Raw genomic sequence first — 72,089 nt, 5'->3', positions numbered from 1 at the left:
GAGGCCAGAAGAAGACATAGAGTCCTTTGGAATTGCAGTTACCTATGGTTTGTGAGTCACCATGTGGGTACTGGGAATTGAACCTGGGTCCTCTGCATGGGAAGCAAGTTCTTTTAATTGCTGAGCTATCTCTCTAGCACCAGAGTATGATTTTTGAGCTTTATTTTATTTTTTTAAATAATATATTTACTTGTGTGTGTATGTGTGTGCAGGTATGTACATGTAAGTACAAGTGCCTATGGAGACCAGAAGAGGGCATTGGATGCCCTGGTCCAGAGTAATAGGTGGTTGTGAGCTGACAGATGAGGCTTCTGGGAACTGGACTCTGGTCATCTACAAGAGTAGTATGCATTCTTAACTTCCAAGTGATCTCTCCAGCCCCTTGTAGAACATTTGAAATGAAAGGTGGCTGTTCTTTTCAACGTTGTTTTGGATATTCTGGACAGGGCAGTTGGTTGTGAGCAATGTCCATGCTAAATGAAGGTCTAACTCTGAGTGGTCTGTGGTAATCGAGTTGATGGGATGGGTATGTTGACCCTTACACAGAACTTTCCCTGATTGTGTTGCTGACATCTATCTGCTTCTTAGGAAAGTTGTCCTCCATTTGGAAAGATCTTCTATGGAATTTTGAATGGTCTTATTTCCTGGGAGACACACCATGAAAGGGTGTGATCACTACTGATTCTTACCACCCCTCCCCTGTTTATCCATTGCATTGCAGGTCCTTTCACACTCAGCACTATGCTGACCTAGCCAGATGTTTTCATTTATTTATTTGGTGTGAGTGTGTGTGGTGGTGGTGATGGGGAGTCCAGTGGGAATCCCTTCATTTCCTGTGAGTTGGAGTCTCTAGTTGCCCTCAGGCTATGACAGCCATATTTGTTAATTTATCATTAAGCTTGTGCACGAGACTTCCAAGAGGAGATTGTAGCAGAGAGGGCTTCGAGCACGGAGTGCCTAACTTTCTCATCCACCTCAAAATCCTAGAACAAGATCCACCTCAAGATCATGCTGAACCTGCTGCATGCCAGGCCTTTCACAGTCTTCCTTCTCCTGCTGCTGGCTATACTGTGCTGGCTGATCTCTCTGCTCCATTTCTGTTCTCACTGCTGAGACAGACTTGGCAAGCTGTGCTCAGTCATCTCCAGTAGGAACACACAAAGAAATCACACAGAATCTAGAACAATTTCCCCTGGATCCAGAGAGTTAGTTCAGCTGCAGTTACTCAAGCTAAAATCAAATTAAGCAACAGCCATAACCAAAATGGGACTTTCAGTTTTCAAATGGATCGGTGTTCTTAACAAATTGTCTCATACAGGTAAAGTTCTTTTATAGGTCATAGATGAAAATGAACAAACTCAAAACCTGGGCTTTTTTTGGTGACATGTGCTTGTAATCAGTTGTTTCTACTTTGGAGCTGTTGTGAATAATGATTCTAAGGATAGTCATATCTAAGTCTCTTGAATTCATACTTAGGAGTGGAATTTCTAGGTAGTATGATGATGCCAAATGATTTCCAAAGGAACTGTACCATTTTATACTCCTCACCAGCAAGGCATGAGGGAGCCACTTTTGCCACAACCTCACTGGGACAGTTCTTGTCACACTTCAAATTTTTAAAAGTGATTTATTTATTTGTATTTTATGTGCATTGATTGGTGTTTTGCCTGAGTGTTTGTCTATGTGAGAGCATCGGGTTCTCTGTAACTGGAGTTACAGAGAGTTGTGAGCTGCCATGTGGGTGTGGGGAATTGAACCTGGGTCCTCTGGAAGAGCAGCTGATGCTCTTAACCCCTGAGCTATCTCTGCAGCCTCTCTTGTCAAATCTTTTGATTCTAGCTGCCTTAAGTGAGTGTAAAGCGCTGATTGTGTGTATATGTGTTTGTATGGGGGCCAAAGGTCAACCTCAGGTGTCATTCCTTAGGTGCTGTCCATGTTTTAAGTTTTTGAGACAACGTCTCTCTCTCTCTCTCTCTCTCTCTCTCTCTCTCTCTCTCTCTCTCTCTCCTCTCTTCCTTCCTCCCTCTCCCCCCCCCTCAGTCCCAGAGCTCACCTTGCTAGGCTAAGCTAGATGGCCATAGCTCCCTGGGGCTTGCTGGCCAGCCAGTCTAGTCTACTCAGTGAGTTCCAGGTTGATAAGAGACCCTTTCTCAAATAAACAAAGTGGATGGTACCTGGGAAATGATGTCTGAGGTTGTCCTCTGACTCAACACATATGCAAGTAAATGCACAGGAGCACACCACACACCCACACACCCATATACCCACACCCACGGGACAGATGAGAGAGAGAGAGAGAGAGAGAGAGAGAGAGAGAGAGAGAGAGAGAGAGAGAGAGATTTAAAGACATAGTCTCTACTTTTGAAAGCTACTGTCTACATTGGCAAATTATAAGCCACAAGACAAATCTAGCCAAGAGTGGTGACCAACTAGTATGGCCATCAAAGCTGAAAGGTTACAATGTAGTTGGGAAAACTGCAATAACTTCCCTTTGAAAAAGAATTGATTTAGTTAGCAAGTGTCCATGTGCATGCTATAGTCTATGTGTGGAGGCTCAAGTACAATTTGTGGGAGTCTGCTCCTTCGCTTCATCATGTAGGTCCTGAGTATTGGAGATGGAACCCAGATAATCATCATGCTCAGTGACAGGCACCCCTACTTTCTGAGTCAGGCCACCAGGGGTAACTTCTGGTTTAAAAGATTTGTTACTAGTAGCTGCTGTAACAAGCAAGTCCCGGGTCTAGTGCCTTCACACAATGATTCTTTGCTGTTGACACTCCACAGTCACCTGGGGCCTACTGTAGATACTATTACATCATTTTTTTCAGTTTTCTTTCTTCAGAATGGTAGGCCCAACATGAAGCTGCAATGTTGCCTACCAGCTGTCACCCTGTTCACAAATACTGGAGAGGATCTGAAAGTGTGAGGGCGGTCCACAGCCAGTAGATTGATTCAGGGCTGCAAATACCTGGTTATTTGCCCTCAGTTGGCCTAGTTTCCATGGAGTTGGAACCAAATCTCCAAAGGGCATCCATCAGAGGCTAAACTTCAACTCAAGCTACCTATTCACTTAGATTCTTCCCTTGTTTCAGTGGCCACTCCTACTCTTTGCCTGTTTCCTTCAGTACTTTCTGTCAATAACAGCCCTTGCAGGAAACCTGCATCTCAAGCTCTGCTGTTTGGGAAAAGAGTGGGGAGACCTGATAAAGGCAAATTAGGGGAGGAAGGATTTATTTTGGCTCATGGTTTCAGTGCATCATAGCAAGGAAGGTGTGGAGGAGTTTATATTGTGAAGGCCAATTGGGAAGCAGAGACTGGAAACAGAGGTGGGCTATAACCCTCAAGCCCCATCCATACCCAGTGTCCCATGCCTGCCTGCTAGACCCTGTGTCGAAAGGTTTCATGACCTTCTGAAATAGCAGCAGCAGCCAAGGACCACTGGTGACAACACTGTCATTCTAAAATTCTCATCACTTTTATTCCATGTGGTTGGTGAAGGCAACTCTCATCAAGATGAAGAGAAGCTTTGAAATGTGGTTTGATCATACCCTAAGAAAGAAAAATTTGAGAGTGTCTCACTCTGTAACCCCGACTGGCTTGGAACCCACTGTGTAGTTAAGACTGGCTTAAAATCCATGGTCATGCCTCTGCTTCTGCTTCTAGGATGCTGGAATTATAGGTATCCATTACTGTATGTGGCTTTAAAAGAACCATTTCTGGTGTATGTTTGCCCATCTTTGCCCTATGACATGTGACTGAAACAACCCCCAGCATAATCTCAGAGCAATTAGGGTAGTCACCAATCTGATTACAGGGGGAAGATAAGTTCAGGCATCCTCTCCACTATTGCTAGGAGTCTTAGCTTCATCCTTGTGGATGCCTGGGAGTTTCCCTGGTACCAGGTTTCTCCCTAACCCCGAAATGGCCCCCATAAAAAGTCCTGCTGAAGAAAGGAGGAGGGATTGTAGAAGTCAGGGGGTCAAGGTCATGATGGGGGAACCCACAGAAACAGCTGACCTGAGCTCATGGAGCACATGGACTCTGGACCAACAGTTAGGTAGCCTTCGTGAGACCGACCTAGGCATGAGTGTTACAGTTGGGTAGCTTGGTCTGTTCAAAAGGCTCCTAGCAGTGAGATCAGGACCTAGAGCTTAGCTGGCTTTTGGGAACCTGTTCCCCATGCTAGATTACCTTGCCCAGCCTTGATGTAGGGCGGGGGAGCTTGGTCCTGCCTCAACTTGACATGCCATGCTTTGTGCAAGCCCATGGGAGGCCTGCCTGCCCCTTTCTGAATGGAGATGGAGGAGGAGTGGAGGATGGGGAAGGTGTAGATGGGAAGGGGGAGATACAACCAGGATTGGAGGAGAGGGGAGAGGGGAAACTTTGATCAGTATGTAAAATAAAATAAATGAAAAAAATGTTAAGAAAAGAAAAGAAAAAGCCGGGCATTGGTGGCACACACCTTTAACCCCAGCACCCTGGAGGCAGAGGCAGGCGGATCTCTGTGAGTTCAAGGCCAGCCTGGTTTACAAAGCCAGTTCCAAGAGAGCCTCTAAAGACACAGAGAAACCCTGTCTCAAAAAACAACAACAACAAAAAAAAGAAAATGAAAGAAAAGAAAAGTAAAAAATCTCAGAGTGAGGCCATGTTGGCTTTGTTAGATCTTTCAGGGTGAGGGGGGCATTGCAGCTTATATCCAGATGCCTAACCAGTGCATGGGACACACAGAAGGTGAGGACAAATATTTGGTGGGTAAAACCACTGTTGGTTGGGAATGGAATTCACTCCAGTCTGAGAATGGCTGTGAAGATCTGCAGAGGTGTATAAAGGTGAGTGGTATCAACCCCAGATGGGGAATAATGGTGAGGGCAGAGAGCTAGCTTTCAAACACTGGCTCCACAAAGAAGGACACCTTCTAGGCCCAAAGCTACTCCTCCATGGTCCATCCATCCTTTTCCTGATGGATAAAGCCAGATCTACAAAAGCTCAAAATAAACTGCCACCTCTTCTCTCAGCCTTGAGTATTAGCAGTCACAAACCTTAAAAAGATGGATTGAAACGGAGTATTGCTATATTATGCAGGCTGGCCTCCAACTAGAATCACCCCCTGCCTCAGTTTCCCGGGCTTTGTGCCACCAAAGTCTGGCTTGCAAATGTTCTGATGGCACTCAAGTTCCCCTCTACTGTCCACCTTCCACCTCTGGTTGCCAAGGTGGCCTCTCTCCTTGGTGCTCTTTTGGTCTTCCTGCCAGCTAATTAGTTTCTGAGGCTGGATGTTGCCTGGCTTGACAATCAGCATCTCCCTTGGCTGGGGGCCTGCCTGGCTCTCATTAGTTGTTCCAGTCCTCATGTGGATTACAGGGAACTCCCAAAGAAGCCGTATTTGTATGTATCTGTAGGAAGGATTATGATGTGACCATGTAGAACACAGTAATTAAAAACACTGCCTGGTCACCAATGGTGGCTTGGCCTCCACGAATCACATCAAGCAACTATCAAAGGAGGGTTCCGCCTTGGGAGCTGGGAGGCTACTAAGGGGCTGGATGGGCTCTTAATGAAAACCAGGTGCTGTGGGGTTAAATCTGCCACTATCTTCTTCGGCATCTTGTACTTAGTTTTATGAAAGCCTCTACAAACGTTGCCTTATTTGTCAGGGGCAACATGCTGTCGTTCTCCATGTTGGGCACCCTGATTTGCATGTTGGGGACTGGCTCACAATTGTCTAACTATTGGCAAAATGTTTTGAACACCGTTTTTGAAATTCCTACTGAAAGAGTGTCGGCTGCCCTGGAGATGCCACTTCTGCAGTCTTAGAAACAGAGCAGTAAACAAGAACACTTGGGGAAAAAAAGGCGCAGTATTCCCTGATTGCCAAGTGAAACTACAACTTTGTTAGTGAACTCTCCCGATCTGCCTTTGGGAAAGCTGGGATTACATGTACTGTACTTTCCTTCAGTGGATTAAAAAGAAGTAAGATATTGGCTTCAAATTCACCTCCGGAACTTTGAACCAAAATGAGCTTTCTTTCTAGAACACTGCACCACAAAACAACAGTGCAGCAGGCTGTCAGGGGCCAAAGCAGAAGTCAGAGGGTGTGTTTGCATGTGCTCATGGTACACAGAATGGATGGACAGTGACCCGTAGAAAGCATATTTGGGTCTGGCCCCACCAAAGGTGACTTCATCTCAAGTGTCTTCATGGGCCTGTCCTGGTACAGTGTGGTGAGTGTCATGCTGGGAGCTCTGGAGAACCTGGTCCCAGTGTTCTTGCTTGGCCTCGCCAACCTGCTGATTTCTGAGCTTCACGGCATGAAACTGAGCTGGGCCTAGCTTTCTGGAATTCTCAAATAAACTCATCTGCTAGAGGAGGGTTTGAGGAGAGAATGAAGAAAAGAGAGGGTTCTGGAGAGTTGCATGGTTATGGATAAATGCATGTGTTGTTTCAGCCAAGTTCAAATTGGTAGTTTAAGGCCCTTTCTGGGGCCATTTGAATAACAGTCCCATAGGGTAGTCAATGGGCCCTTGCTTACCTGAAAGAAGTCCCTGGGAAGTCATCATCCATCCATGCACCTTATTTCATTCCTACAAAAGAAAACAAATCCATAGGTGAATCTCTGTCCTTTGTTCAAGACCATGGGCTCCAGGACTCTGGAGGCTAGGCAGAGAGATTGCTGGAGCCAGCTTTCCAATGATCACTGCCAACTCTGCAGCTGGCCTTGTTCAATGCCTTGTGAATCACTTGCCAGCCTTTTTTTCCTCCCTAGTGATGTCTGTGCCCATCACTCTCACCAAGGGAGGAGCTATGTATAAGGACAAAAGTCTCTGGGGAATTGGGAAGCCTGAGAGAATAGAAGTGTGCCAGCCAGCTGCACTGGGATGGCAACTTGGAATTCCATGCTTTCATCTTTTTATTTCCAGCTCCCTTCCTCCTACGCAGTGCCAGGGTGGCAACATTCTTAATGGTGATTTTTTAAAAAGGTGCCAGGCGTCTACTCATTTGCAAACCATCATGTCTAATTTGCATAGCAGATCCAGGAGGCCCTTACTCTGCATATGGAATGTGGAATCCAGTATAAATATGATAAATGGATTAGGTCAGCTGACTGCAAGTGTAGCCACAGCTGACCCACAGGCTCTGTGCACATGAACTACAGAGGTGGTTTGCCAGTCAGGCAATTTATTCCAGTCCTGGAAGCAGAAAAGCAGGATGTACGTGCGTGCTCACACACAGACTAGCAGGCAATCCCTATCGAGAAATAGGCCATCAGACAGTTAGTGCACTGGGCCAGTGTGGCCTCGAAAACACCAATGGAGGGGAAGAGACGTTTCTGTAGACCACTTGCATTCAATGATCTTCTGTCAGAGAGGTTTTTGCCTGTGGACTGTGGGTGGTTAATGGACAGCTTGTCTCCTTGAAATTGTTGACTAAGTGGCCAGCAGCTCAATAGTTGAGGAGAACAAGTTGCTAGGAGGAAGGGGTCTGGGAGGCTTTCAGGCCTTCCCACCTGTCCTCGACCTTAGGCACCCTGTTATCCTGGGGCAGTCTGTCATCTAGGGTGGGTAGCCAGGCCTTGGCAGCTGTGTCTCAGAACACAGGAAGTCTGGGCTCCTGCTCAGCGGGGGAAACAATTACCTTGGCAGCTGGCCACTTGTTTTTCTATCTGCCACTCAACTCTCTCTTCGGCCTGACACATGAGTCCCTCTAGCTGACCCCCCACCCCCTCAGGACACAGATCATCCATCATGGCAGTGCCATCTAGGGCAGTAGCAGGTGGCTTGTCATTTTTATCAGCAGAACCCAGGAAGCGAGGCACAAGCAACGGGTCTGCTTTGGTGGATTAATATGATACGATGCGAGCACCTTTTGCAATTAGTTAATGGCTTGGCTATGTGGGGTAGGCTTCTCTGGCCTTCTGTCTCAGGATTAATGACCTAAGATGACAGATGGGAACCTAAAATTGCTTAGGAAAAGAAAACATGCCTGTGTGCAGTAGGAGGATGGGTGGAAACGTCATCCAAGTTCTGGGCGCTGGGGTCATAATGGAAAGGGGAAAGTAGCAATTGGTTGTTGAGCAGGGATGGGGTTGGGCTAAGGATGTGGCTCATGTATGGCTGGAGGAACTGGGGTTTTGCTAGGAGCTGTGTGTGTGTAAATGTGTATGTGTGTTTGTATATATATATACAAGTCAGGTGTGCCAATGTATGAATATATAAGCATGTATCTTTATGCACACATAACTATGTGTTTGTTGGGGACTGTGTATGTGTCTGTGCACATAGAAATGAGTGTGGTTGCTTATAAATGTGTTAGGTACATGTTTTAGATGTGTAGTATGGTGTTCATGGCTATGCTATTCCTATAGTGTTTGCAGTTCATGACTATGTGAAGTTTTCATGTATGTGGATGTATGTGTTCTCAATTCTGGGTCTGGACATATAAAAGATAAGCAGGTTTCAATTTGTGGTTAAATCTACCAGGCAGGCCACTCTGTTGGCTGCTGGGTGTGGTTTGGAGTTCAGGCTGCCATTGCTGGTTCTAGGGCCACACACCACACTGACCATTCTTTCTTTTTCAGTAGTTTTCATTCTATTTCTTGCTGAGTGGCCTTCATTCTGTTGCTGCACACAGATCTATCCATAGAGCATGAAAAGTTGAGTGTCTTCACAGCCTCTCAGTTTAGCGTCTTGGAAACAGAGCATCTATTTCTGTGGCTTACAATATTTGCCAGTTTCTCACTGTGGTCAACTTCAAGACTCACAAGAACAGCATATATTTGGCCTTCCCAAGCTAATAGAAGGAGGCCATCCATAGGCTGCTGTCCATTGTCTGCACAGCCAACCTGATTGCCTTTCCTTACCACTCAGACTTAGACCTCGTGCTGGTTAATTTTTTTTCTCAGCTTGACACAAGTCATCTGCAATGAGGTACCCTCAATTGAGAAAATATTTTCATCATAGTGGCCTCTGGGAATGCCTGTGGGAGCATTTATTTTTTATTGATGATTGATGTGGGAGGGCCACCCGACTGTGGCTGGTCCCACCCTGGGATGGTGGTCCTGGGTGGTATAAGAAAGCAGGCTGAGGAAGCCACGAGAAGCAAGCAAGTAACTAGCTCTCCTCTATGGCCTCTGCATCAGTTCCTAACTTTAGGTTCCTGCTTTGAGTTCCTGTTCTGATTTCCTCAAATGATGGACAACAAGCTGTGAGATGAAATAAGCCTTTCCTGACTGCATTGCTTTTGGCCATGCTGTTTATCACAGCAATAGAATCTGTTAACAGGGAGGGAAAGTCTGCACCAGAGTGAAGCTGGGCAGGGATAAGAAAGGCCAGATGCAAGCTGCTGTCTTCAAGATCTGGAGTGGCAGGGGGTGGGGGTGGCACTTACCTGAGTTTTCCAGGGACCCAGCAGTGTTCCATGTTCATTTTCCCTAAAACGAAGATGTCATGGAAAACCTCTGAATGTCAATGCCAACTGCAGGGAGTCAGTGTCACATGACCAGGAATTGGGAACCCCTGACCAGTACAGAATGTCGAGGGTCCCAGAAGGGGTGGTTGATTCATTTTCTCCAAAAAAAAAAAAAAAAAAAAAAAAAACAGGCCAGGCCAGGCATCCAGATGTGGTTAATCAGGGAGAGAGAGAGAGAGAGAGAGAGAGGAGAGAGAGAGAGAGAGAGAGAGAGAGAGAGAGAGAGAGAGAGAGGATGCAGGTGGCATCTGCAGAAACAGCAAGGCAGCCTGCCTGGAGCCTTTCTAAGATCAGGCAGAGGAGAAACCCCGGGGGAGAACAAGGGCAGGGTTGCAAAGGTGAGATGTGAAGACAACGGGTGGCCAGTGTGCTTGGCAGGTTCATGACCCTGCAGCTGCCAGAGAATGGGAGCTGCCCTGGGGAGTTAGAGGGCTGCTGGAGGTACAGCTGCCCCGTGGGTGGTGTGGACCTGGTTAAATGTCCAGGGAAGCTCATTCCAAGTGGTTTCCCGGTACATGCACAGACCAACAACCAACAGCAGCACTAAAAGGAGCCACTTTGGGCATGTGGTCTGGAGATCTATATGTATTAAGCCCTTCAGCAGGTTCCTGGGTTTGATCAAGCATAAGAACCAATGTTGTAAAGGAGTAGTTAGCTGGGCACAGTGGTGCATAACTACAGTCCCAGTTGTGGAGACACTGGAGGATGCTTGAGCCCACAAATCTGAGGCCAGCAGGAAGTAAAGGAGCAGTAGAGGTCCAGGGTGTCTTCAGAGGCAGTGTCACTGTGTGCTGCTGCTATCTTGCTTGTCCTCAAAGATCCACTAGTGGCCATTTTAGCTCATGTTCTGGTTCCAAGAGACCAAGTGCTATGGACTGCCACACTGGGATTCCTTGACAGTTAGCTTTCAATTGGCCTTTGTCATTATTAGCGCTGACTTTCAGTTGGCTGGCTTCAGCCAGTAGGAGGGATGATATTCTATTTGGCTTTTGCCAATAGGAGGGTGCATTTTCATCTGGCTTCTGGTCGTAGGATGTCTGACATTCTGTTGGCTTCGGTGAATGGGTGGGCTTTCCTTGGATTTGGTTAACTATGAGTAACAGATGAGAGGCAAAGGGAATGAGAGGACAGGTATTTTTTTTCTTTGCTCTTTTCCTGCCTACCAACTTGCTAAGAAGAAAGCAACACCTGTCCCTCATTATACCTCCTACTGGAGGCCCCCCCTAAGAGGGCCTACCATTCTTTGAGCACCACAATCTTCTCACCTTATCCCCGAGAGGACCAGTGATTCTCTGCCATCCTTAATTTCTGGGTGCCTCATCAGCATCTCCCCATTTTTTCACCTGCTTTGCAGTACCCAAGTGGCTATCAGTTGGGATATAAATAGCTACCACATTCTAATGCAAATGCTGATGCTGTCACTGGCCAGCTTTGGAGAAAGGACAGATTATTTCTTTGTTCTCTTGTGAAATGTGAATGTGAAATGTCCCCCCTCAGCACATGTAAGTTTGAGCACTTGGACTCCAGGTGGTGGTGCTGGTTTTGAAGGTTGTTGAATCTTTAGGAGGTGGAGCCTCACCAAAGGAAGTGGGCCATTGGGGGTAGGCCTTGATCTTTCATAGTCCAGCCCTATTTCCTGTCTGTCCTCTGTTTCTTGGCTGTAATATGAGCAGCTGCCTCATGTTGTCATGCCTTCTTGGCCATGATGGACTACATCACTTGAAAATGTAAGCCAAAACAAACCCTTCCTGTCTGAAGTTGCTTCTTGCCATATATTTGATCACAAGATCAAGAAAGATAAGTAATACAGTGCCTGTAGGGAAAAAGAAGGACCATAATTGGCCCAGTACTCATTGGAAGCCAGGCCAGCTCAGGGTTGTTTTGTGTGGGATTTAAGTCACCATCTCACCAGCCCTGTCATTTCCAGTTTAATAGCAGTGGGGCCAATACTCCAGACCCATCAACTGATAGAGACTGAGCCTTGGTTTGAGTTTCTGACAGTGGAGCTCATATGACTTTGCATTGCGTTGCATTGTTTAGATCCTTCCAATGTCAAGATTATGTCTCAATTGAAGATACAGACCAGAAGACCAGAGATATTTTGAAATATTGTAAGGAAGAGAATTCTTTGAAATATTGGCCATGTGGCTTTTGCTGGCATTAGCAGGAGAAGTGGGAAGGGCATATGCACTGTATTCCTTTAGGGACTGTCAGGTATTGGTGACTTCACATAATCATCAACTAGATCCAGTGGGGTGCAGAGCATGATCCACTCCACAGATACAGAAGTTGACACTTACAAAAGTTAAGTCATGTGCCCAATAGCAGCCCTCCCCTTCACCCCTGTTTCTCAACTCTTAGTGCCTGCCACTCCTCCTGCTCTGACTAAATGCAGGGGCCAGCCTTGTGAATACAGAGTTCCTGCTTTGGACTTGATACATTTTCTGGGACACCACACAATATGGTCAACCTGCCACATGGCAGCACCAGCCACAAAAGGTGCAGTTTGCCTGTTAGATTTGTATGTGGGAGATTTGGGCCAATCTTCTGGGAGCATCTGGATAGCATCCTGTGAGCCAGGAATCAGAAAGCCTAGAGCTGAGCAGAAGGCTAAATCCTGACATCTGTTGCAACAATGTATGCCTCCATGTTGCCTCAGTCATTTGAGGAGGAAAGAAACTTCAAGTCACCAATGTTCTCTACTGAGAACACTAAGGAGATCTAATACATTGACATCAGAATTCATGAGGTGATAGACTTACAGTACAGTTCCCCACACTCCATTCTAGAGAGACACAAAACTCAGACTCCTTTAAATGGCAACGACCCCTCCCCAGCCCTCACTGGCCATTGACAAAACCACCAATTATCCACTCATTCAGCATTTTCTGAGCTCTTTCCAGGTGACAAATGTGAGTTTAGGTGACAAAATGTAGTTTGCATCAACTAAACAAGATACTTGCAATTGTTCATTTTATGTGTCAACCCTACTTGGCTCTTGGGTGCCTAAATACCTGGTCAAACACGATTCCGAGTGTTTTCTGTGGGAGGCGGTTTTGAGTGAGATTAACATTTATTTTAGAAGAATGAATAAAGCAGTTGCGCGCCACCCCCACCCCCCCCCCCCCGTCCAATGAATTGATGGCCTGAGTAACACACAAAAGAGAGGCCTCCACTAGTCAGAGAGAAGTCTACAATGACTGCCTTTGGACTCCCATTCTGCAGCATATCTGTACAAAGTACTATCTCCTAAACCCATTCCAGTAACTACTGCAAGGAAGCCGTCTTGCACAACACCACTCTACCCCTAACACATCCAGCTGGCCTAAGGCTAAGATATCTCCCTTAATTGGAGCTGATGTGTGTATGTTGTTTTCTTTTTATCTCTATGTGCATGTGTTATGTGCATGTATATGTATGCATGCTTTTATGAGTGTGGAGACCCAAGGTTGATGCCGGGAGTCTTCTTGATTATGACCCACCTAAGTCATTGTAGTAGGTCTCTCATTACTCAGCTTGCTGCACAGATTTCCCTGCCTCCGACTTTGGAGTCTGGGATTACAGGTGATCGTGACAGCCACTCAGTATTTCTGGGTTCTGAGGATCTGATATTGCTTTAACCACTGAGCCATTTCAACAGTCCTATTGCAGAGTTTGAACCTGAGACAGGGGCAAGCACTAAGTCAGGTGCCTGAGGCTTTACTAGGTAATACTCAGAAGCCCTGTTGATCGTCTTTTCTTCCCCGTAGAGAAAATGGGATAGTGAGGAGGAAAACATGAGCCTGCAGCCAAGGTTGGGGGGGAGGTCAAGTAGCTTTCACAGGACACTCCACTCCACTCATCTTTACCATAAACTCCTATATTGGTTTCTATCACTTTCAACCTCATCACTCACTCACACACACACACACACACACACACACACACACACACACACACACACACACACACACTAAACGGAAGGCAGAAGCAGTAAAATAAGAAAATGAAGCTATGGTTAAGGTTGGTAGATGAATTTGAGGCTCTGTGAACACATAGAAATGCTAGAACTGGTCCATATGATTATCTTTGAGCTCTCCAGCAACTAGCCCAAAGCTGTACAAAATTCTCAGAGGCAGCATTCATCAGGGTGCAATGCTGAGAGCAGAAGGAACTGTCTCTGTGGGTAGCTTTAGAAAGGGCACTAGGCAATTTGGAAGCCACTCATTTTTAAAACACCTTTTGCACGTATGTGTATATGATATGTGTGTGAGAGAATTTGTTTGTGTGTGTTTGAGTGTAAGTGTGTGTATGTCATAGTCCACATATGGAGGTTAGTGGACAATGTCAGGTGTAGGTCCTTGCTTTCCACCTTGTCTTAGGCAGGGTCTCTTGGTCATGGTTCCTTATGCCATGTGAACTTGCAGGCATAAAGAAAACTGCCTCTGCTTTCCATCTTTCCATAGAAATGCAGACATGTACTACCACACTTGGCTTTATGCAGGTTCTGAAGATTTGAACTCAGGTCCTTATGCTTGCATGAAAAACACTTTTATCCTTGAAGCCATCTCCTCAGCTCTGGAATTCAGTTCTTAAAATGTCGCTTGAGTCAGCCAGATGTGGTGATGCATGCCTTTAATCCCAGTACTCAGAAGGCAGAGAGGCAGGCAGATCTCTATGAGTTCTGGGTCAGCCTGATCTATATAGTGAGTTCCAGGACAGCCAATGCTACATAGTGAGACCCTGTCTCAACAAACAAGCAAACAAAAGAGCATTACTTGGGTCATCACTATTTCCATCTGGGAACCTGGTATAAACAGATATCTTGCATTTATATTCTGAAACAAACCTTCTCCATGATTCTGAAGCAACGTTAAAGTTCTAGAAAGAGCACAGTATGAGAGGCAGTGCCCTACAACCTTCCATCTTGGCAGTCAGCATAGCAATAGACATTCAGACGTCTTCAATAGTGGTAATGACAGGTTGCTGTCCCCATCTGCTTTGCAAATGCAGAAGCTCTCCTTCACCAGCTTCTGTGGTGGTGGTGGTGGGGAAGTGGCCATGTGATGCAGGTCGGGCCAATCCTGGCCCATGAACTTCAGCAACTATCAAAACTCTGTGTGCATGGCTAATTGCTAACTCATGTGCGTCTGTGCCAAAATGGTAACACTTGCTCTGTTTGCCTAGGAATCTAATCTTGAATGTGCCTAACATGTTCTAACATGTTTGCTTTAAGAGGAGCACAAGCCTGTGGAGAGGGAGAGGGAGAGGGAGAGGGAGAGGGGGAGGGGAGGGAGAGGGGGAGAGAGGAGAGGGAGAGGGAGAGTTCCTCTTCATGGTAAATGAAAGGGCTGTTTGTGGCATTGGAAGACAGAGCCAGCATGGAAATGGAAGTAGGGACTAGAGTGCCAGAGTGGGAGAATTGGAAGACAGTTGGTGGAGGGGAAGAGGACAGGAGAGGAGAGGGAAGGGGAGGAGAGGGGAGGGGAGAGGAGAAAGAGAAGGAGGACTTATTTTTATACCTGGTCCAAGCTTTTTTCTCTTAACTATAACTGACCGTATAGCCTCTTGTTGCAGAAAAGCCCTATAACATTTCCAACTAGACTCAGGGTAGAAATGCAACCTTCTGTATCTCTGGTTTCCTGAGAAACTGATGTCATCACAGCTGATACCCTCTTGCTGGCTGTGGATGGGAGTGGTGGTAGTTGCACCAGACTTCCAGGTATATGTATACCGTAGGTGGCATAAGACCATAGTAGGGTGGCAAAGGCTTCTTCAAAGAAAAACACCCTATTGACTTCACCTTAGCCAGGGATAAATGTTGCTGCAAGTTGTCTTTGCCAGAAATTGTTTCTTTCACTATGTGGGTTCAGGGGATTGAACTCTGGTCTTCAGGCTTGGTAGCAAGTCCTTTTACCTTGTGAGCTGTCTTACCAGTCCCTCTGCCTTTAAAAGGCTTATTTATCATTATTACTTTTAAATGTATTTATTTATTTATTTTTACTTGTATGTATATGTATAAGCCTGTGTGAGTTTATGTGTATTTTGGAGGCCAGAAGAGGCATAGGAACTACTGGAGCTGGGATTACAGACAGTTGTGAGCTACTGATCTGAGACCTGGGAACCAAACTGGAAGAGCAGGAAGTGCTCTTAACCTTCGAGCCATCTCTTTAGCCCCTACTTTTAATTTTTTGTGTATGTGTGTTTGCCTCCATGTATGTATGTGTGCCATGTGCATGCCTGTTACCTGTAGAGGCCAGAAGAGTGTATTGAATACTCTGGAACTGGGCCTATAGATGATTGTGAGCTGCTATGTAAGTTCTGGGAATTGAACCTAGGTCTTCTGCAACAGCAGCAAGTGCTCTTAACTTCTGAGCCAGCTACTCAGCCCCCCACATTATTTCTAGAGACAGGGTCTTCTGTTGAACCAGGAACTCACTGATAAGGCTGGGGTGTCCAGGCAAGGAACTCCAGGGATTTGCCTAATTCTACCTTCACAGTTCCAGGGCTACAGTAAACACCAGGCTTTTTATGTGGGTGGTGAGGATCCGAACTCCTTTCTTCATGGTTGCAAGAAAAGTATTTTACTTACTGAGCCATCTCCTTCGCCTTCACTTCGTTTCATGAGCCAGGATTTCTCATTGTCATGGGGCTCACTGATTAGGGTAGTCTGCTGGTCAGTGAGCCTCTGGGCTCTGGTCATCTCTACTGCCTTAGCACTGGGATTACAAGTTCAGATCACCATGCCTGGCTTTTTGTCCTGGGTTCTGGAGACTGAACAGAGTTCCTCATGTTTGCAAGGCATGAAACCCCACCCCAGCTCACTATAAGATCTCTAATGACATTTGCAGGACCGTAATGGACATCAACATTAAAGATGGACAGTGTAAAATAGAGACAGCCCCAGCCTATCAAAGATGTCAAGCTGGGTCACATATGTGTTGGTTGAAACCTCTGTCATATAGGGGAATTCCGGGCGATATGTACATTGTTATGAATAGATGACCTTTAATTTTCATCAGTTCTCAAAGAATTTGTGGCCTAATGAAAGCTTAAGATAGGGCCGATGAGATGGCTCAGTGAGGAAAGGTACTTGCTGTGAAGCCTGACAACCCGAGTTCAGTCCCCAGAACCCATGTTAAAGTGGAAGGAGAGAACTGACTCCACAAAACTTGTTCTCTGACCTCTGCATTCTTGCCATGGCACTTACACACACACACACACACACACACACACACACACACACACACACACACACACACACACACACACACGGTGGTGGTGGGCGGTGGCTTAAAACTTAGTAACAACAAAAGCTGAGGACAGATACACTGTACTGCTCCATGGTAGGAACTCAGGGTTTGCCTTTTCCTTTTTGCATTCAAAAGGAACACAGCATTTCTTGAGTAAAACTGCCTTGGTTGGTGGTGCAGCCACAATAGGAGGAAAGAGACCTTCTATAATTCAGCCTTGTCCTCACCAGGCTCATGAGCTTCTCCAAATGTGAAACCCCACGTGCATGGTTAATTGTTAAAGCATGCAGCTCCAGGTCCAAATGGTAACACTTACTCTGTGAACTCTGCCGTCCAGCTAGGAGTCTAACCTTGAATGCACTATGGCTTACCGCCTGCCAAGGGCTTTGGAAGAAAAGCAATATTTATGGAGGATTTCCTGAGGTGACAGTCCATATATCCCATCCTCTGAGATTTATCTTTGGATTAAGGCAGAGTTAAGAAGTGAACTGCTAAGGAGGAGTGGGCAGGAACAGATGGCGTGAGGTCATGCCCTGGATCCAGCCCCTCCCAGCTCAACTAGCTGAATTGGATGGGAATACCTACTTCCGTGTGACAGATTTCCTGCCGGTTCATCATCCCTCCCTGAATCAGTATCCTTTGCCTTGGAAGTTGGAAAAGCCTTCCTACTTTGAGCCAACCTATTTGCTCCATTCCTTAGATCTGGGGCTTGGCTATGTGACTCACTTTGGTCACTGGGGCAGTAGCAGGTAGGACACAAGCAGAAGGCTTGAAGTGGGCTTGTGCTGTGGACCTCCCTGCCTGATGCCTCTGCCATAGCCTTAGAGACACATGGAAGCAGAACCCAATAGCCAGGCTGTGACCAGCCCACGCCCAGATGCATGGGTAAGCCCAGGCAAGATCAACAGCAAGAGCTGCCCAACCCAACTGGCTCCTCGACAGCAAGCTCCATAGAAAATCTTCAAATAAATGCCACCTGTTATATGCCACTAAGGTTTTGAGACACTTGGTTCAAAAGCAAAATCTTATAGATATGATCCTGGTGGTGGTATGACAGTTAAATGGCCTCTGTCTACCTTGTTGATGCCAGAACAGAGATTGGCCCATATGCTTACAAAATCCTGGGAATGTGGCACTTGTCTGTTTGCATAAACAGAGTGTTTTCCCTGTATCTTCCATACATCATGTTGCAGATGCCACTAGCTCTGGGAGCTGTGAGATGCTGTGATGATCAGGCTCCACACACCTAGCTGTGACCATCCCACCACCTCTCCTCTAGAGGCAGTTCCTCCCATCCCTCTCTCAGGCCCCCTTCTTTTTTGGAGCTGACATTATGAGACTGAGCAGTCCACGAAACCAGAGACTTTGCCTGGCTTGCTGGCTGCTGATTCTCTACTGTCCCAAACTGTTGTCGATACAGCGAACATTGTTTGCAGAAGAAGACAAGTTCCCTTTGATCTCATCAGTTTTGTCCATTCCATCGAGCTCTGGCTAACTCTTGTACCTTCATGCCAGGCAAGCTTAAAGCTAATGGGTGCTGAATCCGGAATCTGAGGGGTGACTGACAAAGACCTTTGAAATGGAGGAAGTGTTGGCAGCTACAGCCTTTCCCCACCAGCCATAGACATGAACAAACCACTCTTGTAAGTGTGTGTGATCGGGGGCGGGGGCGGGGGTAGGGGCATGGCAGAGTCTTCTTTAAAATGGCCACACATCAATGATGATTCAAACTCTACTGGAGCTTCTAATGCCAGGTTTCAAGGACAAATGCTTGGAGTGAATACCCACGCTCTTTGCTTCTGGGGACCTGTGTCAGAGGGCAGAGTAGGCAGGAGTACTACTCCCTCCGGCTGCTTGTCAGGACAGACACTCACTGCTGAGACATACCTCTGAGGGTTGCCTCTATTCGAAGGAGAGTAAACCATCCATTTCATTTCCTCTCCCAGTGACAAATGTCTTTGCCTCCTCTCACTTGCTATGCATAATCAGCCAGAATGTCACCTAAGTGTTCTCTAGTCCCTGGGCAGTTCCCAGGGTCCAGCACCTCTCAGCTGCCAATCCCCTGACAAGCTCCCTTCCCCCAGCCTCCATTGGCTGTTAGGGTGATTTGTCAATAATAAATTCTGAAGCAAATTGAAATATTTTGAGACAGTATAAAAACAAATGGGAGAAAACAGTTCCTATCCCGAAATGCTGATTGAATCAAATATTGCAATATCGATTGTATGATACATTTTCATATTTAATTCAATGAAAACCATGGGGTTCGAATGCTTTCCATTACCCTACAGAATTTTTTAGTTTGCTGGAGAATTTATTATTGGTTTGCCACCCAAATCGGATTACTATTGAATCAAAACCCTGCTATGTTATTCAATCAAAGACCATGATTCTAACCCCGAGAGTCGATCATTGCCACTTTTCCCAAAGTGTATTTCCCTTTCCGTGTTTCACACAAGAATGGCTATCACCACTGTATTGCCCGCCCTCCTCCTCATCCCACTTCGAGTCTATTACCGACAAAACCTCACAAAAAAACCCCAAACAACAAAAATTCCTGGCTTTTCAATATCAATATCACTCTAGGCTTTTCTGGGAGTTTGAGCGTTCACCTCCCTCATTTATTGTCTTCCCTCTGGGCTCTGGAACATGCATGTGTCAGTCATGTATGATGGGAAATTCACAAGAGACAATGAGTCCCATCTGGGTGGAAACAGGACTTGGTGCCTTCCCACATGCCTTCAAGAGCCTTTTGTCATGTTTATGCATGTCACCTTCCACCTGCTTTCATTGCCAACAGCCAGCACCTGAGAATTGAGGGTGGTCTCTTACATGCTAACACTTCAGCTTCCTTGTCCCCTGCTTGGGACACCTTTATAGGTGACTCCTCTACTCTGATGATTCTAGAAATCTCTTGTGAGATTGAACTCATGGTCTCCCGTGTGGTACTTTATTTGACATTGTATTCAACGGTTAGTGTCTCCTTCCCTCTCTTGTAGCAATTCCCCACTTCCTGTTCAGGGGTGGATTGTGTACATCCTAAATTCACATAATGAAATTCTAACTCTTAGTACCACAGAATGGGCCTCTATTTGGCATTAAGGTCTTTAAAGACATAATCAGTTAAGATGATGCTATTTGGGTGGGCCGTAATTCAATAGGACTGGTGGTCTTGTAAAAGGAGGAATTTGGACACAAGCATTCAGGAAGAAAGTGACACAAAAGACCATCAAAGATGGCCAGAGAGCTACCAGGAGCTAGGGACAATGAGTGATCGCCGCTTGGGGCCCTCAGAAGGAACCAAGCTTGCAGACCCCTTGATCTCAGACTTCTAGCCCTGCTTTGAGACAAGATATTTGTGCTGTTAGAGCCTCTTGCTTGTTAACAGGCAGTCCTGGAAAATGAATACCATGCCCTCTTGCTGTTTCCTGGCAGAACTTAATAAAATGACTTTCGTGTGAATCCAGTCTCAGGGCCTGCCATGGGAAACCCAGCAAAGTAAGACTCCACTAAGTCCAAGCAGCCCAGAGCCCGGAACTGTAGCAGCATGTTTACATGCCTGATTGGGATTAGATTTCCAAAATGCAATTAAAAAACTTCCGCCTAGACAAAATCCCCTTGCAGGCTAGCGTCTGTGATGGTAGATGGCATTTAGTGGGGACATCCTGGTCACGTGGGCCTGGCTCTCTGGCCTCCTCCTCACACACATCTTTCTTCTGTGCCCCTCACAGCTGTGGCCCTGGCTGCTTCACTCAAAGTTGAATTGAGTGTCCCTGAAAAATATAGCGTAGCATCCTTTCCCTGCCTCGAGACACTAAACCAATAAATTATAAATCAGCCAGCAGCCCCGTGACATGAGGATGTAATGAGAAATGCAAAATAAGAAAAGACACGGGGAGGAGGACACGCTCCTCCTTTTCCCCCAGCTCAGCTTCCTTTGGGTTCAGAGAAAACAATAGCATGGGTACACACACACACACACACACACACACACACACACACACACACACACACTGCCACTATTTACTAGTGACCTCAGAGGATGCTATCAGGGACCTGGGGACAAACCCAGGAAAATGTAATTATTTGGTTCCTGGGACTTTTACAAGTGCTGGGCCAAAGGCCCAAATGGCCATCTTGGGCCAGTTGCCTTTTGTGAGTGGTCAGCTCAGTTCCACCCCTGCTACCCAACCTTGACCATCACCTCCTGCTGAGGCAGCCCCTGGAGTCTTCCCACACACCTTGTGGAACGCTCAGTGGAAAGGGGCAACTGTCTCTCTCTGTTCGGGTGCGGAGCCCAGCTGCTCCCCTCTCCCCGCTTTGTTTATTTATTCATTGCCTTGCTTCCATTTATTCAGCTGTTCGGTGACGGATAGAGGGGGTCTGGGAATGAATATTTTCTAGGTCTCTGGGGAGCAAAATGATGCTGCTAGAAATGCAGGAACAGTCTGCCTTCTTTCTCACCAGCCTCGGCCTGGTGGCCAGGTTTTCATCTACCTCCATCCCAAGGCCTTCCCTACCCCTTCCTTTTTCCCTTCTACCCTCACAGCCAGGAGGCCTGCAGCCTCCAAATAAAGCCATTTGTCTGTGGAGAATGATATCCCCAAACCCCCAAACCAGAGTTTGACCCCAAACTCCTTTGAAGGCTAAATCTAGCTTGAACTGATGGGAGGCTATTTAAGGCTAGATCCAGCCCCAGTTAATGAGACTGTCTGAGACTTTTGCTGTGGAAATGTGGCTGTGTTTGATCGTGAGAGGCTGTCCCAGGCACTGCTGGGATTGCCTGCATTGTGTGGTAAATGCACAGTATTGTCTTCCTAAAATATGAAAAATGCAAAATTCTGAAACCCAACCATCCCCAGGGTCTAGATAAGCGACTGTGAACCCACACTAGCTTCTGTCTCTTGAATGAATGGCAAGTGCCAGGGCCAGAGCTGACCTCTCTGAAAAACTCAGATGTTAACAACCGCCCTGTTTACAGCATCCTTATCCCCACTTCCAGCCAGATGAAGAGACAAGGATCTAGAGAATTTGCCCTAGATAGCCAGCTACTAAATGGCAGAGACTGACATTGACCTCACCTGCAGTTGACCCAGATCCTTGACCTTTTGAATTTTTTGAAAAATGTATTTTAAGTTATGTGTATGTGTATATCTATGGGGTGTAGGCATGTGTGTGTGAGTGCAGGAGTCTGTAGAGGCCAGGGGTATCGGATCCTCCAGAGCTGGAGTTAGAAAGTAGCTGTGGGGCTGGAGAGATGGCTTAGAGATTAAGAGATTAAGATCCTTCTAGAGGATCCAGGTTCAATTCCCAGCACCCACATGGCAGCTCATAACTGTCTGTACCTCCAGTTTCAGGGGATATGACAACTTCACACAGACATATACACAAGCAAAACATGAATGCACATGTGATAAAAATGAATAATTAAAAAAGTAAGTGGCTGTGAACCATTTGGTGTGGTGCAGGGAACTGGACTCAGGTCCTCTGCTAGACCAGTATGTGCTCTTAACTGTTGAGCCATTTCTTCAGCCCAAAAATTAGCAGTTTTAATCACTGTGTTAGTGACCTCCCCAGAACCCTTAACATGTACTTGGTCTTGTGAAACACTGTGGAAGTAAGGATGGATAGGAATGGGGAGGGAGTTCCTATATAGACCATGGAGGAGGTGGATAAAGAAAGAGCAAGGCTCCCTCCCTCTACCCCAAGAAGGAAGAATTTTGTTCCCATGGGAACTCATTCTTGTTTCCCCTTACTAGGGTCTGTGTGTTGAAATAGGATGAGCATATTTGGGGTTCTACCATATTTCAGACGTTACTTCTCTTTCCCTATCTGCCCCTCCCTTTTGGCCCCCATGCTGCCTTCCTCTGTCTTATGGGGAAAAAAAGATGTTTCTGGAAGACCTCCTTTCCAGTTACTCTTCACTGGTCAAAATCATATTACCAAAGGAAAATAAAATTGGGTGCATTCTTGAGCCTCTAAACTAATGCCAGTTGAGGCTAAAACATCTCCAAATCTTATTACAATGGATAATATCAGCAGTTATTATTAATTATTCTAACTGCCTAACTCTTCATTAATTACTGTCTACTGTGACTCCTTACTTGAACTTCATCATAGGCAATATGTATTGTGTTCTTGACTCTGAATTCCAAGGACAAAATGTGATGCTCAATTAATTAAAAATTTAGTGACAGAAGGGGAAAGGCAACACAGCTACTAGGAGTGGGGTCAGGATCTTGTGAGGCACCCACCCTCACACCTATAGGCTGGGTGTAAATTTTCAGGATATCTCAAGAATAGATTTCCCTGCCTGTTGACTTTGAGCTAGGCTGTGTGGCCAGCAGAACATAAGTAGGAATGACAGAGTGTTAGTTTTGAGCCCAGGTCTCAAGGGCCACCTTATTCCTCCTGCTCAGATGGTGCCTTTAAACTTTTGCTATCTGGCCCAGGTGGCACTGGTCTAAGGAGAATGAGAAGGTGTATGCAGCCCCCAAACCCACTCGGCAGCTGGAAGCACAGCTGTCTGTCATGACTCATGATATGTATGGCTTATGATGGGGTTAGTCTGATAAGCTTATGATAAGTTGAAAATATCATGAGCTGAAAATGAATTTATGCTTTTGATACCCTCTGTTGCTTCTTGGGATTGTGTGGTGACCAGGAGCTGCCACTGCCTAGCATCTCAAGAGCCTGGGGAAGATCAAGATACCCTTTCTAATGAATATGTATTGTGTTTATACTGTTGCAATGGGAAAAGATCATTAAAGCAGCGACCATAGGTATATGGAGTTGGCTAAGTGGGTTAAGAGCAATTCTTGCACAGGCACCCTTCCCCCAGTTCAAATCTTCAGCACTCTCATAAAGGGTTGGGCACAGCCACAGGCATCTGTAAACTCAGCCCTATGGGAGAATTGCTGGAGTTTGGTGGCTGCCAGCCTAGATCCAGATTCTATGAGAAACCCTAAATCAAGGGAATAAGGTAAAGACTGATGCATGCACCTACAAATAAATGTGCAAACACAACACACACACTTACACACACACACACACACACACACACACACACACACACACACAGAGAGAGAGAGAGAGAGAGAGAGAGAGAGAGAGAGAGAGAGAGAGCACTATACTAATGAGTTTTAAGGTAATTTGTTACTTGGCATGATTGTAGAATTAGCTGACTAATAACACCCAGTAAAGTGGAATTGAACCTGAATGAACACACATCTAGCACATCTGACATCTCCTTGTAATAGAGTTTGGTAAAGACTGCTAGTGCTGTTTGAGTCACTTAGCCTACTCAAGCCCAGTTACTCTAGAGAGTCAGAGCCAATCCTTTCTTAAGTCAGTGGTTTGGTTTGAGCCCTGAGTAGGTCCGGTTTGGTCTGATTTACTGCCCACTTTCTAATGCCTTCTGAGTCACTGGAATGTTGCACCTCACTATTTGAACAGCATCTTTCATTTTTCAAATCCCTTCGATATAAATTGTTTACACTACTAGCAAGGCCAAAGCTTATAATTCTTTCCATGTCCATAGATCTTTGCTGGGAAATTCCTTCTGAAATGTCTCCCAGTCAGTGCCACAGGATTCTGCCACTCTTACATGTGTTGACTGGACCAAGGATGGATGCACACATGTCCAAGAGCAGTGGAGTCACAGACTAGCCAGTGGCCTGTGAGATAGCTTTCCTCTAAAGCTTCACCAAACAGGACCATAGGTGACAGCTTGCTTTCTCTGCAGTGGAGAGGATGTCACCATCAGAGTCTGTGGTTTATTAGGATCAATTCGTGCTGGGTGAACACAGGCCTTTGCAGTCATTTCTCTCTCTGCCCTTTAAAATGATAGTAGCAGCAGCATTGAACATGTTAGAAAAGCATGCTATCGGGTCCAGTCTTAACCCACAGAATCAGAATTTGCACTTGAACCTGATTTCCCAGGGGGCTTTGGCTGTACCATAGCTTGAGAGATATTGCTCATTGTTCAAAGACATAGGTCAAGTTCTCTCCCTTGATAACTTTTTAAATGATTCCCTTTATGGATTGAACTGTGTTCTTCCTCAAAAGACACCTTGAAGTCAGAATGTGACCTTATTTGGACATAGGTCATCGTCAATGTAATCAGTTGAGATGAGGTCATGGTGGAGTAGAGGTGGGCTTAACTCATATGACTGGTGGCTGTATGCGAAAGGACTAGCTGTCACATGAGCATGTACACAGGGGGAGAACGGTCATGTGATGATGGATGCAGAGGTTTGGGGAATGCCTAGAGTCAGTGGAATCTGGGAGCATCCTCATCAGAGCCTCTGGAGGCAGCAGGACCCTGGCTACACTTTGACTTGGGAATTCTGCCCCTCAGAGTTGGGAGAGAATGAGTTTTGACAGAAGTCACCTAGTTTATGATATTTTGTTATGATACTCCTGGGAAGTCAACACCTCCTCCGCCAAATAGTTTGGGGGCTTGGCTTAAGTTCCCCTCTTAAAATAAGGAGTGTTAAAGAAGGCTCAGGTTGTGGAATGCACAAATGAGGAAGTGCAGAGATGTAACAAGGAAGAGAGAAAAGGTGGTTGACCAGTAGGCTGTGGCTGCAGACATCCTTTGAGTAGTATATGTAGAGCCTGCCTCAGAATCATTGCAGCGGAAGGCAAGTTTGCATGCACTGACAACCCCTGTCCCAGTTCACTGTTAGACCTGAGGTCAATTATTGCCTCACACTTTAGGGGCAAACCCTGCACATGACTGAATAAGCTCCCCTGGTTAGAGTCATGACCTGTGCAGAAGCTGAGTGAGTCACTTACTTCAGGCATATGACTTACAGCTGCCATTTTACTTCATTCTCTCCAGTGTGTGTATGTGTGTACATTGCTTGTTCATGTGGGTCCTGGGGATTGAACTCAGACCTTCAGGTTTGGTAGCAACAGCCTTTACCCACTGAGCCATCTTGCCAGTGCTTCATCTTGTTTTTTGAGACAGGGTGCTGGCACTGCCCTTGAACTCACCAAAATAGGCTAGACTAGACTGGCTGGCCACTGAGCTACAGAGACCTGGCTGACTTTGCTTTCCTGATGCTGGGATTGCAAACATGTACCACCATGCCTAGCTTTTTAAAATGAATTATGAGGACCAAACTCAGGTCCTCATGTTGAAAGGCTAGCACTCCTCTGAGCTATGTTACCAGCCATCTTGCCATTCTTAATAATTTTATCTTAGAATCTAGGTAGTGGTGGAGAGGATGTCATTGATGTCATTCTTCTATAGTGAGATTAATGTCTACCTTGGTTACCATTCCTAAAGCCTTCATCCAGTAGCTCTTGGAAGTGGAAACAGGAACCCACAGCTAAGCACCAAAACATACTCCTGGAATCCAGTTGTGGAGAGGGAGGAGGGATGAGCAAAGGAGCCAAGACAGTGCTAGAGAAACCCTCAGAAACAGTTGACCTGACTTATTGATAGTATGGAGACCCTTAGTCATAAAGCTGGGGAAACAGCATTGGACTAAACCAAGCCCTCTGAAATGTGGGTGCCAGCTAGGAGGCCAAGTCAGTCTAACAGTGGAGCCAGTCTTTATCCCTAGAGCACAAATGGACTTTGGGAGCCCATTCCCTATGGAGGGATACTATTGCAGCCCAGATACAGCAAGGAGGGCCTAGACCCTCCCCCAAATGATATGATGGACTTTGAAGGTCCCCCATGGAGGGCCTCACTATCCCTGGAGAGGATTTGGGGAATGGGTTGGGGGGTTTGGTGGGGAACATGGGAGGATGGGAGGGTGAGGAAATGGGGGTATGGATATGTAAATATGAGTGCCTCTAAAATAAGAAGTAAAGAAAGAAAGGAAGAAAGAAAGAGAGAGAGAGAGAAAGAAAGAAAGGAAATTGTGTTTCATAAGTGGATGCTAATGGGATATTGGAGCATGCTCTGGGAGCGTGAAGCCTCCCAGCTTCCCCAGGACAGGTTCTTGGCCACCTGCCCCACCATTCCCACCCTGTCGCTGCTGCTGATCACCCCTGGCAGGGGTCTGGCAGCAGAAATGGGAAGACTGGGCAGATGCCAAGCTGTGGGCGGGGTTCTAAGGGGAACCCAAGCCTGTCCTGAGATGAACACCCACCCTGCCGGAGGGAGTTCAGCTTCAAATATCAAAGGAAAGTCAGTACTCCAGGCCAAGTGAGAGATCGCCGAGAGGGAAAAGCCTTTGCCCTGTTTTTGAATCACGGGTCTGTACTTTTTATTTATTTTTTTTTACCATGCCCCACAAATTATGTAGCCTGACTTGGCCTGGATTCTGGAGAAAGCTTGCAGATCGAGGAGGGCGAGAGGCAGGCAGTGTACAGGGGAAGTTATTAGGCTGCAGGTGAACTCAAGTGTTCCAAAGGGACACGGGGTAAGGTGTCAGTGGGTGGCTTCAGGGTCTTCCCCTTCTTGAAGCAGTTGCTTATACAACCTTACATTGCCTGTGGTTGTTTTATGACTATCGGTGTCTCCCAGTGTGATGCTGAGCTCTGCCAGCACATTCGATCAGGATTTGAATTACCTGTGAGCTCCCTGGGTACCTGGCCTCGTCACCTGCTCCGGATCACTGAAAGAAACACTTGATGCCTACAAGAAAGATCACTGGGAAGCCCTGGAGACAATGAGCCCCAAATGCAAAATAGTTGGTAGAATGTTGTTTTTTTCCTTCTGTTAGTCAAGGTGAGAACTTCTTAAGGCATGGATCAGGTGGGTGTCTGTCTGCCTGCCAGGTTGTTAGTGCAATGTTTGGCATTGAGGTGGCAGAGCCAGCCAGCTCTCAGTCAGAGTAGGGTAAGCTGCAGTGTTTAGACCTCAGGGGGAGGTGCTCAGTACAGCCTGTGCAAGCAGGGGATGTGTGGTGGTGATGATGGTGACGAGAGTCAGATATAGGAGGAAGAGAAGGGATTGTGGGAAAGGTCTGATGGGGAGATTGTTAGCAAGGTGATAGGACAAAGCTGCTCTTGACTTTACCTGGGGCAGTGAAGAAGCTATTGGTATTCCTGGGGTCACACAGTGGTTAGATTCCTATGCCCTGGTGGGATCAGTGTTGTTTGGACTTGGCTGGGACTTCTGTCTTAGCCCTGACATTCAGTGAGGACCAACTGTTGGAGGAAGAGGATGGGATGTTAATGTCTACATTATTGGTATGCCATGAATGGGCCATGCTTTGTTGGCCCTCTTCCTCACATTGGGCAGGTGCTTTACTTAGTCACTCACTCTAGAGTGACACCTTTGGTCAGCAAGAGGAGCACAAAGCCACCAGGCCAAGAAAGTGGAGACTTGTGTCCATGACCAAATTCTCTCAGGTCTGTCCACAGTTTTGATTTTTGATTCTTGTAGGCTCCTACAAGATGAGCACCCACCCGGGCAGAGGGAGTTCAATCAGTACTCTGTCCTACAAGATGTGGATGATGTGTAAATAGCCAGCAGGAGGCACTGGAGAGTGAACGCAGGCAAACGGTTTAGCTTGCCAGAGGTCACAGTTGCATGTACTTGCTTTGTCCCGACTGGCCCTACCTGGGCAGAATCCCTTCCATTAGTCAGGTTTCAGTGTAGTCACCACACAAGCAGGGGGTGTCAGGGTGAACCAGATTGTCTGAGCATAGCATTTGCTAGCTATGTGACATTGGGAAAGTTAACCACCTTCTCTGTGCTTATTCTTCCTTGACTGTAGAAGAATCATCCTATGTTAGGGAAATGGGATAGGGCCTCTATTAGCTAACATAGATGCTTTAGAGTAGTGGGATCTATAAAATGAGAGGTATTCTTACTACAGGGCTTCAGAGCTAGGCTTCTGAGAGCCCTAGCCAAGGCCTGCCTCCCAGGAGGCCCAAGGAAAGAATTCTGTTTGTTTTCTTTTGTCTGAGGACCTGGGGTTTAAAGGCAAATGCAATAGGAAATCTCAGCATGGGTTGACATTGTCTACCACAAAGTTGCAGGGACACAGCTATTGCTAAGTAAGCTTGAGCAGGACCAAGCCCTTGTGCCAATTCTGAGCTATTGGTGGAGGAGGGGGTTCCCAGAGGCCAGGTAGTGGAGGTTTTTGTTCATTATGTGAAGGAGTTTGTAGTTTACCCTCAAGGTCATGGAGGAGCATTGAGGTGATGGTCCCAAGAATGAATGGTGTTTATGAGGCTCATTCATTCATTCATTCATTCATTCATTCCCTCATTCATTTACTCATTCATTTTTTTCGTTCACCAAGGATTCACGGAACAACAGTCCTGTGCCTGCCATGGTTCTAGGCCCTGGAGTGGTGAGCAAATAGGCACTCTTAGCCTTAAAAGAGCTGATGGGTAGTATGCTTGTGTGCGGGGTGGGGGGGGAGGAAGCCTGTGAGAGACAACAAGCCCAAGCCATGTTGGGGCACAGGCCCTAGTCCTGTGCCCAGAGCTGAGCTTCACGTCAGCATCTGGACCTGGTGGAGAAACACCAGCCCTCTGGATTCTTTGCATTTTTCATGTTACCAGAGGTAAATCCTATACCTATCATTCCAGAAACTCATTAGAAACAGATTTTGTCAGAAAGACCCACTGGATGTCCCCTCCATCCACTACTAACAGCTGCCTGGCGTTTTCTTTGTCACTAACTCCAGCCCTAAGTGTTTCTGGTAGTCAGCAATGTACCCAGTGCACTGTCACAAAATGGTCACCAAAAGGCCATGGAAAGTGGAAATCTAATGAAGAAATGTCAGTGTTAGGGTAGATTCTCATGGAAGCAGGTGCTGAAATGGAGGTGCTGATTTGGGAGATGATTTAGTCCCCAAGTGGTCCCCAAGAAGGACTGAATGACACTGGGTACAAACTAATAATCTGGCAGTAGCACGTGGGTGGTGGGGGAGGAGGCAATAGTAGACAGGATGATTCCAGCTGCAATGTGGATCTAAAAAGTTGCCTCTGGTCCAGCAGTAGCTGGGAGCAAAGGGTAACCGTCAGAAGAGCCTGATGTTGGGCAGAAATGGCCAGCCCTGAGTAGAATGGCCTTGTTCAGTCAGTGGTGGTGGACCACCCTGAGAGAAATGAAAGGACCTCAGCCCAAAAGCCAAGGCCTGCTCTGTTCAAGCCAGCAGCTGCAGGCTGTCAGGCAGCTGAGTTTGAAGCAGCTGGCACAAAGTGCTTTCCTGAAGGGGCTCTGACTGATGCCTCTCCGTGTCTGTCATAGGAGCCACAAGGTGCTCCTGGCACCCTGTGCATAATTAAGGCAAGGTGTCTCTGCCTTCAAGGCTCTCACTTCCTTGCAACTTGTAAGTGTTCACAATCCTCCTCGAAGGGAAATCCAGTCGAGAAAACGCCAGATCCCAGTAGTTTCTAAGAGGCTGAGCTGCTGTGTAGGAGGTTGTTCAATTTGCCTGGTACCCTGGGAATTTCCTCACACAGACCAATGAGAGTGATCCTTTACCAGCGACGGAGAAAACCTTTTCTGTTTTCCTTTTTTTTTTTTTTTCCTAATTTGGCGGAGAAGATGCAAATGGATATGGATCCCATCAAAATGCTCTCACCAATGATAGATAGCCCCTATTTTGTTTCATTCCCGTTTGGGTTGTTAGCATGGCAGCAATTAAACTTGACAAAATAGTGATTAAAAAACAATGAGAGGCAAATGTACCAGCGCACCAGCGCGCATCTAGACCATTCCGAAAATGATCTCTTAAGTGTTTGAAATCTGCTTTATTTTCCTACCGCAGGAATGAGTTTTCAAAAAACAGCACTTAGGAAGGGCAATTTGCCACAAGCATTCCATGGCCCCAACAAACAGTATTTCTTTCTAATGGACTCTCCCCCTCCAAATTTTAGCTATAGTTCCCAAATCAGATTCATTATACAAAAGAAGGAACAAATGCCACAAAATGCCCAGAAATAGAGCCTTTTCCTGCCGACTTTAATAATGCAAAAAGTAAATGAAACTTCTCAACGCAATGAGGCTTGCTGGCTTGCCAGGGCACCAGCTGTTGGACTGCCTTGGTCTGGGAGGTCATGGCCATCAGAGAACCTGGAGGTCTAGCTGGTATCAACCCCTAAAGTCAACTGTTGCTGCCTTCTGAGCAGGTCATTATAACACCTGGCTGTCCCTTCTAGGACTGAAGTGTGTGACTCACACGGGACCTTTTAGAGAGCAGAATTAACAGCATAGGGCATTTAGCACTGTGGGCGTTTTGTTTGTTTGTTTTTGAAATCTTGATGCATATCTGACTTGAGTGCAGCAGCCTCGGTCATGTCTTTCTGTTTCTGATGTGCAAGCAGCTTTCTGGGTCTAATTATAGATGTAGTCTGAGCATCCGTGATCAATAGTTCTGAGTGTCCTCCCGCCTTAAGAGCTGTTTGGTTCTTGCTGATGGCCTGGCATTTCAACCTGGTGTTCTGAGCAGGGTTTTCATTCTCCCCAGCCCCATTGGCAAAGCCCAGGTTTCTCCCAGGGCACCCTTTGAACTTTGCAGAGCTTGGATCAAAACCCATCTCAGTCGGCCCCTTCTGCAGGAGGCTGCAACAAGCCTCACAATGTCCAGAAGATCTATAGCAGGAGACTAGGGTTCAGAGTAAGGCGACAGGCAGAACCTGAACTGGCGTCAAAGAACATCCCTAGAGGTGCACCTCCAAGTAGGGGCCGAGGAAATGGCTGGCAGCAGAAATCAGCCTGGAGAGCAAGGCCACAAGCCGTGTGCTCATTCTCAATGCTCTCCAGTAGAGTTGTAAGGCACTCACTTTGGAGCCCCAGAAAGCTTCTGTTTAAGGTTTCTGTTTAATGAGTGATGCACAGCACAGGGGGAGCAGGGAAATGAAGAGGCAGAGCACAATTTGACCTACAGGGCACAGGAAACCGTGGAGCCAAGAGGTACTTAATCACAGGGTTTTCGTGGATGAGAACGAGTGGCTGCCCCTGGTGGCTCAGTGCCTCCTCTGAGCATGACCCCACCTGGGCTCTCCGGATGGGCTCTAGGTCCTCTGCCAGGCTGGTGAGCACTACGGGAAAGCTAAACTGTGCATAGAGTACCTAGTGAAGGAAGGAGGGGACACTGGAGGTTAATAACTGCTCCAAGCAAGGTGCTATCTCAGATGCACTGTTGCCCCCGAATTCAGTGTTGGGAGAAGCCCTCATCTCCCCTCTGCAGACATGGCAGGCTAGGGTGGGGCCGGAATACCCAGGGAGCATTTGAACAGCTTCCATGGCCACGGATCTGGCCCGCCTGTTTCTATGGAAACAGGCGCCAAGCTAGGAGCCTGCTGCTGGGAGCCAAGTCCCTGGCGGCTGTCAGGCTCAGCTGCTGGCTGCCCGCTGGGACCTGGAAGTGCCCTTTTCCAAAACCCATTCCTTGCTGGCTCTGAGTCAGGGGGGTCTCCTGGCATTCACTGTGCTTGGAGCCTGGATGGAAGGGGCGAGGGAGCAGAAGAGGAGATCGAATAAAAATATTTATGCTTAACAAACACTTTGATGTTTGAAGACTGTGTGTGCAAATGAGAACTAGGAACATCTTTGGTGAGGGGTTGCTCTTCCCAAGCAAATCTCTCCAAGCATACATATGTCCATGAAGTATCCACCACCCCAAAAGCTCACTTTCTGTCTTGATGGGTTTACCTTAACATTACCACAGCAGAAAGTGTTGGCTCGTCTTGGGGAAAGTGTGGATAGTGATGGGTGAATATGTAGGGGCCACCTCTGTATGCCTTGGTTGGTGGTTCCCTTATCAGCCCCGAGGCTTGCTGGGCTGGCTGTTTGGAGGGTATAGGAAGCAGCTGGAGCTTCCTGGATACACTGGGCATGTTGGGAAAACATCCTGCTGCAGCTGTTGTGTGGCTAGGGCCTGAGCAGGCTTGCGTATTCTGTGACTGTGATGGGATAACCCTTAGTCTTGGTGTTCTACCCTTTCATGTGAGCAGAAAAAGCAAAACGGCTTGAAACTCTTGATTGGGTTGACTTTTATCGTATGGTTCCTGAACATTGGATGGGCATGTGCCAACACCTTGTATGGAGCTCAGAGGGGGTGATGGTGATGACGAATGTGGGCTTTGGAGTCAGACAGCACTGACTGGGAAGCCTTGGGGAAATGACTTAACTTGAGTCATCCCCAATTTCTTAAGTTAGAGGCAGAAATGACTACTTCATGATGTTATGGAATAGAGCCAAATACATAGAAATAGAATTTACACACCCCCCCCTATAGATACCAGCCAGTATGTTGGTGACAATTGAGCTTGTACAACATGAAGGGAGCCATGCTAAGTTGTGAAAGATATCCAGTGACTCAGGGATATTATTTGCCCTAAGGAACTTGATAGTCTAGTGAAGAAGTTAAGAGAGAAACATTAATAGTTTTAAATATAGGCAGAAGATAGAAGGGGAAAGGTCAACAGTGTTCTCCCTGCCCACCTCCATATAGTTCTCTGGAGATGAAAATAAGTATGAATTACTTAGGGAAGGCAAGCTGCTATAACAAATAGCCCTTAAATATCGGTGGCCAGATATTAGCATCTTATTTTTTATGACACGGTTCGGAAGCCTATGCTCCTTCCATATTCTAGAATCTAAGAATCCTCCACTGTCCTTTTGTTTGTTTTTGAGACGAGGTTTCACTGTGTAGTTTTGGCCATCCTGGGACTGGCTATGTAGATCAGGCTGGCCTCATAGAAAGCTTTGGAGATCATATCTCAGTCTGTCCAGATTATATTGTCCAGAACTCAGTGACTTGGACCTCCTGACTCTAAAGCTGCTGGGAAGTGTAGTCTTCCTGTGAGCCCAGAGAGGAAGTGAACTAGGGATCAGCAGATACAGGGTCATCTCTGCCACAGTTGGAGCTGGCTTTGAGACTTTAGCAACCATACAATTTTCAGGGGTGAGGATGGTTGTTCTGGTTACTTATTACCATGTTATAAACCATCACAAAACCAATATACAATTTGGGCAAAGCTCTGTGGGGACAGACTTCTGTTTCCCTCAGATTTAGCAGGACTAGCACAGAAGCTGAGGGATGAGTTATTTGGAGGCCTGTTTGCTCACATTTTTGGTGAGTGATTCTGGCCGTTGCTTATATATCTCAGTCTGGAAAAAGGGACTCCTTTGGGATATTTTTATTTTTATCTGTTTTAATTAGACTATTTATTTTTAATTACTAAGTGGAAATTAGGTATATTTATGATATCCAATATACTGCCTTGATATATGCACATGTTATTGTCTTCATTTGTTTGGTGTTGCTGTAATAGAATGTCTGAGACTGGCTTATTTATAAATGATAGGGATTTATTTCTTCTAGTTCTGGAGAGTGGGAAGTCCAAGGATGAAGAATTTGCATCTGGTAAGGACTTCCTTGCTGTGTTATCTTATGATGAAAAGAAAAAAGACAAAACTGTATGTGTGTGTGTGTTTGTAAAGCTTGCTCTTGTACTAATGAGCCCATTCTATAAATAACAACATTAATCCAGTCATGACATCCAATTTCTCAACACTGTTTCATTGGTGATTAAGTTTTGAATGGTGAACTTTGAAAGGCATATTCCAACCATAGCAATTATAGAATGACTAAGTCAATTTAACTACTTCACATATTTATCATTTTTGTGGTGTTAACAATTAATAGCTACCTTCCTAGAAAATTTCAAATACACAGCACAATGTTGTTACCTATAGTCATCATAATATACAACAGATCTCTTGAACTTACTGTCTAACTGGTTTTGTGTCCTTTGACCTACAGGCTTACATCCCTCTATATTTCGTCGTGGTCTTTCCATGTGGTATGTGCAGCATGGATACCTTACTGGGCAGCATTACTTCTACATGCAGCCTCACACCTCCAAAATTGATGTCTGAAAACAGCACAAGTTACATGGCCTTTTCCAGCTTATCCGTAGAAGTCAATCCCACCCATGACATCAAGAGTTAAGTTCATACAAGTGTTTCCTTTTCACACCTCTTGAAGGTAAGAAATTTCATAAGACTATATTAGATTGACTTGGAAGCCTCTCTGGGGTGTTTCTTTATTTTTCCATGAGCTGTATGAGGAGTCCCTGGGACACCTCTCTCTCTCTCTCTCTCTCTCTCTCTCTCTCTCTCTCTCTGTGTGTGTGTCTCTCTCTCTCTCTCTCTCTCTCTCTCTCTCTCTCTCTCTCTCTGAGGCAGAGGTCAATGCCAAGTGTCTTCAGGTCTTTGTGCTTCCACATCAGGCATTGTACCCACTGAGCAACCTATCAAGCCCACTCCTTGGGACTCTGAAGACTAGAAACTGGAGGGAAGAGGCATGGAGCTGACTGGTGGGTGGTTCATTGTCCAAGATTCTTGCTTAAGTTGTCCGTTCTCTCATGATGCGTGATGGCTCCTGACATCTTAATTGACAGTCCTCGGGCCATGGATCTTGGAGTCTAGACTCTAGGAGACAGCAGTACTCCAAAGAGAACTTCTGTTATCTCCCGGGCCTATGTGGGAGCTTGAGACTGGTCACTTGGCATACCCAATACCACCACGTCAGTCTTGGACTCTCCTTCTATTCCTCATCCTTCCTAGTCCCTTGTAGCTGGACCCTTAGGTATTCTCCACTCACTTCATGTGAAAAAAAAAAAAGCTTTGTGATGCAGGTGTCTACCTCTGGTCAGTCAGCACGAGGCATCTATATAGTGATTCATAAAAAAGGCTCTCTGAAGAGGGGACAGTCTGTACTGAAGGAACGCTGAAACATGGCCCAGTCAGATTCAATACATCCATTTGAAGTGATTCTGGCCTCCGTTCCTCCTAGCTCTATTGTTAATTTCTTTGCCAGGTTGCATCCTGCTATCATTCCAACCATTTCTAAGGAGCTTATCCTGAATCTCCAGAGTCCAGTTGATGTGCTCTGGAGACCCAGGGGAGGAGGACTTCACTTCTAGGTGTGGGAAGAAGTGATGTTTTCCTGGTAGTAATGCCCAAGACTGGGTGCACTGAAGAGAGGATTGGTGTGTAAGAGTTTCATTTGAGGGGAGACTCCTACAGCACAGTAGGGAAGTGGAGAACTAGGAGAGGGACAAGAACAATTTTATAGCTTTGTGCTGTATAGAACATGTCAGATGTCTACCAAGTAAGCAGAACAGCATAATGAGCCCCCACAGGTCCAACCTTAGTCAACAATGATCCATACTGTTCCCTTTTGTTTCATTGACACCTCTACAGTGATTTTTATAGGCTAGAGGAAACATGGTTAAGAAAAGGAGGGTGGAACTACAGGCCAGAGAGACACCAAAAATCACATTCATTCAAAACCAGGAAGACCATCAGCAGACTTCCTTGACTTCTGTCACAGGCTTGATAAAGAAGTGAAGTTCTAGTGGCAGAATGGGCTGGAAGCAGCCTTGGAAAGCCTTGGCTATCAGGCTGAGGAGGGTGTGGAAAAACATTCCTGACCAGTTGCTATGCAGATACGTAAACCAGTAACTTGAGCCCAATGTCTCCTGAAGTAGATCCAACATATGTACTCAGGCTCGGAAGTTTTCTTGGACAATGGTGACAGGACCTAGTGGAGCAGGGATGGGCAGGTGGAGAAGCAAGACAGGGAAGGCAGATGCAAAGGGAGTTACTGAACCTGCCACTGCTGTGGGCCACAGGAACTCAATCCTACGGAAAATTCTGGGAGACAATGTGTAGTGTGCAACTCAGTTGTCTCAATGAAGCAACAGGGAGTGGGGGCATTGGCCCCCCTCGCCCATCATTGTTGGGGGTTGTTTTCTGAGTGCACTATTTCCTTGACACTTCCAGTTTGTCATTCTGAAACAAAACAAAACAAAAACGCTTCATGAGAAAAGATATGGATGCTGGCAGCCGAAAGTCTGCCAGAGCACAACGAACAGGAAAGGTATATGGAGGAGTGTGGATGGGGCTCTAACAACCGATCCCATAATGGTCTCAGCTGGAGTTCATTAGGAAGCAGGATGTCCAAAGCATGAAGGGACACTCAGGACATAGGGATACCACAAACTGGGAGTTGAGGAAGCTAAGAGTTAGGAGGGAAGGAAAAAGAGGCGACAGATGGGGGAGTGAGAGATTGGGGAGGAATGATCAACAGGATTTGGCAACGGATCTCACATGTACACACGTAGGAGGCAAATTACCAGAGATAGATTATAAACAATGCTCAGCCACAGTAGCTACATTTTTAAACTTCTGGGAAAGCAATCGAATTCATCAACAGTCCTGCTGGGCCCCTCTCCGTTCCAGCAGCTCAGCCAGGCACTCCAAGGCACAGAGGTAGATTATATGACTGAGAGACTGGCATCTTCTCACGTGTGGCCATAGGCCTGGCTCCTTCCAAACGGTTCCAAGCTGTGCTGTAGCTAGTGGGAGGGGCAGGGGGTGGGAGCCTTTGGTAATGCATTAGCAAGGAGATTCAAGAGAAAGTCTTCCCTGCTATACTGTGTGACAGAGGGCAACTTACTAGCCTCAGTTTCCTCGGCTTCAAGGTGGAAACAACCGTACACACTCTCCCTATCATGCCCTTATTCCCTCAAGGATACAGTCTGTTTAGGAGCTGATTGTTCTAACAAATGGATTCCCTTTGCTCTGAGTTCTGAGGCTTCTGGCTATGCCATGTGCTCTGCCAGGTCAGATGTCCTGTGAGCTTTCACTCTTCTGTACTGTCACCAGTAGCTCTGCTTCCTGGTATCACTCCCCTGCTCACACTCAGCCACTCTTTCCATGCATTGGGGTCTGGCTTGGAGTCCTTCTCCCAGCCTGAAAGGTGTTCTTCTTGTGTGGACTAGGCCTGAAAGATCTGCTGAGGTAAACCAAATAATAGTCCCCAGGAATATGCATGTCCTAGTCTTGAGACCTGTGATTTTGGTAATTGATGGTAGAAGAGATTTGCAAATGTGACTAAATAAGGCTCCTGATACAGGGGGAGCTCATACCAGATTATCCAAGTGGGAATTTATTTAAAACAAAATTTAAGCACAGGATCTTATGTAACTCAAGCTGGTCTTGAACTCCTTAGTAACCAAAGATGACTTTGAATTTCTGATTCCTCCTGCAGGCTCCTCCTGAGTGCTTGGATTACAGGCATGTACAACCTTGTCTGATTTTATAAGGTGCTGCAGATCGAACCCAGGACTTTGTGCATGCTACACAGGTACTCTACCAACAGGGCTACAGCCTCAGCTAGGAGTAGACTCATAAGAAGGAGACAGGAGAGCCAGACTCAGCATACATTGTGACTATGGAAGCAGAAAAGGACCTGTGACAATAGTACCACAGATCAGAGTGATGTGGGCCTGCTCTGGGTTGCATGTGTCACCTGCCCAAAGGCTCTCAGTGTTAAAAGTTTGGACCCCGGCACAGCATTCTTGGGAGGTGAAACATGCACTTTTAAGAAGTGAGGCCCAGTGGGAACTCCTTTGGGATTCCTTCTGCTTCCTGCTCATGAGGTGGACTCTGTTTTGCCACAAACTCCTTGCCATCACCACCCGGGACACTCACTGGAGGCTCATCTGATCTTGGACAGAAATGCCCTAAATTGCAAACCAAGATAAATCTTTTTTCTTTATAAGAAAATTATCTCAGATATTTTGTCATAGTGATAGAAAGCTGACTAGCACATAGGCCAAGAGCCAAAGTATGCGGGTGACCTTTGGAAGCAGGGAAAGGCAAGGAAATGGATTCTCCGCTGGAGTCCCCAGAAGGAACACAGCCTTGCTGATTCATTTTGCTCTTCTGACATCTAGGAGCTAACACGTTTGTGTCATTTTAAGCCTCAAAGTTCAGGGGGAACATATTACAAGAGCACGAGGGATTCTACACTGCTTCAAGAGCAGCTGATGCCTGATGGGTACAGGTTGGTAATTATCCCAGTGTCTACACCCTACAGGCTGGGTAACTCCTAGGCACTGATCTATACTCTTGGTCTGTTTCCTTGTGGGATTAAATTCTTGTCATTGCTCTAAGGGGCTTCATAATATGCCCCCTTTCACCCTTTCTTACCTTGTGTCATTTTATATTTTCTTTCTTTATTGTATATGTTCTCTCTCTCTCTCTCTCTCTCTCTCTCTCTCTCTCTCTCTGTGTGTGTGTGTGTGTGTGTGTGTGTGTATGTGTGTGTGTTCATGCGCTCACGTGTGCGTGCCCACGCATATGTGTACATGCCTGTGTGTAGATGCATATGTATGAAGGACAGAGGTTTATGTCACGTGTCTTCCTCAACTACTCTCTACTTTTCCTTATTTCTTTAGAGTCTGAAACTGGAGCTCATTGATTTTGCTAGCCTGTGGCCAGTGAGCTCTAGGAATCATACTGTCCATTTCCCAAGCATTGGGGTTGTAAGTGCTTGGCTTTTTATGTGGGTGCTGGGGGTATGAACTCAGGTCTCTAAGCTTGCATGCCAAACACTTTACTGACTGAGCCATCCCCAGCCCTTGTACTACTTAAATAATTATCTAATGAATGCCCCTGCAGACCTTTCCCAAAGAAATTACTTGCACTCAAATCCTTATTCAGGATCTGATTTTTGGGGAATCCATCCCAAGATAGTCCACAGAGGGAACTTCTTGTGACCTAGGCCTGGGTCGGCTGCATTTTATCCTCTCAACCTTGTGAAGCATGTTGTGTTTCCATTTTCTTCAAGGGAGGAAGCTCAGAATCTAGGTTGAATCCTACAGCTGCCAAATTGACTAGCCCAGATGTGAAACCAGGTATGCCAGAGTCTCAAGTTGAGGGAGTTTGCAAACACATGATGCTTAGGAGAGTCCACTTCAGGGACACCTGGGCTTCTTCTCTTTCTTTCTTTCTTTCTTTCTTTCTTTCTTTCTTTCTTTCTTTCTTTCTTTCTTTCTTTCTCTCTCTCTCTCTCTCTCTCTCTCTCTCTCTCTCTCTCTCCCTTCCTTTCTTTCTTTCTTTCTTTTTTGATGGTCACCCAGGAATAGAGGCCCCTTTAGTCTCATTACCACAACCAACAATCAACGTATTTGTCTGCTAAAACTGCTGTAACAAAATGTACCACAGCTTGGGTGTAGACATATTTCATTGTTCTGGAAGCCAGAGCTACAAAATCGGGACTTTGGTAGGGTTGGATCCTTTTTTGGTTATGAGAATCTGTTCTAGGCCTTTCTCATTGGCTTGAAGATGGACATGGTTGTATTTTCTCATTGTCTCCCCTCTAGAATGTATCTGTGAACAAATTTTTCTGTTTGAAATGAGCAGTAGATATGCTGGATGAGGGCCCACTTCATCTTCACTTGATCATTGTCTTGGAGTTACTATTGTTGTGATGAAACACCACAGTCACAGCAACTTGGGGAGGAAAGGGTTTACTTCACTCACAGTTCCATATAACAGTTCATGATCAAAAACAGTGAAGACAGGAACTCACTCGGGGCAGGAACCTGGAGGCAAGAGCAGATGCAGAGGCCATGGAGGGCTGCTGCTTACTGGCTTGCTCCCCATGGCTTGCTCAGTCTGCTTTCTTATAGAACCCAGGACCACTTGCCCAGGGATGGCACCACCCGCAATAGACTGGGCCCTTTCCCATTGATCACTAATTAAGAAAAGCCCCATAGCTCCATCTTATAGAGTCATTTCTCGGTTGAGGTACTCTATTTTCAGATGACTCTAGCTTCTATCAAGTTGATATACAACTAGCTAGAACAATCATCATCAATTCGATTTTCACATGTGGCCACACGCTGACGTTCTGGGGGCCAGCACTTTAATAGAATAATTTGAGAAGCCACAAGTCACCCAAACAGCCTTTTAGAATATCCTTTTGGAGTTCCATGCACTTTATAAGTTCCTAATTTTCTTTGGGGGAGGAGGGTTTAGAATTCATAATGACTTAAAACGTTGTTTATTTTTATGTGTATGAGTGTTTTGCCTACATGCACCACATGCATGCCTGGTGCTCTCGTAGACCAGAAGAGGGTGCTGGATCCCCTAGAACTGTAGTTATACACATTTAGCAACTGCCACGTAGACGCTGAGAGCTGAAACTGGGTGCTGGGGAAAAGCAGTAAGTGCCCTCAACTATTGATCTATCCCTGAATGTACTTAAAATAAAAACAAAACAAAACAAAAGAAAGCCAGATGTTATAACTTAGGTTGGCCTCTAACTCACTACATAGCTCAAAATAGCTTCAAATTTGTACCCATCTCTGCATCTGAGTGCTGAAATTATAGGTATGAGCTGCCATCTCCAGGTTCACCTTTAGTTTTTTTTTCCTTTTTAAAATTTGAATTAAAAACAAGCTTGTTTTACATGTCAATCCCAGCTCCCTCTCCCTCCCCTGCCCCCCACCCCCTATCCCATTCCCTTTCTGCTCCCAGGGAAGGTGAGACCTTCCATTCGGGAATCTTCAAAGTCTGTCATATCATTTGGAGCAGGGCCTTGACCCTCCCTCTTGTGTCTAGGCTGAGAGAGTATTCCTCTGTGTGGAATGGGCTCCCACAGACCATTCGTATACTAGGGATAAATACTGATCTACTACCAGAGGTCCCATAGATTGCTGAAGCCTCCTCACTGACATCCACATTCAAGGGGTCTGGATCAGCCCTATGCTGGTTTCCCAGCTATCAGTGTTTTTGAATGGTTAAAATGTTGAGTCTACTCAGCTGATGGCTGATAGGAAGGGGTATGGTCATGGACTGATGGTTTCCTATTGAGGAGAAAGCATCAGATTCTCAGCCTCAGGCTGTGTCCCCTAGGGCCTGAAGCAGAAGACCCGTTCATTGAGATCTGCTTAAGGGTAGACAACAGTCTTCCCTGTTTGTCCTTATGTCCCAATGTCCATCACCTAACAGGGCTCCAGTGAATCTGTTGGTTGCTTTAATGGACACTAGACCTCTGGCCACTTGGTGGAGTCACATGAACCTTGGGTATGTGGGAAGGACATGAGGTTGGAGTTAGAGGAGACTACTCATGAGAAGAGAACATTGATTGGGGTTGGGGGTGGGGCTGGAGATGCTGAGGAAAAGAATTCACAGAGTCATATTCACTAAGCACACATGCCAAAGGCTGTGTGTGACACATCTATGAAGTTGATAGGGCAGCTAACTCGTATAGTTCTTCCTAGCAACATGAAAAACAGGGGCAGAGATAGAGAAAGAGACCCTCTAGGGGGGAGGGGAAAACCCTGCCAAAGAGGAACACCGGTGGCAGTTGCTCTTTGATTAGTTTCCTAGGGCTACTATATCAAATTACCACAAACTGAGTGGCTGAAAACAACGGAAATTGATCAATCATCTCCCCAGTCTGGAGACCAGAAATATGAGATCAAGGTGAAGGTGGGGTTGCTTCCTCCTGGAGGCCCTGAAAGAGATTCCGTTCCTAAACCTCTTTCCTGGCTTCTGGGGGCTATTGGAAAACTGTGCCCTTCCTGGTCTTGTTGCTGTCTTTCACTCCTGTCTCTGCCTCCATTTTCACATTGCCTCTCCTCCCCTTATTGAGGACAATTGTCTGGATTTGGAATTGCCCGAATGATGATCTCATCTTGACATCCTTACGTTTGCAAAGACCTCTTTTCCGAGGAAGGCCATATGTGCGGACATATCTATTGGGGTGTCACTCTTCCACGAACTATAGTTTTTAGGCTGGCCCCAGACCAGGATTCCTTCAATTTGGACTGAAGCCTATGGAAAGGCTACTGGCCTGTGTCTTGAGAGAATTCATTGTGCCACAAGGAGCACCAGTGGGCATCTCTGGTGCCCTGTCAAAATAGGTCTCCAGTGAAGACCTGTGGCAGAGTCTAGTGTGGGATGGAAGTGAGAGACCAGCAGTACCTCTAGAATTGAGCCTCTAAGCTAGGGCACCAAAGACAATAGCTGAGGAATTGCAACAGATGACAACACTGAAGGTTTTTTTCAATATCAAATATCAAAGAGGTAGACAAAGGACTCCAAATGCAAGGGAGCATGTAAAAGGTTGAAGAGAGGAGACATGGAAGTTTTCTGTGACCAGGCTTCATTGGTGAGAACCAATTTCTTGCTGATGCTAGAGGACCCCACATAGAGAAGTGGGTTAAAGTGGATGTGGATGTGGGGGGCGGAGTGGTGTTTAGTGGGGGCCTATGACAAATTACATCAGCACTCCATTTGGAAGACTCATCGATACTTGGTTCTGGAAGTTATCTGGGTACTATGAGCTGAAAGTTGACACACACACACACACACACACACACACACACACACACACACACACACAAGACAGAGACAGACAAACAGAGAGAGAGAGAGCAAGAGCCAGAGACACAGAGAGAGACAGAGAGACAGAGACTTCTGTAAAGTAAATGATTGTCCTCTGTTGAAGAATATTATTTTAAGATATGTTAAATTTGTTTATGCTGTGGAACATTTGTTTAATGATGCAAAGATGTGTGATATTTTATGTTGCATTTGTTTAACTCTGTGAAGCTGTGTTACTTTGCCTGTCTAAAACACCTGATTGGTCTAATAACTAGGTGAATGGCCAATAGCTAGGCAGGAGAAAGGAGAGGTGGGGCTGGCAGGCACAGGGAATAAGTAGGAGAAATCTGGGAGGAGAGATCAAGTAGCAAGAAAATAAGGGGCCAGCAACCCAGCCACATAGCCAGACATGGCATAAGAAGTAAGGAAAAGTAATAGGGCAGTCAAGAAAGATAAAAGCCCAAAGGCAAAACGTAGATGGGATAATTTAAGAGAACCTGGAAGAAAGAAGCTAAGCTAAGGGCGGGCATTCATAAGTAAGAAAAAGTCTCCATGTGTGATTATTTGGGAGCTTGGTGGAAGGCCCACAGAAGAGCAAAGAATAAAAAATGAAACAAAATAAACAAACAAAAAACCCAGCCAACAACAACCTTCCCACGTGACAATAGGACAGTGGTATGTATTACTTGGCTCTAGAAGTTATCTGGGTACTATGTCCTGGAAGTACACACACACACACACACACACACACACACACACACACACACACACACACACGAGAAAGAGAAAGAAAGAAAGAGAAAGAGAGAGAAAGAGAGAGAGCCACTTCTATAAAGCAAATGACTGCCCTCCCCTATGATAATAGTGGTATATATTTGGGTCTTCTCCCAGACAGGAAACTCACACTGGCACTCACTCCTTGTTCTGGGATCTGTAGGGACTTCTTTGAAACAACTGTGCAGGCTGGCTTTGTAGCACAACAGTAGTGTGTTTGATTCCAAATGTTTGTGGAAGTTGGCTACATGAAGAACAGTGGAAGTGCTCAATCAAAGAAGGGCAACCAGAACTGTCATGGGAGGCTGAGGCTAGAAGTCCTGAAGAGCCCACAGAAGCTCCTGTGAAAGAGCTGAGGTCTTCAAGTCTTAGAAAGACCCAAGATGCCATCTGACAATAGACTTGCCATGTCTACTTGCTGTAACTTCTCCCCCATCTTCTCCACACCACTGATAGACACAAGGGAAATAGAAGTTACTGTCAGAAAGGAAGGAGCAAGTGACAGATCCCACCCTTATCCTGCCCTGAGTCTTCAAAGCTGGTATTCACTCACAGACATGCTGATGTTTCTAGTGGATTACAGATGCAATGTCAAACAATGCCAGATGTTCTGGTTATTTGCCTGAGTTTGGTAAACTAGTCCCAAAAGGGTCTCGGTCTCTCTCTCTCTCTCTCTCTCTCTCTCTCTCTCTCTCTCTCTCTGTGTGTGTGTGTGTGTGTGTGTGTGTGTGTGTGTCTGTGTGTCTGTGTGTGTCTCTGTGTATGTCTGCGTGTATACAGCAGTGTCCTTGTAGAACACAATTAGAGGAGTCATGGGGCCTGGGAGGAAAGGAGCGCTTCCTTTTCTGAAATCATTTGAAAGGCATGGAGAGAGTATATGAGTGTCCTGGGACTGCTGTAACAAATGATAAACTTGCTGCATTGAAACAACAGAAATGGATTTTCAACTGGTGGCTGCATTCAACTCTAGGAAGCTGCTGCCTACACTGTGGCAAGCATTTTTACTTAGCTTTTTGTTTCTACTTAATGTGCTGGATACTCAAGTGCTCACTGTATGGCAGAGCTTCTTAAAAGAACAGTACTTGTTCTGGGAGGTTTTGTTGTTGTTGTCCTTATTGTTTTTCAGCTATCTCAGACCCTGTGTGGAAATTCATGCTCCATGTTGGAAGAGAGTTGACTGCAGCTACCAGTTGAGTGCAACTTCCAGTTAGATGCAACTTCCACTTGAGTGTAGCTCTCGGACAGGCTTTTGGGGTAAAGCTAGGCTCTCATGGACCCAAGTGGGGTGGATCCAGCTGTTAGCACAAATCTGATTAGCTGTTTAAAGTTTGGATCACACCACCAGAAAGGCTAGAGACATGCAGTAAAGACAGGTCCAGATTGAAAAAAAAACCTAAACAGGTTACAGTGTATTGAAAAATGTGTGTAGGCTTAAGAAAGAAAAAAATGGGTATAGAAAGTCATAGGAAAAATAGTTTATAAATAAGAAAGTCTTTAAAGAGAGAGTAAAGTAATATAAAGGGAAAAGCCAGGTAAAAATGGGAGATACACAGGGAGTCTGGATTCTGTATGGTGTTGTGTTGACTTTGAATTTTTGAATGCTGAGGAGCAAATGACAGCTGCTGAGAAACACTGGATTGTAAAAGGGACTGCTGAGTTAAATCAGCCTAGATACTTTAAGGATGAATTTACTTTAAAATGGAATTCATAAAATATATTGCATTGGGGGAGAGGTTATGCTTATGCTTCCACAGGAAATGAAAGACTGTGGATTCCTTGAAGGTCAATAGAGATCATGTTTGATCAGGGGAGATCTCCTGAAAATCTTGGCTATGGGCATAAAGAAATAAACCAAGAAGGACTACCAGATAGGCGATGGATATATTGATCCCTCTGCATGGAAACAGTTCTGAGACTGGACAGCAAATGTTACAAGTAGTTTTACTAGGATTTGACCATTATCTCACTTTTTAAGGGTCTCATAAATATGCTGCTACCCCCAGACAACAGGAAGTAGCCTAGAGAACATAACACCCATATTCCCAAGAAGTGGAGTGAGTGGCTTTTGGTCATTTAGTGGGTTATGGATGTTTGTCATCATTTAATGGGGGGGATATAGGAATATAGGATAAAAGGACAACTATTAACCTCAAATATTTTACATTGGTATGAATTTTGGTGTATTGATACAATTTTAATATATATATATATATATATATATATATATATATATATATATACTCTTATTTGGGGTATTGTGCTTATGCAACTCATTTAAAATGTAATGCATAAATAAGAAATGCAGGTTGGTAGTTATTCATCTATAATAACTAAACTTGTAGTCCTATTAGATAGGTTTTCAAGGTTAAACAGATATATTTTACATAAGTGGTCTTCAAATGCTTCAGAGACCTACAAAATATGGCATTTAAGATGTTTAATAATCTAAGGCTTTTCATGACAGTGAGACACATCTGCTCCTGGCAGCACAAATCTACTTTATAAGAAAGATGGGCATTGAAGAACCTCTATATGAAGTTTGCTTTCAATGTGAATAAGCTAGCCATTTTTTACAAGAAACTGTCCTTCCCTCAACTTCTGGCAGTATACCATCCAAATCGCACAGGCAGGCACAAAGAAAAGTGACTACTGAACTTTGCCAAAACAAGGTGGGACAGCCCTTCAAAATTCCTGCTCTGTAGAAAAATCTGCCAAATATTCTGCAGGACACAAAGGAAAGTGACTGCTTAACTTTACCAAAACAAGGCAGGACCAAATTCCTTTGTCATAGAAAAGTCTGACAGATATTCTAGGTTTGTAGGCTGAAGATGGATGCCCCAATATTGCAGAAGAATTTTGGGTGACTGTCCAGGTGTTTATGCTATAGTTTTGGAAGTTGCTTTCTCTGTACTTCCTGTTTACTGAAGCAATATTATATCCTTCTGGGTTCTTTGATTGAGTTGAAGACTAGATAGTTATAGTTACAGTTTTCCTTAGTTATAATAGGAGGTACATTAGGTACAAAACTTTGAACTAATCAGATAGGATAGATAGTAATTTTCCCCAATTTGCCAAGTACAAATGGATTTGATATTATAAATGTAATTCTTACTTGATATCTGTTCTTATTATATATAGTTTACTATGTTAAAGTTAAAACCCTTGCTTCCTTTTTAGTTAGACAAAAGGGGGAAATGTTGTGGAACATTACTTTAACTGTGTAAATGTGTATTGCATTTTTTAATGCTGTGTTTGTTTAATGATGTAAAGATGTGTTGCTTTGCCTGTGAAGGCACTAACTTGGTCTAATAAAAAGCTGAACGACCAATAGCTAGGCAGTAGAGGAATAGGTGGGACTGGCAGGCAGAGAGAATAAGTAGGAGGAGAAATCTAGGCTTGAAAGAGAGAACGAGGAGAGAAGAGAATGAGGGAGAAAGAATGATAGATGCCTAGGGCTAGTCAGACAGGCAAGCCACCAGCCAGCCAGCCAGCCAGCCATAGAGGAAGCAGAAAAAGTAGGACATACAGAATGAAAGAAAGGTAAAGAGTCCTGAGGCAAAATATTGATGAAGAGAAACAGGTTAATGTAAGTTATAAGAACTAGTGGGACAAGCATAAGATAAGGATGAGAATTCATAACTAATAATAAATCTCCCTGTCATGATTTGGGGCCTGGCAGTCCAGGAAAGTCTGGAGAGAGAGGGGGGAGCGGATACTATTGAGATGCTATTCTGGAGGCTTTGTAAAGGACTTAAAGCAGCAACTGAGGTGATGAATTGTGTGTGTTTGTGGGGATATGAGCCAGTCAGTTGGCACAACCACAAGGTATTCAGGTGCCTCCTTTCACATTAACTCAAGTCTTCACACATAGCTTCCAGGCAGGTGAGAGATAACAAGGAAACAAGAACCAAGGCTTTCTTCTGGTGTCCCTGGCTTCATCAAAGAACAGTTTTGGAGCTGCTGCTTTGGGGCCCCTGCCCATCCCGACTAGTTCCATTCTTTGTTCTCATCTTAATCTCTGGCACTTCAGGCTGTGGTTTCATTTATAAATAAGATGTCTGTAGATCATATTGTGGTATGGTGGTCCTGTCATCCAGTGGTGGTGACCTTATGAGGAGAGAGAAACTTGGAAACTTACAGAGGGAACAAAGCCATGTGAAGAGGGCAACAGAGACTGAGAGTGGTGTGTCTCCAAGTCAAAGAATGCAAGAATTAAGCCGGGCGTTGGTGGCGCACGCCTTTAATCCCAGCACTCGGGAGGCAGAGGCAGGCAGATCTCTGTGAGTTCGAGGCCAGCCTAGTCTCCAGAGTGAGTGCCAGGATATAGGCTCCAAAGCTACACAGAGAAACCCTGTCTCAAAAAAAAAAAAAAAGAATGCAAGAATTGCTGGATGAGATGAGCTAGGAGTCCTCTTGAGAGCCTTCTGAGGAATCATGAATATAGTGACAGACACCTACCTCAGACTTCTAGCCTCCTGCATGGGGAGACAGTCATTTCATCCTGTTCTAAGCCACCAAGGTTGTGTTTGCTGGTTATGGTGGCCACAGAAACAAATGCAGTGTTTGTGCCAGTCTTGTGTCCCTGTATAAGACTTTACTACACTTGGTTTATTTGCCCTTGCAACTTTCGTCTCAGTGAAGAAGGTCCCCACATTGACCAGGACCCCTCAGAAAAGGCTCCCTCGTCAATTATTCAGGATGTGCATAGAGGCCATGTGCCTATGTACCCACTTCCTAACTTCTCTTGTGGTGGACTTCATTTTTTCCCAGAGGCTCAAAATCAACCTCAGAAACTCAAAGGGAGTGAGTTTTAGGCACCTAGATCCTACATCATTTAGCCCTGGTCCCCTTCCTTAGCTATGCCACCACATTTAATCTTTTGCCAGGTCCAGGCAAACCACCCACCTTTAAGTGCTGGAATATGTGAACCTATTCCTGCTCATAAAATTTCCATGGAAATTTCAAGCATATATTATTGCATTTTCTGCTACTATAAAAATACTAAAAGCTGGGTTTTACACACACACACACACACACACACACACACACACACACACACACACACACACACTTTCCAATACATTTATTTATTTGTTTTGGCAGGATGTGTGAGAAATCCACAGTGTTCATGTGGAAGTCATGCTTTGGGTCCTGAGGATAAACTCAGGTCATCAATCTTGGCAATAGACACCTTTGTCTGCTGAGCCATCTCACTGGCCCAAAGAGATTTATTCTTAGCGTCCTTTTTGGAGGTTCAAGGGTGTTGTGATAACTTGGGCTTGGGTTGTGTGTCAGCCTTGTGGTAATAGCATGACAATGTGGGGAGTGGGTTTAAGAGGTGGAGGATCACAAGGCAAGATAGGGAGCCAGAGTGTGGGCTTAACTCGTCCTTTCATGACAACTCAGTGTTGAGGAAACATATGGGTTACTATGATAACTACATTAATCCCTTCGGAAATCAGTTTCCCTATTATTTCCCTTAAGTCCCACTACGCCTCCCAGCAGCACACTGGGACCAAACTTCCAACACATAAATACTTGAGGGGTATATTCGAACCTTATCTAAACCACAGCAAAGCATATTTAAAATGTCTGTACCCAACACAGTGGCCAACTCATGGGCACTGGCTTTCATCAGCATCTGTACCAACTCCTTTCTTCCCCACACAGGAAGTAGGGCAAATTGCAGTGCTACATCATTATGCCCACAGGTATTGTCATGACTTAAAAAAACTGCAACACCATTATTATCTCTAAAAAGATTGAACAATTCCTAAGTAGTAGCAGATATCCAGTGGGTGCCGAGACTTCCAATGGCTTCATCAATATGATTATTATTTTAAAGTACTTAATATTTAAGTATATTGAACTAATGTTTTATTCAATGTATGTATTTCATATTTGCCATAGTATTTCACTGTTTTAAACGAATGTGTGTACACGTGTGCGTCTGTATTTGCTTGCAAGTGCAGTTGCTCTTGGAGGCAGGAAGAGGGGGTCAATTTCCCTGAGCTGGAGTGACAGGAGATTGTGAGCCACTTGATGTGGGTGTTGGGAACTGCGCTCAGTTCCTCTACAAGAGCAGCACACACTCGTAATCACTGAGGCCCCCAGTGGGATTATTTTTAAGTGGATTGTCTGTGTTGGCATCCAAATAAGGATACGCATATGAAACTGTTTTCCCTAAGCTGTTCCCCTTCCTCTCTTACCACAGATCTGAGGGAGGAAGCTAGGTTGTTTGTCCTGTGGAGCTTCCCAGTGTGGTTGTTTTCCTGATTGCATCCTGTAACATGCACGGGGATGCAGGTGGAGGAGAGGTGGTACTTCATTGGTGTTCATCACGGTGAACTTGATCTGCTGGGACAGACTGGGTGGCTCCCCTCCTCTGCTGGTCTTATCCTTACGAGGATCATTGTCTGCATCTGTCAAACCTCCCTCACTCATGAGACGAGTTCACACCCTATGGCAGAAAGGCACACTGCATCATTTCCCTTCAAAATAGACTCCAGCTTGATTTAGGGCTCTTTGCTCCACACACTGCACACCCTTGGCGGGATGTGCTTTTCTTCATTGTATTTCCACTGCCTGGCACAGGATAGTGGTTCAGTGAACAGTTGTTGAATGAATGAGTTCTTTTGATTTTGGAAGCGTGGAAAAGCCTGGAGAGGGGTTGGGACAGAAGTGAACCCCAGAAAGAGGGCTGGGGTCTTTTATGGCCCTGGTTTTCTATGGAATGCTTTTGTGCGAACATGTTCACTTCATGGTCTCACCCCCTGAAGATCGTGCCTTTTAGCATTGGGTGGCACTGGGAAACAAAACAAAACAAAACAAAAACCCAGACTTCTCTTGTTTTTTTCACCCCAGACCTCAGAGACTCAGAATAGCTCATCTGTTATCACTGCCTAAAATGCAGGATTTCTACTTCCTGGATTAGAAAATATTTCCTTCCTAGAGAGGCCTGATGTGCCTTCGGGGGAGCCCTTTCTCTCTCTCTTTGATCTTAGTACATCATTCCTCCAGTACCTGGCTCCCTGTGAATTAAACAAGAACGAGAAACTAAGGCTCCGGAAGAAAGTTCCGCCCGATTGTGCTGGGAGGGCACCTGGCTAGCTGCTAAGCATAGGCCAGGAGGGGATTTCCGGCCTCTTCCTGGGGATCAGCCCAGGCTACCGGGCATGGGAAGGTCACATTATCTTAAAGTCTCTGGGGACTCTTTGGAGGATGCAGCTGCAAAGCAGCAAGAACTCCTTTCTTCTTCGGGGAAGGAAGAAACAGACAACAGGGCCTCCCCAGGTGGTCTCTGTATGGATCCCAGGGCAGGCTAGATGGAAAAGCTTGGAGCAGCCTGGAGCAGACCCTCCCTGGCATTGATCTCCAAGCTGGCGCTAAAGGTGCCTTGGCAAAAAACTGGAGGGGTCCGAGAGTCCCTGACTTCCAGTGCTTGCAGTTTCAGGGCTCCCGGTTGTCTGGCAGAGGAGGTCTGCCGAGGCCACAGACTGAGCCAAGATTGTTAAGAGGGGCTGGACTCTGACAGACTAGTGGATCAATGGTTGCCTTTGGCCACAGGGCATCAGGTTTTCTGAACAGTCAGCTCAGAGCCACCTCATATTCTTGAGGACGATGCTATTCGAGGCAGCTGAGTGGAAGGAGTCTCTCAGTTTGCTTATGGGACTGTGCTGGGGAATGTAGTGACTTAGTCTCCATCTTTTGTCTGTCTTTTTGGTTTAACATCAGTCATTTTTAAAAAGTGGTGCAATTTTAACATAACGAAAAACCATTACTCCACAGCTGCTGCTTCTTCCTGGGCGTGGTCTTTGGGAGACACTTTGGAAGGCATTTACCCGTTGCCAGGTGACCTTCATTACTCAGAAATGCTTTGGCCAACTGGCTAGGCTGGAGAGATGGTTCAGTGGTTAGAGCACTCTCTTCTCTTGCAGAGGACCAGAGTTTGGATCCCAGCATTCACATCAGGTGGCTCACAAGTCTGTAACTCCCGCTGCATATGATAGGAGCCCTCTTCTGGCCTCTGAGAAGACTGCAATCATGGGCACAAACATATACATACAATTTATAAAACAGATAAAATCTGTAAAAACTGTTTTGGGGACACATCTCATGGATGTATCCTTCAGAGCCTGTGCCATGTCCTTGTAGGTGGCTTCAGAGACAGCAGGATTGGACCACATTTTGGTGTTCAGGTCGGAGTCCCCTCGCTAAATTGTAGTTTATGTGGCTGGTGATACTGAATCTCACACCCCACTGAGCACTTGGGGATTCATGGGATAAAAGAATGATACAACCCACAGAATGATTTCTGCAGGGTAAATCATGAGAGCAATGGGAGCCTGACTTTCTTGCTTGGCTTGTCAGAGCTGGAAGGTGTTTTCAGAAATGATGTAGTGGTAGGTCACTGTCCTAGTTAGGGTTTCTATTGCTGTGAAGAGACACTATGACTACAGCAACTCCTATAAAGGGAAACATTTAGTTATGGTGACTCACTTACCGTTTAGAGGTTCGGTCCATTGCCATCATGATGGGGAGTATGGCAGCCTGCAGGCAGATGTGGTACTGGAGAAGGAGCTGAGAGTTCTACGTCTTGATTGGCGGGCAACAGGAAGTGATCTATCTCACTGGGAGTGGCTTGAACATATACGAGACCTCAAAGCCTGCTTCCACAGTGACACACTTCCCCCAACAAGACCACAGCTACTCCAACAAAGCCACATCTCCTAATAGTGCCACTCTCTTTGGGGGCCATTTTCTTTCAAGTCACCACAGTCACCCTCCTGGCATGTCCCCGGTTTGAGTGCTGCTGATCAGCACTGCAAGAGGGGGCATCACATTACAAAGGAAGCTGCCTTTCCAGATCCTTCCATGGTTGGGATTCCGGGATCCTTACCATGATTTTCTTTGCTCCATGTCTCCAACTGCTAGAACAGTGCTCATGGCCAATGCCCTAGTTTGCCTTCTCTCAAAGATGTGTGTACAAGGTGTTTATGTGACAAGAGGTCCCAGAAGCTCAGTAAGTGGGTGCAAAAGTGAGACGGGAAAGGGAGGAAAGCCCATAAACAGTGTAAGCAGTAAGAAAGTAAGGCGCAGACCTGCCAGATACCTTCTGGAAAGCCTGAACTGCCCTTAGCTGGCATTGGGAAGCTGGGATAAGTTTATAGGTATTCCTTCCCTCCTGCCCCCCTCACCTTTGGCTGAATATGGTGAAGGGACCAGCTCCCCATTTCGGCAGCCATAACAGCGAACACGTGCTTGCCATGAACTTGCCTTGGTCACTAAGAGGTCAGATGCCTGCCTCGTGGCAAGGAACCAATCAGAATTTAGCTGGTGGTGCTATGCTTTATGGCTCTGGGTGTGCTTTACAGACAAGTGCACAGCAATGACACGCAGAGCATAACAACCACCCTGGGAGAGCCTATGGGCCATAACAGCCAGTTGACCAATCAACACAGGGCAAACCCTCCAAGCCTGGATCCACACCAATCCTGAGCCTGTGCGTACCACTAGACACTCCCCTTATGCTGCCCTATAAGATCTCTATGCAGATGATTCGAGCCATCTTTTCTAGCCATCCATCATGGCAGGTGGATGAAAGACCCAAGCTAACATGGGGTTAGCTCGGTAAACAACAATAAAGCCTTGTGCAGTTTGCATCAAGCTTTCGACACCACCTGGTGATTGGGGTGACCAAGGTCCTGGAATGAGATCCTGGGGGGCCTGAGTTCCCGGGGGTCTTACAATGGCTACTGTTGTATCATCTCTGGAGCTTCCAGGTTGCCTACAGAATGGGCTGAGTATACTTCTGTAACCAGAGGAATAGTATTTTAAAGAGATAAAAGGCCATAGGTGAGTCCAGAACTTTCTACCAAGGGGCAGCTTTCCCTCCTGATACCAGTGGACAGAAGGGATAAGGAACAGAGCAGCATGCCCTACAAGTGATCAAATGTTTGTTGACTATATTGGGGATAATTTAGGAACATATCAGTCAACAGGGACATGCCTTCATAATTTTAATTCCATACATACGGAGGTATAGAGTTTCCAACCTTCTAATCGTGAGTGTGAATCCCATATTAGACGATTTGTGACTAATTCTTCATTGTACACAGCACGGGTTCTTATGTTCTTACTAACTTCCGAATCAACACGTCCTCTTATGGATGCGTAATGGAGAAGAGGTGTGGTTTGCAGTCACACAGTTCTGAGTTTGAATCTGACTTCTACCTCTCTGTGACCTCAGACAAATTATTTCCTCTCTTTGAACCTCTTTCTCTGGGATGAAGCAATAATGTCACCTCCCTGAGCTATTTCCAGGATCAAAAGAGAGACAGGGAGGCAGACATTTATCTACCACTGTAGAATGTGTTCTGTGTTCAGATCATCCCCTGATCAACTAAGTAGGTAGCAGAGGCCTACCATGAGTTTGCCTCTGTTGTGGTTTGAAAGAAAATGGCCCCATAGGGAGCGACACTCTTAGAAGGTGTGACCTTGTTGGAGTAGGTATGGCCTTGTTGGAGGACGTGTGTCACTGTGAAGGTGGGCTTTGAAGTCTCCTTTGCTCAAGCTAAGCCCAGTATCACTTCCTGTTGCTTGCAGACTAAGATGTAGAACTCTCAGCTCCTTCTCCAGCATCATGTCTGCCTGTATATAGCCATGCTTCCCACCATGACAATAATGGACTAAACCTCTGAAACTAAGTCAGCCTCAACTAAATGTTTTCCTTTATAAAAGTTGCCATGGTCATGGTGTCTCTTCACAGCCATAGAAACCCCAAGACAGCCTCCATTCTGTGTGTTGAGAAATAATGGTGTACAAAAATGTTAAAAAAATATTACTGGAGCTTATTTTTATAGAGCTTAACTTCCAGTAGAGACTACAAATAGTGAAAAAACAAACAACATCAGCTAGGGACCAGAGGGAGGTCAGTTGGCAAAGTGCTGGCTTCATAAACAGGAGGACCTGACTTTGATCTCCAGACAACCCTTCCCCCACAAATAAAGGGCTATGGTGTGCTGTTGCCACCATGTATTGAATCCCTAGGCTAGGGAGGAGGCAGGCAGATTCCAAGGGCTGGCATGCCATCTATCCTAGACTACTCAGTGAATTCCAGGCCTGTGTGAGAAACTATCTTAGAAAACAAGGTGGATGGCAACTGAGGAATTCCACCTGAGGTTGTTCTGTAGTCCACATATACATATGTACATGCATGTACCTGCAAACACCTATGTACCTATATACACACAAACATGCATGTATGTGTTAGACCCCCAGAAAAACTCAGGTATCCAGGGTCCCAGGCCACAACCTCGGCCACCCCAATCACCAGGCAGATTCGAGAGCTTGATGCAAACTGCATGAGACTTTATTGTTTTTAACCAGCTAACCCCATGTTAGCTCGGGTCTTTCACCCACCTGCCATGGCGGATGGCTAGCAAAGACACCTCGAACCGGCTGCCTAGCGATCTTGTAGGGCAGTGTAAGGGGAGTGTCTAGGGGTACGCACAGGCTCAGGATTGGTGTGCCTCCAGGCTTGGAGGGTTTGCCCTGTGTTGATTGGCCAATTGGTTGTTATGGCTCATAGGCCCTCCCAGGGTGGTTGCTATGCTCTGCACGTCATTGCTGTGCACTTGTCCATAAAGTACACCCAGAGTCATAAAGCATAGCACCACCAGCTAACTTCTGATTGGCTCTTTGCCACGAGGCAGGCACCTAACCTCTAGTGACTAAAGCAAGGTCATAGTGAGCACGTGTTACTGTCATGGCTGCCGAAATGGGGGGCTGGTCCCTTCATTTGCACACATGCAGACACACATACATATACAAACTTCGGCTCTTTTTAATGTGGCAGAAGGTAATAAATCTCTTGGAAAAACCTAAATTTGGGGAGGGGAAAGGGACATTAAGTTGACCTGAGGAGAGAGGGAGCAGCCAGAATGGCATTGGATTTACTTGAGCAATGCAGGATCCCTTGTCAACACACCCGTAAAGAGCTTTCTTCCTAACACACACACACACACACACACACACACACACACACACACACACACACACACAGTTTGAGGATCATCATTTTGCCTATGTCTCCAGGGCAACTGGAGAAGAGGGAGCCAGGCAGAACCCAGCCTGGAAGGAACACGGTTGGAGTCTTGCAGAAGCTGGCCTCATCTCCTGACTTGATGGCAGAAGGAGTCACTGCAGCAGCCCACCCTGCATTTACCACTTCCAGCTGCCCGCTTCCACATCTGTGGTTGTTTTCTGGCATTCTCTTTTTCTTGCCATCTCCACAGATGGATCAGAATTGAGCTGATGGAAGGTAAGGGCTTCCTGATTATGGTCAGAACCCTCGACTTTGAAGATTCGGGGACTGATAAGACCTTTTGGGCCTTTCCCATGGAGAGTCTAAAGTATCTAGCCACTTCTCTGTGACCTGCTGCTGAGTTGGGGGATGGAAATCGCTGCTAGGCACAGGCTGGGTGTGTTAACCTCTGTCTCACTCTCATCTCAGCATTGGACTTGGTACTGGGTAAAGCTCTCTGCCCACAATAGCCCTGCTTTCATTCAGAAGGCTTAACAGTCAGGCAGTCTCCATCTGTAAAGCTAAGGAAGAAGACAAGAGGAGGATGGCAGAATTCTTGGCCACAAGGTTCTTAGACTGTCAGCTGGGATGATTAAACTTGCTTGTCAGTTTGGTTTGATTGAAAGACACCCAGGAGATTAGTCAATCTTACCTCTGGGTGTGTCTGTGAGAGCCTTTTCTGAGACAATCAGATCACAGGGCTCTGACTAATCCATTGTTGAATTCCAAACTTAGAGAACTGGGAGTCTGTAGGAAAGTGGAAGGTGGGGCTAAGCTGGAGAAAGTGGCAGACAGGTGAACCTTCAAAGGCTGCCTCTCAGCTCTGGGCCCCTCCTGTTGTTCTTCTTTGCTTCCTGGCTCCCAGTGAGGTGATTCACCATGCCTTTCTTCCATGAGGTATTTCTTTATTTAGGCCATCCAGCATGGATCAAAACCTCTGAAACCATGAGCCAAAGGAAAGTCTTCCTCAGACTCCTTTCTCTAGGTATGTGTCACAACGATGGACATCTAACACACTGCAGAAGTAAAACCTGTATCTAAGTCATTACAGTTGTCTGTCCTCTTATGGGAAATACTTTGCAAGACTTCTGATGGATGCTCGAAGTTCCATGTAATGTTAGCTCCTATATAGACGGTGATAAAGTTTAACATATAAAGGGGGCACATTAAGAGGTTAATAGCAACGACGAAAAGTGGAATTAAAGCAATACAATGAAATACTAACCACGAATGCAATGTCTCTCACTCACACAATATCTTACTCACCCTTCTCGCATGCTGTATATATGAGTGATACAGTACCTCTGGGATGAGACAAGTAAGGTGAACAACATAACAACAGTTACATAACATGAGTCCACTGTTGAGCTGTTGTGACAAGTATGATAAGTCTCATGCCTTCCTGCTCCATTCTGCCTGAGACAATAATAATGTCCCTCTTCATCTGGTGGATCCATACTGTATACACTATCCACTCATTGTTAACTTAGCAGTTGGTGCTGCTAGCTCTCAGCATAGGTGCATGTACTGTAGTAAGTCAAAGAATGACAGCCTATTTAAAAGGTAGGAATTGCTTCTTTCTGAAACTCCCTCTTTCATATTTTCAGAGCACGGATGACCTTGGGTAATTCAAAACACAAAATGGTGGGCAGGAGGGGGACCACTGGGCACCACAAATGCATACCTCAGGTGCTGGCTTCTTCTTGGCCTACCAGTCTTCCTGGGCAGCTGTGGTGGTTGACTCTAGCACACTGTCTGTCTGCTTACTATTTCAAGTGCTGTGGCTCTCAGCCCCACTGCCTGAAGGCTTAGTAGGCATCAGGGCAGCTTGCCTGGGCCAATACTAAAACAAGCAGAAATTCCAAATGGCTAGTGCCTCAGGATCATGGTCCAGGAAGGCTGCTTTGCCCTGAAGCTAACCCTGAGCCTGGGGGGTCACAGGTCTCTTCAGGGTTCTCCCAGGAGCCGAGCTCTAGAAGCCTGGTAGAGGGTGTGAGGGCTGTGGGGGTGTAGGGAGTGTGAGGGGTGGGGGGTGTACATGTGTGTCCTCTCCTTATCTGCTTTCCTTTCAGTTAAGTCTCACCCCAGCTCCTCACTGAGATTCCTGAATTTGCCTTACAAGTTAGCAACCAGTTCCCCAATTCTTATCTTCCACCATGCTTTGGGAAGGAGTGACCAAAACTGGCTTCAAGCAAAGTGTAACAGCTTCCAACAGTTTTCCAAGACAAGGTGAGAGAGGATAAAGGAAGTCTGTGGAAGGATCTTGGAATATGTCTTGGTGGAAGTGTAATTTTCTATGGGTGCTGAAGGAAGTGTAGGACTTAAAGTGGGAAGGATAATCCCAGAAACTCTGATATCATGAGCCAGGAGAGTGGACTGCCTTTGGGGCTGGAAGAGTGTTCAACACAGCAGGGTGTGTGGATAAAGCAAAACACAAGGAAAGTGGCTAATGATGGCATAGTAGGCGCAAACAAGTTGAGATGAGCTTCCCGAGTTTAGGAAGAAGTCTGTGCATTGCTCTGCAAACCTCCTAGCTTTGTTCTAGAAACATGCAGGACATTGTGTGCAGACACTTTAGTGGAGGTCAGGATGCAGGATAGAATGAAGTGTGCACTCTCCTACACCCAGCTGCTGCTCCCTGAGGGCGAGGGTACATAAGGGAGCAGTACTTCTTTTCCTATGTTTCTTTCTCCATCTTTTCAGCCATGTAGCTCTGCAGCAGCCTGGGTCCTGGCTTGGGGACAATTTTCTCTCTCTACAGCCCTTTTCCGAACCAGTCTGATCATCTTTCACTATTTCTCCCTCCCCACAGCCCCGTTAGTGTCTTCTTTTCCTGAACCGTTTAGTTTCAAATACATTCATTTATCCTAAAGAGTAAGTGATAGATTGAAAGCAATGTGTAAATGTACATCAGCAAAGACTAATTGAGGCTGGAGAGATTGCTCAGCAATTACAAACACATGCTGCTTTTACAGAGGGCCTGAATTTGGTACCCAACAGCCACATAATGGTTCACAACTGTTTGTAATTCCAGTTCCAGGGGTCCAATGCCCCCTTCAGACCTTTGTTGGCAACACACACACACACACACACACACACACACACACACACACCAGACATACATGCAGACAAAACATCCATGAACATAAAATCAAATAAAAAATCCAAACAAGATTAACTTTTTAAAAAGAAAGACATAATTGGCATTCTTGTTTGGTTTAAGAAGTAAGATAATGTATTTGTAGCCGTCTTGCCAGTTAACCTGTAATGGTGGCCACACCCCTTCGGGCGCAGCTTCCTTTTGGGAGGTCTTTCTCTTGGGTCATCGGATTCGGTAGGAGGGGCAGAGGAGTGCTCCCACGGTTCTTTATATCTTTCTGTGTAAGTGGTCTCCAGTAAACACCCGTTCATCATTTATCTTGAGTCTAGTAAAATCATTACACCCACGCCTTCATTTGTTTGCTGACTCATTCACTCACTTATTTAACTGAGACAGAGTCTTCCTATGTAGCCCAGGCTGGCCTCCCCGGCAAGTGCTCAAATTGCAGGTGCATCCCACCCTCCTGGATAAGCATCCAATTTAAGTGTGACATACATAAACAAGGAAGGTTATTGGTCTTCACTCCCAGAAGCTGCACACAGCTTCCCCCCTTTCTACCCTCTGGCTGGCATGCGTCTCTGGGCCAGGCTGATATGGTTATAACACCAGCTCTGGTTCCTGCCCAATGGCAGGAGATGTGTCTTCCCTGCTTCCCACTTGAATCCTAACTGGGGAGGAAGATCAGAGAGGTTGGAAAGGTAGGTCCCCAATCCTGTTCTCCATTTACCCAGTTCTTTACTCTGCTCAGGGCTTCTTCCTAAATTCTTCCTAGAATGCCCTCTTCCTGTGCCTGAGGCCAAGGCTGGGTGTCCCAAGACAAATGAAATCCTAGAGACCTCCTTCATACTTCCCAGGGACCCAATACAGCCACTCCTTGCTTGGGACTGATGGGAGTTAGTGGCTGTCTTGTAGTAGGTCATCGTCGTAGTCGTCATCATCATCATGTTCTTTTCCCTTTCTTCTCCTTCTCTCTTTTTCTCCTCCTCCTCCTCCTCCTCCTCCTCCTCCTCCTCCTCCTCCTCCTCCTCCCTCTTCTATGAAAAATGGAAAAAGTTAAAAAAAAAGAGGAAGGGGGTTGATGGCCACTGTGCCTTGTGTCTGAATTTCCCAGCAAAGTCACCTTTTCCAGCACTCACAGGCTTTCTGCCTCCACTCTCAGCAAACCATATGTTGTCGCTGCTGCTGGCCGCATCCTGGGGATGGCTTTTTTCCCCTTCAGCAAGCCTCCAGAAATGTCACCGAAATTTATACGCTTATTCACAGAGGCGCTAAAGCAGAAAACCGGCTTTTCAGCTATTTTTGTTTTGCTTTGCAGATGGGGAGTGAGAACCATAAATCTCTCTCTCATTGGACTCGGGGGGCCCCCCACTCTCTGTTTGGTATCAGATGCTGTTCAGCCCATGGTGGTGATGTCCAACCCCTGTGTTGTCATCTTCACAGAGGAGCAAGAAAGTGACCCTAACTCAGTGGCAGTTGCTTGCTACTCAAGGCCCAGAACGTCAAGGGCCCCATCTTCAGGTGGTCCATTAGGGTGTTCTGGAGGAGGAAAGAGCTTATTGATGGCTTCAGTCTGTTCTTGTCACAGTTGCTTCTCTGTGTGTAAGTGGCAATCAGGGGACCAGCAGGTCTAGTCTACCAATGGGCCTTCTGCAACAACCAGTGCTTTTTCACTTCCCTTCCCCTCCCCTGCCCTCCCCTCCCCCTTTGCTCCCCTCCCCTCCCTTTCAATACCCTCCCATTCCCTCCCCTCTCTTCCATTCCTTCCTCTCTCCTCTCCTCCCCTCCTAATTTCTCTCCTTCCCCCTCCATCTCTTCCCCTCTCCTCTCCTCTCTCCCCTTCCCTATACTCTTTCTTTTCCTCTCCTCTTCTTTTTTCTCTCCTCTCTCCTTTTCCTCTACCATCTCCCCTTTCCGCCACTCTCCTTGTCTCTTCTTTTCTTCTTTTGAGAAGAGTTTTGCTATATATCCCAGGCTGGCTTTACAATTACTCTGTAGCCCAGCCTAGCTTTGAACTCTCAAACCTTCTGCTTCAGCTTCCTGAATATTGGGACCACAGGCACCTATAACCATGCCCAGTTGTTAATCTACATTTCCATTACTATTGCAGGCTGCATCACAACCTATGGTCAAACTTTAATTGTACTCATGGTCTCATGGCTAGGAACTGGAGAAGGGCTCTGGAGGCAGGTCCTATAGTGAGCCTCAGTCAGATCTGGAACTGGGATGGAGTTATCTGAAGGCTCAGATCATGGATGCATCCTCATGCTGACCTTCTCTCAGTGTTCTTCAAGAACAGGCTGCTTGCCATGGAACAATCTTTTTGTACACTGTGAATATTTGTTGCTCTCATTGATCTAGTAAAGGGCTGAATGGTCAATAGCTGGGCAGGTGGGACTTGCAGACAAAAAGAGACTTGGGAAGGAGAGAAGAGTTGCCAGTCAGATACAGAGAAAGCAGGAGATGAATATGCCGTGCTGGAAAAGGATACTGCCATGTGGTAGAGCATAGATAAGAATTATGGGTTAATTTAAATTGAAACTGCTAGTTAGTAACAAGCCTAAGCTATCTGCCGAGCATTTATAATTAATAATAAGTTTCTGTGTGGTTATTTGGGGAGCTGGCTGGCAGGACCAAGCTGATTGGTGGGACGTAAAATCTCTGTCTACTGCTGCTTGCATGGTTGGCACTGAAGTCTTCCAAGAGCTGCCTGAATTACCCTTAAATGTCTCATAGTGTCATTTCTACTGTTCTACAGGTTCTCTGAGTTCCTGGGGTCAGTCCAGGGTATAAAGAAAGTAGTTCTAGCTGACCTCTAACTCAAGGCATCTGAGAGGGCTCCAGGCAGATGATTTAGGTTTGAGGAGCACTCTGTCTGCCTGTTTGCCTTCAAAGGGACTCTGGACCACCCTGGAGCTGTGGTCACACAGTGCATTCTAGGGGGACTGTTGCTGTGGTATCCAACTGCTGACCCTACTTTGGTGAGCAGATCTTTCCCTTACCACTGGTGCTTGTGTTAATTATTTCTGACAGAAATAGCTCATAGTTAATACCTCCTATTCTAGGCATCCAGAAGGCAACATTAGGACAAGCTACTCTGCTTGGGGACAGGTGGGGTGGGGCCAGACTTCCACTCTACTCCCTGTTTCTGAAACAAGCACCTTGCTGTTGGACCTGACCTGGAAAGAACATTACCATTCAACTGTTCCCACTGTCTCCACTTCGCTGCTCTGAGCCACTCTCACCCTTCATCTGGATCCTGCTGCCTTCCCAGCCTCCACAGTCTTTCCTCCTGAAGCCAAAGCTGACACCAAACATTCTTTCACTGCACACAGCTCTCCTGTGATAATGAAGTGCTCTCAGAGTCAAGGCTAGAATCCTTTAAAAATATTTATTTTTAATTTTCATTGGTATATACAGTGTCATTACTCACAATAGTGGGTTATGTAAAGCCATTTTCATACATGTATATACTGTATATTGGGCATATTCCTAGAATACCCCTTATTTTCTCTGCTCCTCTGAGTCTTCTTTTTCCTCCAGACAGTTTCATTTCTATTTTCATATATTACATACATTCATGATTTTATCTATATAAAATCTAGGCCCCACAAAATAAAAAAAAACATGCAACACCCAGGTTGCTTCTATAACATTCCTATTGTGAATAATGCTGCACTCAGCACTGATGTACAAGTGTCTTTGTGATGTGTTGATGTGGAGTCCTTCAGGTAAATACCCAGGAGTGGCATAGCTGGGTCATATGGTTTGTATATTCCCAGTGCTTTTTTCCTTTTAGTCTAGGCTAGAATCTTTCCAATTCCCTGGGATCCAGGCTCCATGATGATGCTGACTTCACCTTCTATCTCCACGTTCCACCCTAGCCCTGCTGGCTTTCTTTTGTGCCTGCCAACAGAGATGCTCAATTCCTGCCTCAGGATCTTTGCACTTGATGCTGCCTCTGTGCTTTTATTATAGATCCCATTGAATGAAATTCTGAGCTGCATGTCACCTCCCTCTCTTTGTCTCGTGATCTACTTTAATTTTCTATGCAGCATTCACCGGCCCACATGTATTTATTAATGTTCCTTTCTTCTTCATTCTGGCTGAAAAGAGTCTGGCTCTGCGTGGTTTACTGCAGAGCCTCCTGTGTCTCCATGAAAGCTTTGCATCTATTAAGTATTTGTTGAATGAATGCACAGATGCCTATCCTAAGTTTTTGTTTGTTTTAAATTTAGTTTTTATTCATTATTAGTCTACACAAAGAAGTCAGTCAGTTCTCTCTTTTCACCATGGGACGTGGGGATGGAAGTCATATTCTCAGGCTTTTGAGACAAATGCTTTTACCCACTGAGCTACATTGCTGGCCCAACCATTGGTCACTAGGCCAGTAGTGTGCTGGCTCTGCACCTGTGAGAGGTTGTGTGTGTGTGTGTGTGTGTGTGTGTGTGTGTGTGTGTGTGTGTATGTGTGTGTGTGTTCTGGTATGCACATGTCATGGCCCCAGGACCTTGGGGAGGTCAGAGGACAGCTTTTGGGAGTTAGTTGTCATCTTCCACTGTGGGTCCCAGGGACTGAACTCAGTTTGTCAGGTTTGTGTAATCAGTGCTTTTACCTGCTGTGCTATCTGGATGCCCCCTCTGTTGCTGGAGTTTCTTGTCCCGCTAGGTCCTGCCACCCTTCAGCCCCAAATAAGCACACAGATGCTATATTAATTATAAAACTATTGGCCTATGGCTAGGGCTTCTTATTGGTTAGCTCTCTCTTAATTATTAACCCATAACTACTAAAGTATGTATTTCTACATGGCCTTATCTTACCAGAGAATGCCTGGTGCATCCTGTCTTCCTAGTCTACATGGCGTCTCCTTCTGGCAGGCTCTCTCTGCCTACCTTTCCCAGAATTCTCCTCGTCTCCTAGTCCTGCCTATCTTCCTGCCTCAAAGTGTTTTATTTATCAACCAATAAGAGTAACAAATATACAGAAGGATATCCCCAATCACCCCTGCTTTTGTTTATTTGTTTTATTTTTTTGAGACAGAGTTGCACTTGCTATGTAACTCAGGCTGGCCTTGTACTTACTATGTAGTCCAGTCTGTACCAAAACTCGAGATCCTCCTGCCTCAGCCTGTTGAACGTTGGGATTCCAAACATATGACATCTAACTGGTGAGGTCCTATGTTTTGAGGCAAGAGTTATCATGCCTTCTTGGCTTGCTTTGACAGGGCTCAGGCAGCTTTTTCAGCAGAGTCGTCAGCAAGCAAAAAGGGTGGGCTTCATAGGTCATCAGGTTCTGTCACAGCTCCTTGACTCTGTTGCCATAGTAGCCTGGCAGCAGCTAGGATCAAGCGCTCAGGTGTGGCTTCACTACAGAAAACCCTGTTTACAAAAATGGATGAGGAGCTGTGTTTGACCCATGAACCTATTACTAACACAGCATTAGCTGTGAGTAGGTCCTCAGGTCCAAAGTAAGTTCTGTCTTCTACTTGCAGAGTTTGAAGCACAGAGAAGTTGAATACTTGACCTGAGGCCATACAGCATGCTGAGAGCAAAAATGGTCAGGGAACCCAGGTTTCCTCTTTTCCCACTCAGGGCTCAGTTTACCTGAGTTGCTTCCCATGGGCCATTCGGAAACCCCTCCCCCCACTTCACAGAGAGGACTCCATTAGCATCACAGAAAAGCTCATAGTTTGTGCTAATTGCATTAGGTGCCAATTGCACACGCAGTGTTGGTGTGAAGAGATGGAAAGGGAAGGAAGAGGCTGAACAACTGCAACAGAGGCCAGATGAGAAGCAGGCATACGGCAGAATGGGCCTCTTCGGTATGCCAGGTAGATTCTGAGAGATCCCAAGGACCGAGAGAGGCCCGGGAGAAGGAAGCTGGCACAGCACAAGTTGAAGTGGAGCTGCCAGGCAAGCCTGGTGATGGCTCTGACCTAGCACAGGGATCCCTGGACCAGGGGTTAGTCCCCCAGTGTGGACTGAGGTAGCTGGAAGGCCTTCCTAATCATCGCGGTCCCCACAATTCAGTTGGCCATCTACATTGACTTCATTGAGAAGCACGAGCTTAGTGTGAGACCCTCGAGAAGTCAAAAGCCAAAAGATGTCACTAGCCACAGCTGGACAGCAAGTTTTCTATCCATTAGGGCTCTGCACTCTAGAATACAAAAGAGCTAGTTTGAGAACGGGGACTCCCACAGTATTTTAGCCTGTGAGCTCAGGTCTGGTTGTGACTGGCAGAAAATCCAAACTAGCGATGGCTTACATGAAGCAGAAGTCTATTTCTCTGAGCATGAAGCAGGGGTCACACAGTCAAAGGCTCTTCAAGCTGGTCCACTAAGTTGTCTCAGGCCAAGGGCTACTTCCATCTTTTTGTTCCACCATCTTCAGCACAGTAGCTTCATGTCACAGTCCAGAATGGCTGCTTAAGCTCCAGCCATTATCTCTGTGGTCCAACAACAAGCCTGAAGGAGGCAAGGATGAAAGGGGGCTTGGTTCTAATTAAGAATAGTTCCTGGAAGTCACACAAAACACTTTACTGTCACTGGTTAGCACACTTAGTCATATGGTTACATATAGCTTCAAAGGAACCTGAGAAATGTAGTTTCAGTCACTGTGCCCTTTTGTCTAGCTAAATGTTGGGAAGAAGGGGAGGGCAGATGTTGGGGGCCATTAGCAATGTCTGGCTCACCCCGACATAGTCTTCATCTATGATGATCGGATTCTCCGGGAAACCTGTGGGTTCCTCTCGTCCCAACACCTGGCTTGCAACACAGCTGGTGTTAGTCTTTAATTCCCCAACATTTTTGTAGGTGTCTGCCTTTCCATATCCAGATTCCCCAGTGACCAGGGAGCTGCCTGAGGGGAGGGACCTTGTGCTGCCCTCAGCACTGAGATTCTTACATAATAGGAACTCAATAAATGCTGTTGCACAAATTCTTGGGACTCCCCACCATGCACCCTAGGAATGTGTTGCATTTTGTGCCTCTCTTCATTCCACAACAGCTGGCCTTTTAAAGGTGCTAACTAATAACTTTCATCCGACTGCGTATCTCACTAAGGAGTCCTTGTGTTTTGAAAAGAAAAATGACAGCTGATTGGTGGTTATGGATGGGAGAGTGTTTTCTCATTTTTATCAAAGCTCTGTTGAATGTGGAATGTGGCTGGAGTGTATAAATATGAGTTATTGTGCCTTGTGTTGTCGATGGCTGGCAGAACCCTGAATGTAACCCAGAGCCTTTCTCTTGCTTGCATCAAAGAAGCACCAGTGAAGCCTTCGGCTAATGCCATCAACATCTACAGAGCTGTGGAAATGAATCCGTTTATCCATTCCATCCCCCATCCCATCCCATCCCTTGGCCCCATGGCTGGCTCATCCTGTGGCTTTCTCCTCTGAACAGGCAACCTGGTGGCAGAAACTCCAGCCCTTCCTCCCAGGGAGGCTTGCATTTGCCTGGAGATGTCTGCTGGGGGGCTGTTCACAGCTGTGTTGGCTGAGTATTTGGCCTCCCTCAGGTACTGGTGGCTTTTACTTCTCCAAGCAGCAGGCACTGACAGCAGAGCCCCTTGATCTGGCTGGTGCTCCCATCTGTCTAGAGTGGGGATAGGAGTTGGTGTCTACCAACTCACAGTTGCCTCTGCCCTTCTTGGATGGTTCCCACTTTACTGGGAGATAACTGAGTGTGTCTGTGTGAGGGGGTGTCTGGGCTGGAGGCATGGCCAAAGACCTCTGCCTGGAGTACAGAAGCTGGGTCCCTTGCTTGCTTCAAAGTGAGGGAGACAACCCTGTAGCACCCTGCAGTGGCTTTTATGCATCAGAGATAACCCATGGGGTTGGGTTAAGGTGGGAGGAACAACTTGCCTAGTTTTCCTGGGTTGTCCATTTTAGGGAAACTCTTTAGAACTGCTGGCCACTCCATGGCCGTCAGCTTTAGCAGAGTCGGTGTCTCTGTTTAGGTTTGCTTAGTCCCCAAGCTGCTGCCTCTTCTCACCAGGTGTCCCCTTGGATTCCTCCCCTCTATAAATCCTTTGCACAGTGTGTCAGCTTTCTGTCACTGTGACAAAAATCTAAAGTCAACTGAAAGGAGGAGAGGAAAGCTTCAGCCCATTGCCTCCCAGTTCTTGGCTTTGGGCATCTGCTGAGGCTGAGCTTGAGTGGGGGCTGCCTACCTCATGACTGCTAGAAGGGAAAGAGAGATGGAAATGATTTAGGTTTCCCAAGTGACCTAGTGATCCCGCTTTCTCCCACTAGGTCCCACCTCCCAAATCCTTCCATCATCTCCCAGTATGATACAGGCTAGGGACCAAGCCCTTAATACACGAGAGAGCTACTCACTTCATGGTGGCCAAGAAGCACACAGGGAGAAAAAGACCAGAGTACCATAGTTGCCTTGGAGATCATTCCCTCAGTGACCCTTGAAGACCTTTCACTAGGCTCCACCTCTTAAAGACCCCACCCCTTCCAAGCCTTTAGCACAGGGGCTTGTGACACAGGTGTTTGCAGCAGACCTTTTGCTAGGGAACCCAGGTGAAGCACCGACTGAACACCCCCCTCCCTTGTCTCTGAGTGGGCCCAATTCACACCAGGTGCTTAACCACAGCCAGCTTTCCATTCTTCTATGCCATATGACCATGCTTCCTGGGGTCTCTTAGCAGTTGCCCTGACATCTTGGTCTCCATCCTTGGCTGTGGTGGGGTAGGAGTTATGGGAGAGTAACCTCTTTCATTTGTGCCCTTTGGTCTGGAGCAAAGGCCGGGCCTTTCAGGTGGCTGGTGCCAGTTTCTCAAAGATCAGTTTCTTCTCTTTGGAGAGACAGCACAAGGAGGAAAAAAAAAACCCTTGTTCATACAAGGGTGGGGCTTGGTCCTGCCTCTACTTGGTATGCCAGACTTTGTTGACCCCCCCAAAGAAGGCCTTACCCTCTCTGAGGAGTGGACAGGGGTGGGAGGCTGGGGGTGGGGGGAAGAGGATACGGGAGAAGAGGAGGGAGACTGGGGTTAGTATGTACATTTTTTAAATTGAAAATTTAAAAAAAAGAAAAACCTGGAGGGGAGCCTGGGGTAGGCTTCAAGCCCCAAAGAATTGGCTCATTGTGTTGTTAGGCAGGCCAGTGGTGGGGTTGGGGATTGGCCAGACCTGGAAGCCAGGAAAGTTACTTTTTCATGACCTGTGGTTTCAGCTTCCTCCCGGTGAGAAGAGATGGTGGTCAGCATCCCCTAAGGCTATGTTCTTTTCCATATGTCAACAATTCCATTTTGGGTTGGTTTCACAAGGAAATGAGTGCCCAGGCTTCTTTCCTGTTCAACCTTGTTGCTTGCTTCTACCTCCTGGAATTTTCTAGATGTTTGCTGTTCTTTGGGTTCTCCTCTCTTGCCTTGAACAGAGCCCCTAGCCGAGTAAATGATGCAAGTTTTTCTTCTCTCTGCAGAATTTTCCCTGTTCTCCAATTAGGTACAAATCTAAGGCTAAATATACTGGCAAGGTACTCTCGCCACTGTAGATCCATCTGTGCCTGTGGCCTTTTGGCACAGGTCATGGTGTGATGGAACTTAGGACCTTGTGTGATTTAGGGCCTTTTTAGTGAGGGTCCAAATATAACATGAGGGAGGGGATTTCAATTCTGAGAAGTAGGACCCTGCTCCGGGGCAGAAAATGCCTGATTGCCAGCTGCTGGGGAGCAAGGTCCCTTTGTTCATTTTCACTTCAGCCACATGCTCACTTTGGGAACACTCAAGAGATAGAGATAGATGAATGGATAGATAGATAGATAGATAGATAGATAGATAGATGGAGAGAGGAAAGGGGGAAGAGAGGATGGGAAAAGAGAGGAGGAGAGGAGAGAGGAGGGGAGGGGAGGAGAGGAGAGGAGAGAGGAGAGGAGAGGAGAGGAGAGGAGAGGAGAGGAGAGGAGAGGAGAGGAGAGGAGAGGAGAGGAGAGGAGAGGAGAGGAGAGAGTTAGCTCCCAGCTTGGGATTCATCTTACACCCCCAGCACAAATGCCTGGAGGGTTAGGTCTGAAATTGCAGAATGAAATGGAGTAAAAACTTGTGAAATCCTTTGAGGCTTTTGTCAGGTCCTGTTCTAAGCTGTGAGGGGGTGGAATGGGGGAAGGAAGAGTGCCCCAGAGGGTCCCTAGGAGGAGTGGAGGCAGGTGAGCTAGCTTGCACAGCAGTCATCTCAGGGATCTTGGGGCTTTGCCTTGGGTTGAGAGGCTCATCACATCAGAAATACAGTCAGTGTGGTTAAATGAGGGTTAAGCATTGTGTAGTAATCATTATTGTATCTTCTCTGAGGAGAAAATGGGTCTTGTGCTACCTCAGCCAATGGGGGCATTTGGATAGTTGTATCTGAACCACAGGATGCACAGTATCAATCCTCCCTGGCCAGAGATGTGTTCAGAGATGACTGACTGTCGGCACCTCAGCCTCTCCCCTCTTCACCCTCAGGTAGCTTCAGAAAGCCCAGGGGTTGGACAAGGGATTTTGAGTATGCATAGGCTCGTCAAGGGCAAGACATCAAGACCTACAGACCTCTTGAAGATATGAATGAGAGCTTTCTGTGCAGACAACACTCTCAAAGGGCAGTCAAACCAATGGACATGGTTGTCATGCTGCTCACAGGAAGCCACCCCCCATTGCATGTCTGGTGCTTGGCTTGCCCTGGAGCTAGCTGTGAGATGGGCAGCCTTATCTACAAGTGACTGTGGAGATGGGGGCGGAGGTCTACTCTTTTTTTTTTTTTAACAGCCCTGGCTGTCCTGTAACTGTCTTTGTAGTCTGGGATGGCCTCAAGTTCACAGAGATCTGCCTGCCTCTGCCCACCAAGTTCTGGAATTAAAGGCAAGCACCACCTTGCCTGGTTTGGGTCTGCTCTTTGTATGTCAGTTTTCAGAAAGCATCCAGCTGCTGAACTGCATAGCCCACACATCTAGGGCTCTTGCACGGCCAGAGAAGAGTCTATTTGCTAGACCATCTTCTGAGCTTCCCAGAGAGGTATAGAGGTGGAGAGGACTATGAGACTTCCTTGGTCCTCTGGGTCAGAGGACCTTGATAGACTAGCGATGTCTGTTAGGGACATGGTAGGAAGATGGAGGCTCTGAGCTATGTGGGTGCCCTCTGAAGGGTGCTCTGCCATGCTTTGTGTACTTGTATAGAGCTCTGCTCAGAGGCTCTTCGAGATCCAGGCTCCCATGGGAGACATAGAAGGAAGTCTGTCCTTTTGAAGGCTCACTGGAAGGTCTTTGCCTTGAAACCCAGGCACTTGGTTCCTGAGTGTGGTAGGCCCAACTGCTCAAGAGCAGGTAGGGGGAGTTTAATTTCCTTTGAAGTGAGTTAAATCCTTTTCTCATAGGGACAGGGCTAAAAATGGACATTACGTTGGAGGGAGGCAGAGATGCAAGTCAACGTTGTATGAAATACCATTAACAGAGCCCAACAGGCCACCCCGACTGTAGCCACTTAGAGGCCATTCCAGCCTATCAGCTCATGTTCGCTATAGAGCATGTTACAACACTAGGGATCAATAGATGGATTCAAGCTGAGAAATTAAAGGCTGAGAATGGCTTCCATGTAATAGCCCAGGCAGAGAGCATTCCAACTAAGGTGCCTTCAATTTTACTTTTGGAAAAATATTAATGTGAGCTATATCATCAGACATAACAACCCAACAAAGACTGTACATGTCTCAAGTGCTCACTTTGTGAATTGTTACAAACTGAACACACTCTTAGACCCACATCTGGATCAAGCAATATCCCATGGGCCAATGAAATGTCTCAGCAGGTAAAGGTGCTTGTTGCTAAGCTGAAGGACCTGAATTTGATCCCATGACCCACAGGGTAGAAGGAGAGAGAAAACTGACTTCCTGAAGTTGTCCTCTGACCACCACACTCATGCCATGGCATGCACAAATGCACACTGAGTAAAAAGACACATCCTAGCATCAGGACCTCAGAGGTCCCCTGGGGCCTTCTACTCCCTGCTACCTCAGAAGTAAGCACTATCTTGACTTTGAATACCAGAATGTTCCAAATTCACGTGTTGTGGAATTTTCTATCGAAGTAGACATGCAGTAGATATTATTCTCTCCCTCAACACGATGTGTATTTGAGCTTTATCCAGTCCAGCTCTTGTCCTCAGCGCTATGTGTGTGAGCTCTATCCTCTTGTTTTGATCCCTCTCACTGCAGAGTGTGAGTCCCTTACACATGCACACCCAAGTCCACTCATTCTCTCTGCTCACTGGTGTATGGGTCAGCTGTTAGTCATCACCGATTGAGCATTCTTTGTGTGGCTTTTTTGGTAAGTGCCCTCTAACATTCCATGGAGTATATCCTTCAGAGTAGAGTGACTGGGTCACAGGCTCTGTTGACATTCAACTTCAGCTCAACTTTTTGGAATAAAAAAAATCATTAAAACATGATTGAGGACTAGGAAACAGTTCAAACATAGAACATTATAGGAAGTAAGATGAAATACCCGTGAACTTGCCACAGAGATTATACAAATAACATTTTGCCATATTTCCTTCATTTCTTCCATATATTTAAAGAGTCCAGATTTACAAATGAAGCTAAGCTCCTTCACACCCATAGGGTCAGCACTGGCCAAAGGCTTGTATATCATTGGATTCTAATTGCCAGAGGTGTGTTTACAGAAGCACATGCACTTCTGTCTTGTATGCTTTTATACTTTACAAAGGCTGGAACATCCTGATGATATGGTTGTAACTTGATTTTTTTTTTGTCTCAGCATCATATGTTTTTAGCAGCACAGCTTGGAAATCCCACCATAGAAGGTTTATTCCTTTAACTGCAGTGATGGTTATCTATTAATACAAATGGAGAAAACAGTGTGTTCTGGGATATGGACTTTTTTCTGCCCTTTAGCTAGGTGAGAAAGAGATGTACATGTGCCCTGGTACCTAGGTTCAGCATGTCAGGCTGTCCTGATGGACCTGAAATGCCACGGATCTTAGAGACTGCTTGATATCCAGGCAGATGCCTACTTAATGAAGTTCACAGTAAAAGGCAGGTTTGCACTCACATCAGGATGCACTCACATCAGACCCTGGGTCCCAGGAAGAGGCCCAAAGCTCAGCAACAAAGGTTTGTGAGATTGATTCTGGCCCTATCCTGGCACTACCTCCACTGCCCTGTGTCAGTAGCACCTCACATCTATGCTTCTTCCTGGACATATAGCTCCTGTGACCCAGGCTCTTGGCTGTCTGTGGTAGTTGAGGTGCTGGGGGACCACAGTCAAAGCAGGGTTATTTATCAAGTCTCACAGTTAGTCTTAGCACAGGGATCAACCAT

The 72,089-nt window shown here is 46.1% G+C and overlaps 1 long non-coding RNA gene across 1 annotated transcript; it reads left to right on the top strand.

Annotated features, from left to right (window-relative positions):
* The first annotated feature begins 33,366 nt into the window (after positions 1-33,366).
* Positions 33,367-38,508, top strand: LOC107978813. Its single transcript, XR_004771452.1, has 4 exons — positions 33,367-33,703; positions 33,953-33,994; positions 34,394-34,618; positions 37,691-38,508. It is a non-coding gene; the product is annotated as an uncharacterized LOC107978813 (long non-coding RNA).
* Positions 38,509-72,089: the final 33,581 nt, after the last annotated feature.

Source organism: Cricetulus griseus, chromosome X (genome assembly GCF_003668045.3).
Source record: "Cricetulus griseus strain 17A/GY chromosome X, alternate assembly CriGri-PICRH-1.0, whole genome shotgun sequence".
Taxonomy (NCBI): Eukaryota; Metazoa; Chordata; class Mammalia; order Rodentia; family Cricetidae; genus Cricetulus; species Cricetulus griseus.
The sequence above is the reverse complement of the archived record's forward strand: the minus strand, read 5'-3'. Positions and strand labels throughout refer to the sequence as shown.